At 33.7% G+C, this 72089-nt stretch overlaps 3 protein-coding genes, 2 long non-coding RNA genes and 1 pseudogene across 5 annotated transcripts; 2 read left to right on the top strand and 4 right to left on the bottom strand.

Annotated features, from left to right (window-relative positions):
- Window positions 1-376: 376 nt before the first annotated feature.
- On the bottom strand, window positions 377-2488 carry LOC105774227 (probable polyol transporter 6). Its single transcript, XM_012596629.2, has 2 exons — window positions 2106-2488; window positions 377-1931 (listed from the first exon to the last, which is right to left on the bottom strand). The coding sequence occupies exons 1-2, from the start codon at window positions 2245-2247 to the stop codon at window positions 547-549; spliced, it is 1527 nt and encodes a 508-aa protein (XP_012452083.1). The 5' UTR covers window positions 2248-2488; the 3' UTR covers window positions 377-546.
- Window positions 2489-39004: 36516 nt separating this feature from the next.
- LOC105771493 (polyol transporter 5-like) lies at window positions 39005-40693 on the bottom strand (annotated as a pseudogene).
- A 1677-nt stretch (window positions 40694-42370) lies between these two features.
- On the top strand, window positions 42371-52738 carry LOC128041831 (uncharacterized). Its single transcript, XR_008196720.1, has 2 exons — window positions 42371-43157; window positions 51507-52738. It is a non-coding gene; the product is annotated as an uncharacterized LOC128041831 (long non-coding RNA).
- Window positions 52739-62120: 9382 nt separating this feature from the next.
- LOC128041920 (uncharacterized) lies at window positions 62121-63013 on the bottom strand. The gene is made up of 2 exons (XR_008197032.1): window positions 62409-63013; window positions 62121-62331 (listed from the first exon to the last, which is right to left on the bottom strand). It is a non-coding gene; the product is annotated as an uncharacterized LOC128041920 (long non-coding RNA).
- A 328-nt stretch (window positions 63014-63341) lies between these two features.
- Window positions 63342-67311, top strand: LOC105774848 (receptor-like protein 15). The gene is made up of 4 exons (XM_012597414.2): window positions 63342-63800; window positions 64211-64364; window positions 65604-65711; window positions 66624-67311. Exons 2-4 carry the CDS (start codon window positions 64232-64234, stop codon window positions 66815-66817), a joined length of 435 nt encoding a protein of 144 aa, XP_012452868.1. The 5' UTR covers window positions 63342-63800; window positions 64211-64231; the 3' UTR covers window positions 66818-67311.
- A 2340-nt stretch (window positions 67312-69651) lies between these two features.
- LOC105774849 (uncharacterized) lies at window positions 69652-71255 on the bottom strand. Its single transcript, XM_052631972.1, has 3 exons — window positions 71048-71255; window positions 69802-70938; window positions 69652-69659 (listed from the first exon to the last, which is right to left on the bottom strand). Exons 1-3 carry the CDS (start codon window positions 71253-71255, stop codon window positions 69652-69654), a joined length of 1353 nt encoding a protein of 450 aa, XP_052487932.1.
- Window positions 71256-72089: the final 834 nt, after the last annotated feature.

A 72089-nucleotide genomic window follows, 5' to 3' on the forward strand; every position in this document is an offset into this window, starting at 1 on the left:
AGTTTTAATTGTGGGGGGAGAATATGCGAAGCAAGTTTTATTTTGGTTTCAACTTTCTCCTTTTCTTTTTTTATAAACATAAAAAAATTTTAACAAATAGAAAATATAAAAAACTATGTTAAAAGATATGAAGAAGGGAGCAAAACAGAGAGAGAAGCAGAAGATAATAGAAAATAAAGAAAAAAAAAGTTAAAAGAACATAAAAGAAAAAAATTAAATTGCTTAAAATGAAAAAAGATATGAGAACCAATTGTATAATTTAACCTAAAATTTTTGTTTGAAATGATGATTTAACGTGTCATGTCAATTTCCCGTTACACCGTTAACGGCAATTAACGGGTCAATGACTAAAATGTTACAACATGTTAACGTAAGTAACTAAAACATAATGTTTTAAATATAAATGACTAAATGTAATATAAGATAAACAAAAATGACTATTTTGATAATTTACCCATTATTATTATTTTGCTAAATTTGATTCCACTTCTTCTAATTCTCACCCTAAAATTATATATGATTTAAAATAAAAAGAAAAACATCATACTACATCTCCCTCATTTGCATTCCCCTTTGATCATCATCAGTTGTGTCTTTATCCTCAAAGAGTGCCCATACCTCTTCCAAGCTCTTGTTTTTGGTCTCGGGAAGAAAGAAATAAAAGAAGAGAGTGGCCACCACCATGATTCCAGACAGCACAAAGAACATTCCCCCGAATGTTATTTTCTCGGATATTGTCAGAAACGTCATCGACATCACCCCACTCACCAACCTATTCACCGATATAGCCAGGCCCGTGCCCTGGGCCCGAAGCCTCAATGGGAATATTTCCGATGAATAAACCCATGTGATCGGACCCAGCCCGATTGAGAAGAAGGAAACATCGGCGCAAACAGCAATGATGCACACAATGATTGCCCACAATGGTTTGGTTTCTGAGTGTTGGAGAAACTTGGAACCCATGCCCAAAACAGCCAATGATACGGCCATCCCAATTGACCCTAGCAACAACAAAGGCCGTCTTCCGAATCTGTCCAAATAAACAGCTGAAATCAACACAAAAGTAGCCTTGGCTACTCCCATTATCACATTCACACCGAAGAGCTGTCTCTTATCTTGAATCCCAGCATCTTTGAACACTTCGGGACAATAGTATATAACAGCATCATTGCCTGATGCTTGCATGAAAAAGTTAATCCCAATGGCTGCAATGATAATTCTACAAACGGGTTTTGATGGGTTTAATAGAAGCTCCTTCCATACCCCCTGGCCACGCCAATCGCTGTGGTTTGATGAGGTTGCTTCGCCTAAATCCATGGCAGCGGCTTTCGTTATTTCACTGAGTCTAAATTCAGCTTCTTGAACAGTATCCGAGACTTTGATCAATACCCTTTTTGCTTCATGGGTTCTACCTTTCATCACCAGCCAACGAGGTGATTCTGGCATTGCTGTAACACCAATTCCAATGGCAATTGCGGGTACTGCTGCGAGGCCAAGCATCAGTCTCCAGTTTAGGTTTTGGGGCAAACCTGATAAGGAAAAGTTAACGATGTAGCCTAGCAGGATGCCAGACACAATGAATACCTCAGGGAGGGAAGTAAGGAACCCACGTTTCATAGCGGGAGAGATCTCAGCTGTGTAGAGAGGTGCAATCATAAGGGAATAGCCAACGCCAATGCCAGCAACTATGCGGCCAGCTAGGAGCAACGGAAAAGAAGGTGCAAATCCCATTAAAAGTGCACCCACAAGGAATGTGGCTGCTGCTAGAACAATTGTGTAACGTCTACCTATGTAATCTGATGTTTTGCCAGATGCAAGTGAGCCTACAAGTGAAAGTACATTCAAGCTACCCACCAAGATTTCTACTTGAACTGATGTGATTTTGAGGTTTTCTTTGATAAACAGCACTGCTCCACTCATTACACCAATATCTGCACAAGAAATAAATAAACAGAGCAATTCGCCCTCAAAAAGAAGTCCTCTGATTTGGCCAAAAAAGAAGCCAATACAAGATACAGGCATTAATAAATCGAGGGATTTTGACAATTTTAGGGTTAAAAAAAGCGTAGTAGTTGGAAGAGAGACAAATGGAAAGCGAGACTCACCATAGCCTAAGAGAATCGAGTTTGTGGAGGCCAAAAGAGCACATAAAAGAGTGAACTTGTTTAGACCAGCGGTGCTTGTAAGGGGAAAATCATCTTCACCAGCCGCCTTCTGTTGTTGGGATTCCATCTCATTGGCGTCCATTTGAGCTACCTCTGCGCTTTTTCTAACCTTAAAGCACTTACGAAAGAGAAATAGGCGTGGGAAGTGTGGAGGCTAAAACGAGGAGGTTGGTTTTGGATGGATAAAACGAGGAGTTGGTTGAAAGTAGAGTTAATGGAGTTTGTTTGGATCCCCCAATGGAACTCAAACTGCGTGAGAAATCAGAAAAATTGCAAATGGAGCTGAACTGGCATATGTAGGGCTAGGAATGAAAGGTTCGCAGTAGTGGGCTGGAGATATCATATTAAAATATCATGCTTCGTCACCTGCCATTTCGTCTTTCTTTGTCCTACAAATATTAAACACTTCCTCTCTTACAGTAAACTATAACTTACAATGGGTAATTGCAGGTTTCCATTCAAATATGCATAAATTATAAATTTACTCTTTTCCAAACTTTGAAATTTTATTTTTTACCTAAATTGTATCATTTCAATTCAATTATGTTACACTTACGGATATCTTTTTCTTATGGGCAATTAAAGAGCTACTCATATCCCAAGTCCCTACAGAACAAAATCTTAACAAGGATAGTAAAAGGTGAGCAATATCGCATTATAACTCTGCTTTTATACTAGAAAAGGAAGCCACCACGAGCTAATTAGCTTCTTCAAATAAAACATGAAATTGTGGGACAATATTACCAAAAAATCTATTATCCATATTCCATACAAGACAAGTAATAGTTTACTCAATCAGAAATCACACCTTGGCTTGGCTTGGGCCAACCATTTCTGCTCTCATATTTTTGTAACTTCATAAAAAGCTCCCAAAACTATTGGTAACATTACGTTTTAGTCATTTAACTTCAAAAAGTTACAAAATGATCACTAAACTATTCGAAAGTTTTTATTTAAGTCACTGGGCTGTTAATTTTTTTTTCTTAGAAAAGCCTGGTTAGTGAGCTTCAAGCGGTGATTTGACAATCGATATAGTGGATCAATGCCCATCAACGAGTAAAAGAGCATACCTTAGATCTAAGTTGATTTAACGGTCAGTATCAGAGATTAGAGAAGAAAACTGTTTTGATTTTGGTTTGCAGATTTGTGACGTTCAAATCGTTTCATGAAAAAAACTGAACTTAGAAGAGAAGGAGAAAGAGAGCTTTCGATTGGTATAACCGGTGCTAACAGAGAAGGCCATATAGTAATTATTTTAATGACCCAGTGATTTAAATAAAAACTTTCAAATAATTCAATGATCATTTTATAACTTTTTAAAATTAAATAATCAAAACATAAACTTATTAATAATTTAGTGATCTTAAAAGTAACTTAATCGTAAAAAAAAAGCATAATTTGAAAAGTTAAGTCGATTATGTGGTTATGAAGGTGAAAACCATGAGTCTCTAGTATTAAGCCTTTCTTTCCTTGCCATTAAATGTTTAGAAACAAAAGACACTTCCAGTTCCGTATGCCAAACATTTTCGCTAAGGTTATTTATAAATTAATTAAATTAATACCGTGAGTTGATTTAAATTTATTTAAAAACTTTACAATATCAGGAGATGTCTTTGTATTATTTATTTTATTTTTAAACAAATTGGTGTATCCAAATAGTTATTATAAACCACGGGCACAATGGGTGTATAGTATTGTAAACTTTTTATAGCTCCATGAAATCCAAAGATATTTCAATATCATTCTTCAATTTGTGGGCAAAGCCACATAACTTACAGCACTTCGTAATCGGCTTAACAAAATGAGATTAATTTGATTGCTTGCAAACACTAAAAATATTTCAATGGCGGAAAAGACAAACTTATAACTTGTATTTTTATACAATTCTTTAATTAACTATCATGTTTTTACGTTACAAGCTTTTAAATTTCTCAATATGAATTTTCGCTTTATTTAAAATTTTATAAGAAAATGACTAAATAACTCTTATATATTTCAAGATATGTTTTTATGTCGTATTATGTAGTCAGATCGTAATACAAAAAGACAACTTATATTAGTAGATAAACTTAATCATGTTCTTTGTCTAATCGAAAATGAGCAAACCTATTGAAATACTAATATGTCGTTTATCACGTCCAATTGAGAAGATGTTTTTTCTTGGGTATCGAAGTGGATGACTCCCAAAAGATAGAGACATAGATGTAACTGACTGGACTAACAATACATTGGACAAGACCCAAGTAGAATAGATCCTAAATCCATATATGAATTTATTCATTTGTAACATTCATAGTGTGACATACCTTAATCCTGAGTGGATGATGGATTATATATGCGCGACTCATATACTTTGATGTAAGTAAAAGCTTGAGTTCAAATAGATAAGGAACCAAAAACTGGTGCATTAGGTATACGACTTCTGCAGTATGTAACATCATTCACAATAGTGGAATTCATATATCAAGACATGGATAAATGATATCCTCTTATTGGTATTACATGATAGATGAAAAGCGGTCATGAGTTGTTTGCCTTTGTGATGAATGGCTTAATTACTATTTGATAGTAGTTGACTTTTTATTAAGGAAGATGTAATGGTTACCATGAGATAAAATAGGATCATATTGGGAGAGCGGATTTATTCCAAAGAGATTAAGGATATCTTACACGGGTAACACATTTATGATAAGATCATTGGATGAGCACCGATCAAGTAGCCTTCGTAATGGTATGTCACTAGGAAGAGCTCGGCCACGATACTATAGTAGAATGACTTCGTGACTAAATGAGTTTATAATAAACATGTGAAAAGCTAGAACTTAATTTTAAATTTCTTGAGCCTTAATCACATATGTTCAATCGATCCCTCCGCTAGCTCGTTGAAACTAGAAATGAATTGCATATTGAATCAAATGAACATAAATGGATGGAAATGGTAAAGTTAGAGAAATGAGAAATATTCGAAAATGAATGTGATTTTCTCACTATGGAAATGACTTGAGAATTAATTTATGATTTTTCGAATTATTAATTAATTAATTAATTAATTGAAGTTTGAAAATAGAATTAAATTAATTGGTCATTATGAATTGTTGAATTTAGAAATTAAATATATTTTATCATAGATTCTTTTACAATAAAGTTGCCATGATTTTAACAAAATTAGAATCGGGTTGAGAAAATTATTTAATTGGAAAAACTAATTAATTTAAAATAATTTAATAAATAATGTTTATTTTGAGAAATAGAAAAATATTTACTAGGTTAGATTAAATTATAAAATATTAAATTAAAAGTTTAGGAAGCACATATAATTGGACTCAATACAGGAGAGACGTGAATCCACGTCATGATACATATGAGGAGAAGCACACCTTAATAGCCCTTCTCTCTCCTAGTTCAACTAGGGATTATTTTTCTATTAAATAGGCATTAAATGCTTCTACTAATTCAACTAGGGTTTCACTTCATCTTCCTATAAATTGATGACACCAGTAGGACTAAAAGCACAATAAGTTACACAAAACTTTGAGATATTGTTATTTTGCCAGAAAGTAGTGGAAATTTATTTTCTAGAATAAATTCTATTTTTTAGGAATTACAATTTTATCGATTTCTATTAAAGAGAGATTTTATAAAATAAATTCTTATTTATTTGAATTTGTTTGAACCCACACTCGAAGCAATTTGTGGTACAAGAATAACGAAGAAGGTCGTTCGGTTGAAATTTGAGAATGACAAGGATCCGTCTAGCCGAAAACAAAAGTGCGATTTTGAAAAAAATTTATTGCTATAAATATCACAAACAGGCTCAATTTTCAATATTTTAATTTTTTGCTGTGCAAGAAAACCGTTTTCGAATCGGATTTTTTTCGACATGTAGAATATGATGCATAACTTAGAGTATATATGTTTAGTTCAAGCCAAGACCAAGACGTTGCTTTACTTTTAGAATGGTTGATTTGTCATAATTTGATATGGCGAATTAGACTTTTCCGGTATAATTAAGGAGCTTAATCTTGAGAAAAGTAGTGTATTTTTCATAGTTTTTTATAATTTTCAAAATCTAAGTTAATAAGTGTGATTGTCTCGTTTTTACTGATTTTGTAACCCAATTTGGACAATAGTGTCATTGGGGGGCCTAATGTGTGGTTGAGTGGTGTAGAGACGTGTTGGAGGTTGAAAACGAATGAGAATAATACCAAAGGAAAGGGTATCATGATATCCATAACTTGGAATCGCGATACCTCCAATAGTATGGAAGACTGGAGACCACCCTTCAGTGGTATCGCGATATCCACCCTTTATAGAAGACCTCAAGGTTCGAAACTGCCTGAGGTATCGTAATATCCTCTTCTAGGTATAACGAGACCGACATTGTGAGGGGGACAGAATTGGACAAAAAGGGTAATCCTTGTCCACCTGATCCATCAATCACCCAAGACCCGTGTAGGGGTAATTTTTGCAACAAAAGTCCATCAACATTCAGCCTAAAACAACCAAGTTTGGCTGAAGAGGAGTAAGACACGCATTAGCTTAATTTTAGCCTTAGTTTTCTTTAGGTTTTCTCTTAGTTTTTTTTGCAACTTTTCTAGGGTTTTCATTTTCTTTTCTTCTTTATTAGTTTTAGACTTTATTTTTCTGCATTTACGTCTTATTCTTGATGTTCTTAGTGTTAGTTAAGTTATTTATCACTGTAGCTTAGATTTATTTACACTTTCAGTCCCTATTTCTAGCTTTAGTTTAATGTATTCAGTTTCTTTTACTTTAAATCAACTAAATTTTGTTCCTTTTATGTTTATTATTTTAGATTTTCTTATTGAATGCCTTTAGTTTCATGTTCTTTAAGTTTTTTGGTATAAAATCCAAACTTTTATATTCTTCTTAAGCTTTAATTTAATGGCTTCTTTACTTTTCATTTTCATATTTATTTTCTTTATTTTCAACATAAGTAGCTAAACATAAAAGGGGGTTGATTGATAGAGATGTGAGTAAGCTGGTTTTTGGACAAATGACTAAATCATAATAAATTGGACTAAATCGAATAGATCTAAAAACATAAGAAGTGACACCCCTAAGGGGATATCTAGGCAAGTGAGACTGAGAGGTAATCTTGTTGCACACTCATTCATTAGTCTCAAATTAATCGGTGAGATCGAGAGATAAATCAGATTAATTCGTCTAAGTCAGTAAAATTGAGATCGAAAGATAAAATAGAGTCACTTAGTAATTTAAGCTATTTAAGTCCCTCATTCGAGGATCGACGACCCATATTGAAGTCAACCAACGACCGTTAGTCATTTAGTTGGTTAATTTCTTAGCATTGTATTGTTTGCAATTTAGTCCCTAGACTAGCATATTTAATTTCTTGTTATGATTTGTCAAACTATAAAATCATATCAGTAGCCGCTTAAACTCTATTGTGTATGCTATCTATCACTCAATCGCCATCTCTTTCGGTTCGATCCTTGGAATACTCCAGTGTTCTATTGTAACACAACAAACATTACAATTGAGTTGTACGCTTGCAGTAAAACTGTGACACCCCAAACCTGACTGGGATGAACCGACCTGAATTCGAAGCATTACATTAGCCACCGAAGCGACTCTTTAGCTAACGACCACCCGACGCACACCCCAACCTTATAACACCTCATTTATGACTAATTAACTATCATTTATTAATACAGAAGCAATTTGTGAACCATTTTTAAACTTTTTTCTAAGTATTTAAACCTAAGGGTATTTTGGTCATTTTATCACCTAAGGTTAAACTATCCCAATTTTATTTATAAATAGTTACCGACCTTCTTTTATTCAAATTATGCAAGCCATAAAAAAATTTAGCTTAATTCGAGTTCATTTAGTATGTCTAATTCAAGTTTTATTATTAGGGACTAAATCGTAACTTTTACAAACTTTTAGTACATTTTCCAAATTAAAAATTAAGAGTGTTTCTACCAAATATTAATAGTTACAAGTCTAATCCTAAAATATTACCAAGTTTCCCTATCATTAAAGGCTTTAGTTAACCTAATCAAGTTTTAGGACTAAATTATAAATTAAGCAAATTAGAATACTAGATTACAAAAACAAAAAATCAAACCCCCCCCAAAAAAATCCACACGACCGTGTGTAGACTGCTACACCTATTTTGTCAAAATTTGTTTTAATTACCTGATTTTATATATTTTACTTACCAATTAAACTATAAATAGCTACAATTAATTACCATAAACATCTACACATCTCCAATTTAATTTATTTACAACAAATATGCAACAATTAATCGAAATTTAACACCAAATTATACGCTTAGCAAACACCAATTAATTCACACAAGCTACATACCTTAGTCGCAAGCAATCCACTCCATGTTAAGCTTTAATTAAACATTGTTAGTATAAAATACATGCTTCATACACTGTGTTATCAACCACCATACGAACACTCATCGACATACCATAAATCAAACATCAATTAGACATAAAATCATGTATTAAAGCAATTATAAAATCACCAAAATTAAAGTCCAAAATTTAATGTCCAGTGTCCATTACAAGTAAAATAACACTAGTCCCAAAAGTATCACAATGCCCCTATATAGTCTCTAAAGTAAATTTCTTAAGCCACTACCGAGCCTTATTCTTGGATTGCCCTTGCACTCGCTTCTCAACTTCTTACACTCGAAAATTCTCTGCACGAAATTTGAGGGTGTGAGCTTAAAAAGCTCAGTGAATGATAGTACAAACATCAAGTAATTTACACCTAATCATGCATAAATCAAAGAAATTAAGCATTAAATTTTTAGTCACAACATGCTAAAATTTCACCATAACATCACATGAGATTTCAAGAATTAAGAATCAATTTTTCCATGGCATGTAAAATCATCTTTTAACACAGAAACATTCAATTATATTGGCACAATCAATCAATTATATTGGCATAATACATCCATGACAATAATTAAACGTGTGATCATACATTGGATAAATGGATCTCCGAACTCTCACAAATCAAAAACAGTCCTCCGAATTGAGCGAGATGAAGCCACACGCTCCCTTATAGCGCCTCAAATAACCTGATGAGTGGAGACTCAAGCTCAACACTCCCTTATCTACACTAAACAAATCAGTCCACCAAGAGCCATATGCTCACAATATCACAAATAATGGTGAGTATTAACAAATCCTATGGCATGCCAACTATATTCAATGGATCCACCATGCAATATTGCCAATATAATCATACATACAAGGCATAAAATATGTTGTTTAACCACTTAATTTAGGATGTTAAAATGCAAGTAAAAGCATGTTGCTAAGCAATCTTAACATCAATAAAATTAAGCATAGAAAATATCATTTTCCTAATATTCATATACCAATTAGAACACCTTTATCAAATGTTCAATTAATTAGCAATTCATGCTCCAAATATCAATTTATTCCATACAATTTAATCATGCTAAAAGCATAATACACAACTTACCAAACCAATTGCCATTTTGCTCTTTTATAAAATAAAGGCTATTTTTGCAAATCCAACCATCCAATATGCAATTAAGACATTAATAACACCAATTAAACCTTTAATTTAACACATAATCAGTCCAATTTACCAAATTGCCCTTAATATCATTCACCTACACACTTAGCTCTTTAAGCAAAAATGTATTCAAACAAGCAAGTTTGAGCTTCAATTTTGATTTTCACGTTCTTCTTCTTGATGTGGAGCTTTAACAGAGACAAAGTATGCATTACAAACTAACAATAGCAACAAGAAACATGAAATTTGATAAAGTATATGAATCTAAATCATTACTTTAAACTACCTTCCTGATGTTGCACAACTACGCCGAAATATGGAATTTCTCAACTAAACTCCCTTTTCAACACCTCAAAACACTTCTAATCTTCATTCCTAGTCCAATAACATGTATTCTAAGTGTTAATTTCATCATTTATGTAACACCCATATCCTGTTTCCGTTGCCAAAATAGAATACCGGATGTTACTAGTCAAGTTGGAATAGTTAATACGATTTACATTCAATAATCAATTCAATTCCATAATTATAAGTAATATTCAATATAAAAGAGATCATTCGATTTCGAGTCTTAAATTGTGCTTTCAAAGCTCTAAAAAAAGTTATGAACAATCAAGGACCAAATCAAAACAAGTCAAAACTTTCAGGAAAAAATTGAAAATTTTCAAGTTAGAGGTCACACGGCCATGTATCCAGGCCGTGTGACAAGGTCCAGCTCATATAGATCCAAACATGGCCATGTGGTTAATTTACATGTCCACGTGAGACCTCACATACCCGTGTGCATGGACCGTGTAACTTTCTGGTTTGGATTACACGATCGTGTCGTAGGTCGTGTGCCAACCCGTGTAACATTCGAAATACCCTCATACGGCCGTATTGCAGGCCGTATGTCTGCCCGTGTGAGAACTACACCTATACTGTTTAAAACACACTCTAGGCGAACATCTGTGTGGGTTGTCCGTGTGCTTCACACGGCCGTGTAAGCCCAAAAATTGACCAATTCCAAGCTAAATTTTCACCCATTTGCTTAGGAGCTTAAACACATTCAAATACACACTTTCATAGACTAAAAACCATCTTCAAACACATTCAAAACATGTCAATGAATTCAACCTATATATCTAACCAATGTGCCCTCATTAACACCACAAATCATTTCATAACATTTCATCTTCAAGGTTGCATATACAAGATATAGTTACACATCAAAACATCAATTCATTTCATACCATAATCTCACATTTTTCAGAGCTTTTATCATCATGCTTAACACTTAAACTTAGATGAAATATGCATAATATCATTTGTTACAACACATAACACAAACTTAAGTAAACTTACTCAAACTAGGATTTAACATCATACATGCAAAAAGGTCCTAGTACATGCCATATGTACCAAACTAAAAAAAAGTCTACCAAAGATCTCTTGGATAGTGTGATTTCTTGTGTTGATCTGATCTTCTAAACCTTAAAAACGTAATCTACAAAATAAAACAAATACAGGTAAGCTTGAATAAAACTTAGTTCGTTTGTATATATTGATAAACCTTTCCAATTAAACATAGTAATTAATTAAAATTAAATGTTGAAATTCCATAAAACGCAACCTCTATCATAAATTAACAATCAGTATAGTAGTTTAGTATATTCTATGGATAATGCTCGTTTGAGCTTTACTCAGTATATTAGTAGATTTCACTCGATTGAGCTTTGTTCAGTATTCCGTAGATTTTGCTCGGTTGAGATTCTTTCAGTATATCAGTGGATAATGTTATTTGTGCTTTATTCAATACATCAATAGATTTTTGCTTGATAGAGCATTCTTTTTAGTAGATTCAGTAGGTATGGCTCGAAAGCACATATGTTTCAGTAGATTCAATAAGTATCGCTCATTTGAGCACCAATCAGTATATTAGTTGGTAACACTCGCTGAACTCATTCCGTATATAATATAACATTCAATAACAGTATACTAACAAGGAGTATAAGGATTATTAAAATCATAAATAAATGCATGAATTCACGGGATTGATTTGCAGTAACGACTCATAGTATCTCAATTAGGGATCAACGTCATTTCAAATCCTTATTTCCATTTCCAATTACACACATCAATATAATCCAATATTATGCAATTAAGTTCCTATAATACATTTAAAGATGTACTAAAATTAAACCGTACGAACTTACCAGACTAAACTGCATCAACGGCAAAGTATAGGGGCTATTTGGTAATTTCTTCTTTTCTTCGATTTTCCGCTTGTATAGGATCAAATCAAAACTCAAAGCAAATCGTAGCTTCTCTTACGGATTCTAGGGCTTTTCGGTTTAGAAATGAAAAAGATGAAGACTTTTTTCATGTTTTCTTACTTGATGTTAGTTAAAAACCATTATTTATTTAATTCCAATTTTATCCTTTATTAATTCATTTAAAATTCATCAATTAAAAACCCAAACCCGTCCATTAATCTACTCAAATGGTATAATTTTCAAATTAATGAGGGTTTAATTGCACAATTGGTCTTTCAATTATTTTAAATTTTAACTAAACAAGCTTATTTTCAATTTAATCATAAACTAATTAGGACTAAAAGAGAAAATAGCCAAAAAGTTGGTGGATTTTAATCATGCCACCACTGCTTGGATTTTTTGACCATGGTTTAATTATCATTTTGGTCCTTTTACTATTTTAAATTTATAGCAATTAACTTTTACCTCTTTTACAATTTAATTCTTTTACGAATTAAGCAATAAATCATCAAAATTACTGGACCCAACTTCAATTCACATATATACGACTCTGTAAATATTTAATAAAAATATTTACGGCTTTATATAAAGGAAACAAGATCCTAATACCTCGGTTTCAATAACCACTTGACTTTTGAACCAAATCACTTACACTAACTTTTAATTCAATTGTTTAAAATCATCAAATCAAAATTCAATATAAAATTACTATTAAATCGTATAATTTAAATGCCAATTATACAAACTTAATCATCGGATTTGTGGTCTCGAAATCATTATTTTTGACACCACCAAAAAATGGGCTATTACAATTTAATCCGTTTCATAATTTTCCAGAAAAATCATCCATGTTCTTAATCGAATTTGAATTTTTTAAAATTGATCCATAAAATGTGTTTGATCTTTTGGTTTAAGATTAAAAACCTCTTAGACCTATTTTGATCTTAGACATTCATTGATATTTGGATTCCAACTCAAATTTAAAGATTCACCATTTTTGATCCTCAAGTTCAAGAAAGAAGAAGTTGAAAATGTAACACCCATAACCATTATTCGTCGCCGGAACAGGGTTATAAAGCATTACCGAACTTTACAAAATAAATACAAATATTTTATAACATTTAATAAAACATATCAGAAACCAATCATAAAATACTCATATTGTCCCTTGTATAAGCCCTTAAGGCCCAATATGCACCTTAGAAGTGAATCGGGACTAAACCGAATACTTAGGGAATTTTTCATAAAATCTCAAAAATTTTCTTAGGAGCAGGGGACACACGCTTGTGTGGCCAGCCGACACGCCCCTATCGTAGGCCGTGTGGGCATTCGATCTGAGGCACACGGCCATGTCCTAGCCTATGTCTGTACCCGTGTAACTCTCTGACTTGGATCACACGGCCAACCACATGCTCGTGTGCTAGGCTATGTGCAAAAACCTGGGCATTCTATTTCAAAAGTTTAAGATGCAGGGGATACACGGCCAGACCACAAGCCCATCTGTCAGGTCGTGTGTCACACACGACTGTGACACACGCCCATGTATCTGCCCGTGTGGACAAAAATAGGTCATTTTATGAGTTTTTTTCTCACCCATTCTTGACTTCAACCTACACACTTCAAATTTCATACATATAGGCCATAGCAAGGACACCAAAAAAACCAAATTCCTAACTTTAATATGGTCATATTATCACATATATTTTAACATTCTAATTAGAACATAAAACAATTCACACATTCAACAACATATATCAACATGTTTTAACAATTTATTCACCACTAAGCCTAGGAACTATCTATCCATTAACCACACTAATACTATACCAAACATGATAAACCATTCATATATAAGTTAACTTGAAACATAAACAAAATGTAATTATTGACATTTTTTAACATCCCAAAAATTCAAGTCTTTAATTTTTGTATGATTTGTCACAAATTGCTTGTTTGCTTTAGTGGCTAAGTGATTTGGGTGTGTATGGGAGTGTTTGAGAAGCCTGGGTTCAAGTCTTGGCTTTTGTAGAATTTTATTTTTGCTCTTAGATGAATCTGGACACTAGTTTATAGGCTTTATAAATATTAGTGTTGGTTTTATGTCATAAAAAAAGCTTGTGGTCTAGTGGCAATGTGGTGTGTTGTGTACTGTGAAGTCTGAGATTCAAGTCTTGGGTTATGCAATGGGGTATCTATTTTTCTGCTTGAGCCGTGTAAGTGACAGAGTTGGAGTGAAATGCTGCCGAAGGAAATTTGAACTGGTCATAGAGGGAGTTGAGTAGAAATTCGTGGAGTGATAAGGGAAGAGATTTGAGGAGAAAATCGAGGAGTTGTTGAGAGGAAGAGTTATGCCGAAGTTGGGCTCTAGCACTCTAGGAAATTCGGCTAGGGGGATTGCTAGTGCTGACTTGGTCATTCTGAGGCTTTCGGTATTGAAGTGCATTTCCTCTTTCTCAGTTGGAAATTTTGGCCAATTTTGGTTCACCTTTTTACGGTTGGTGCATACATTGCCAAGTTTTGGGTTCGTTTCTATTTCTCTTCTCTCTTCACTTTTTACTTTTGGCCGAATCTCTCTTCCCTTTTTCTTCTTGTTGGTTGAACTTTTTCTCCTCTCTTCTCTTCTCTGTCAAAAGCTCCATTTCTCTTCCCCTCTTCACTTTGTCATTTTCTTCCTCATTCTTCTTTTCCAAACCCCAATCGTTATTCTTTTTCCTTAAGCTGAATTCCACATCTCTCCTTCCCACCTCTTCTTTTCTTTTCCTCCTCATCTTTTCAGTTTCTCCCCTTTTTTTTGCTCTGATTGCCGAATCCTCCCATCCCTTGGGGGCCGATCGTTGGGCTTGCGTTTGGTAGTCATTCTCTCGCGCATTATTGGTAAGTGTAATAGAATGGTGTTTTCCTTTACCGGTTAACTTAAGTGCTTACCTTTTTCAGTTGGTGCCTAGGAACCTTTCAAAGGGTCGAAGGTTAGTGAATACTCTGGTTAAGCAAACCATTTCTTTTTGCTCGATCAAGTTGAGGTAAGTTAGCAGTCGTCACAACTTATGATCAATTGATGGTATAACTGCGTAGACGTTTAACTAAGATTCTTGGTCAAATGTAGGTTTTGGGTGCTCGTGGATCGTGGTGCATTTTCACAAATCAAGTGTGTAATCACCTATTACAATTGTAGATCGGCGAAAAGCTGAAAAGTCGATAACACTGCGTTTGAGTCCATATGAGCGTGCGAACGCTCGAGTGGTAAGCCCAACCTGTGAATTGTAGGCTAATGACTAAAATACCCCCAATGGTAAAATAACCAAAATACCCTCATGGGTAAAATGGCCGAAATACCCTCAATAGGTAAAATAACCGAAATACCCTCAAAGGGTAAGATAACCGAAATATCCTTGATGTGTAAAGTGACCGAAATACCCTCGATGGATAAAATGATCGAAATACCCTCAAAGGGTAAAATGACCAAAATACCCTTGAAGGGTAAAATAACCGAAATACCCCAAAGGGTAAAATGACTGTTATACCCTTAGGAATTGAAATATGTGTATGGACGACTTGTTCTATGATATATATATATAACTGCTACTGAGTATGACATACTGCATACACATATGGTTTATGACATGACATACTGCATGTGGTTGGGATTATGATATAGGGGAAGTATACTATACTGGTGGCTATGCCACATATACTGTTACTCGCAGCTTTGATGCATTACTGTTACTGGCAGCTTTGCAACGTTATTATTACCGGCAGCTTTGTTACAATATTGGTGTGTTGGCTGGGTGGGTCAATTTTATCCCCACATGGTGTGTTGTGGGTACGGAGTGGTGTGTTGGTTGGATTGGGATGGGTTACATCACTGCATTGTACTGATTACTGTATTGGGCTAAGGCTCACACTGATTTTGTATGTTGCATAGTGATTGTTTAAAAGGGGAGTACACACTGAGTTTCGTAAACTCACCCTCTCCTTTAACTGTACAGGTAATCCTCAGCCATAGACGATTCGGTGCTGCGAGGGACTCAGATATGGCCACACCATCACTGCTTTTCTTATTGCTATTATTTTAATTTAATAATAAGTTGGGCTCTGATTTTCTTTTTGTAACAAGGCCTCTAATTTGGTTTAAATTTTTAATTAGGCTTTTGTTTTATATTTTAAACTGCTAGTTAGGAGAAAACGAGTGTTCAAAATAATTATTGCTTTCAAAGACGTAAACTTTAAACGTAGAGTGTTCAAATGCTTCCGCGTTTTAAATCAACTTAACATAACATTAGCAGTTAATAAGGCAAACATTTGGATAATGGCCAGTTAAACTATAATAAAGAGGTTTTCAAACTTAAGAAACAGGGTTTAATTTTGAGAAACGCTTCAAGGTGACACACCAGATTCAGCCATAACGTCTAGGCCGGGTTTAGGGTGTTACATTTAGTGGTATCAGAGCCAGGTTGCAAAACTTGACTGTGGAATGGGTTTTGAAAATTTTTGGAAATCTTGGAAAACTGCTTTTGAAGTGTTTTTGAGGGATTACAAGTGTGGCATATCGAGTCTCCAGTACCAAATCTATATGTTTCTCTTTATACTATAGACTACTTGAAATGCAAAGCACTGAAAAACTACTATAGATAGTCGGACTGTACTGAAACTCTTTACTTAGAGTCAAAGTGAGACTGTAGGAACTGGAAACTGTAGGGAGACCTTGATCCGCAAAAACAAAACTATGATTACTGCTTTTCATAAGACATTAATAATTACTGGAACTACAAACTGATGCATAAAACTTCTTAAACAGATAATACATTATTCGATATGAACACTAGGGGAGCTCAAGAAAGGGGTACACGAGGCCGCCGTAGAGGCCGAGGTTGTGCTAGGGCTGGGTCTTCGGCATCAGGTCACATGCCTAATGTTGAGGCTAGGGAAGTACCAGCTTCTCCAGTGACTGAGACGGGATCTTACGATCGAGCAGCTAGGGATGACGCACTATGTCAAGCTATGCTCCACATACTAGAAAGGGTCGTAGGGACTAGTACAAGTGTTGTGGGCCATGGGTCGATTTCAGAACGACTCTGGTCGAATGGAGCAGAAATTTTTAGGGGTATTTCTGGAGTATCCCCTAATGTGGCTGAATATTGGTTGGAAGCCACGGAGAGAATAATGGATGACCTCGATTGCACTTCTGAGCAAAAGCTAAAATGAGCAGTGTCTTTACTACGAGACGAGGCCTACTAGTGGTGGCTTACTGTGAGAGAAGGCACTTAGGCCAACCGGTTAACATGGGATTTCTTTAAGTCGACATTTTAAGGAAAGTATGTGGGCACAAGTTATGTGGACGCCCGAAGAAAGGAATTTTTGAGTTTGATTCAGGGGAATAAAACTGTGACAGTGTATGAGGTAGAGTTTTTGAGACTGAACCGCTACGCTCGTGGGGTAGTGGTAACTGAATATGAAGGTTGTGTGGGATTTGAGGACGGCCTTCGGGATGAGTTGCGAGTCTTGATAGCTCCGTAGAGGGAGCGAGATTTTGCTGCCCTAGTTGAAAATGAAAAAATCACAGAAGATGTGAAGCTCTCTGAGTGCCAGAACTGTGAGAAAGATATGGATAGGTTTAAGAGGGATTCAGAGCTTTGAAGTCTTTCTGAAAGGCTTAAAAAGAATGCCAAGTTTGATGGGTCAGTTCGGGCTGGGGTTTCTGTGGCAAGACCATAGTCTTGTGCTGATTGTGGGAGACATCATCTGGGTGAGTGTTGGAAGAAGATTGGGGCATGTTTCATATGTAGGTCTAAGGAGCATCAAGTTAAGGATTGTACTCAGAGGCCTACTCAGACGCAAGCTACAGGTCAAGGTTTTGTTCAGCCAGTGAGAGGTGGTCAGCAGCCACCGGGAGATCGTGGGCAGGTTAGAGGTGGAAATGGTATAGGACGAGGTCATGGACCGTATAGCAGAGGGGTTAGTAATAGTGAGGTGAGGCACCCAGCACTAGTCTATGCTGCTCGTCGCCGAGAGGTTGGTGATGCTCCAGATGTTATAACTGGTACGTTCCTAATTCATAATGTACCTTTCACTACTTTAATTGATATAGGGTCTACACATTCATACATTGCATGCACTGTGTCTGGCATCTTGGGTATCATGTGTGAGAGTTCCGCTAATGAGATGACTGTTTTAAGTCCACTGGGACAATCAGTAGGAGTGGACAAGTTGTTCAGAGATGTACCCCTAGAGGTTCAAGGAGTTATATTTCTAGCGGATTTAGTGGAGCTACCGTTTGGTGAATTCGACCTAATCTTGGGGATAGATTGGTTGGTTAAACATCGTGCAAGTTTGGATTGTGCTGCTAAGCGTATGGTGTTAAGGACTATTGAGGATGAGGAGGTGACTGTGATTGGGGAGTGAAGGTACTTTCTATCTAATGTGATATTTGTATTAAGGGCCGAAAAACTGGTTCGCAAAGGTTGTGAGGCATTTAGCCTATGTTGGTGTATCTGATTTTGAGGGTATTTCTGTTGGAGATATCAGAACTGTTAAGGATTTTTCTGATGTTTTTCTAGATGAGTTCCTTGGGTTGCCACCGAGTCGCGAAGTTGAATTTGGGATTGAGCTCTTGCTAGGAACAGCTCCAGTGTCTATCGCCCATTATAGGATGGCACTGAAGGAGCTGGTAGAGCTAAAAGCTCAAATCCAAGAACTATTGGATCGAGGATTTATTCGACCTAATGTGTCTCCGTGGGGAGCACCAATGTTGTTCGTAAAAAAAGGATGGGACCATGCGCATGTGTATAGAATATCGGCAACTGAATAGCTAACCATCAAGAACAAGTATCCTTTGCCGAGGATAGATGATTTATTTGATCAGTTACAAGGAGCTTCGATTTTCTCTAAGATAGATCTTCATTCTGGGTACCATCAGTTAAGAGTTAAAGAGGCTAATGTGTATAAGACTGCGTTTAGGACTCGTTATGGTCATTACGAGCTCTTAATGATGCCGTTTGGGCTAACGAATGCACCAGCTGCCTTCATAGACTTAATGAACTGAGTATTCCAGCCCTACTTGGATCGGTTCGTGGTGGTATTCATAGACGATATCTTGGTGTATTCGAGAACCGAGGATGAACATGATACACATCTCCAAGTTATTCTGCAGATTCTAAGGGAAAAATAATTATATGCTAAGTTTAGTAAGTGTGAATTCTGGTTGCGCGAGGTGACATTTCTGGGTCACGTGGTATCTGCCGAGGGGATTAAGGTTGATCCTCGAAAAATTGAAGCTTTATTGGATTGGAAACCACCTAAGACTGTATCTGAGGTTCGAAGTTTTTTGGGTATAGCAGGGTATTATAGGCATTTTTTGAGGGGTTTTCCTTAATTGCTGCACCTCTGACAAGGTTTCTACGAAAAGAGGTGTTGTTTAATTGGACAGATAAGCAGCAAGAAAGTTTTGAGAAACTAAAGAAAGTTCTGACCGAGGCCCTTGTCTTGATACAACCAGATTTAGGAAGGAATTCACCGTCTACAGTGATGCATCACACGTTGGTTTGGGCTGTGTGCTGATACAGGAGGGTAAGGTGATTGCCTATGCATCTCGTCAACTTAAGCCTCACGAAACGAATTACCCTACTCACGACTTGGAGTTAGCCGCGGTAGTATTTGCACTGAAAATTTTGAGGCACTATTTATAAGGTGAGAAGTGTATTATCTACACAGATCACAAGAGTCTTAAGTATGTCCTCACTCAGAAAGAGTTGAATCTTAGGCAGCGAAGATGGATAGAGCTGCTTAAGGATTATGATTGCTCGATTGAATACTATCCTGGTAAGGCTAATGTGGTAGCTGACGCACTAAGCCGTAGGGCTGTATGTGATTTGAGAGCGGTGTTTGCTCATCTCAGCTTGTTTGATTATGGTAGCTTGTTGGTTGAGCTACAAGTTAGACCGACGTGGACTGAACTGATTAAGGGTAAATAGTTGTTGGATGAGTCACTAGTTCTTCATTTTCGACAGGTTGAGAATGGGGAAACTTCGGATTTTAGGTTGAATAGTGAAGGAATATTGTGCTTTCGTGGGAGAGTCTGTGTACCAAGGGATAATGGTTTGCGGCAGTCTATACTGGGAGAGGCGCATATTAGTCCATATGCTATGCATCCGGGCAGGAATAAAATGTATCGAGATCTTCGTGAGTTATATTGGTGGCCAGGACTGAAACATGAAGTAACTAATTTTGTGGGTAAATGTTTAATTTGTCAGGAAGAGAAGGCTGAACATCAGTTACCTGCAGGGTTACTTCAGCCAGTTAAAATTTCACTTTGGTAGTGGGAGAGAGTAACCATGGATTTTGTGAGTGGGTTGCCCTTAACGCCTACCAAGAAAGATTCGGTATGGGTTATTGTAGATCGATTGACTAAATCTGTCCATTTTAAACTAGTCAGTACTGATTACTCTTTGTAGAAGTTGGCTAAGCCGTGTGTGGCTGAGATCGTAAGACTTCATGGGGTACTGGTTTCTATAATATCAGATAGAGATCGTCGGTTTTGGAAGAAACTACATGAGGTTTTGGGTTCTAGACTGGACTTTAGTACTGCGTTTCTTCCCCAGACAGATGGTCAGTCTCAGAGGGTGATTCAAATTTTGGAGGCAGTTGGGAAGACTATTTGCCGTTAGCAGAGTTTGCGTATAATAATAGCTACCATTCCAGTATTCAAATGGCACCATACGACCTGTTGGACTGAGTTGGTTGAGCGGCGGGTTCTGGGGCCAGAGTTAGTATCTGATACCGAAGAGAAGGTGAAACTGATTCGAGATCGGATGAAGGAAGCATCTGATAGGCAGAAGTCTTACGCGGATCTTAAATGTCGTGAGGTTGAGTATTCTGTGGGGATTTCGTATTTCTCAAGGTCTCTCCATGGAAAAAGATACTGAGGTTTGGACGGAAGGGTAAGCTTAGCCCTAGGTTCATTGGGCCTTACCGTATACTGAAGCGTGTGGGACCGGTCGCTTATCAACTTGAGTTGCCTCCAGAATTAGACCATATTCACGATGTGTTCTACGTCTCCATGCTAAGGTGTTATCGCTCTGATCCTACGCACATAGTACCAGTTAAAGAAATCAAGGTTAGACCAGATTTGACCTTCAAGGAAGAGCCAATGCAGATTTTAGACCGTGAGGTTAAAGTACTGAGGAGGAAATCGATCCCACTAGTCAAAGTGCTTTGGCGTAATCACAATTCAAAAGAAGCCACGTGGGAACCCGAAGAGGCGATGAGACAACAATACCCTCACCTATTCTAACCAGGTAAATTTTGAGGCCGAAATTTCGTTAAAGAGGTAGAGTTGTAACGCCCCAAAAATTCAAGTCTTTAATTTTTGCATGATTTGTGACAAATCATGCAAAAATTAAAGACTTGAATTTTTGGGGCGTTACAACTTAGGATCAATTGATAGTATAACTGCGTAGACGTTTAACTAAGATTCTTGGTCAAATGTAGGTTTTGGGTGCTCGTGGATCGTTGTTCGTTTTCACAAATCAAGTGTGTAATCACCTACTGCAACCGTAAATCGGTGAAAAGCTGATAACACGGCGTTTGAGTCCATACGAGCGTGCGAACACTCGAGTGGTAAGCCCAACATGTGAATTGTGGGTTAATGACCGAAATACCCCTAAGGGTAAAATGATCGAAATACCCTCAATAGGTAAAATGGCCGAAATACCTTTGAAGGGTAAAATTACCAAAATACCCTGGAAGGGTAAAATAACCGAAATACCCTCGAAGGGTAAAATGACCGAAATACCCTCGATGGGTAAAATGACCGAAATACCCTTGAAGGGTAAAATGACTGAAATACCCCCAAAGGTAAAATGACCGAAATACCCCTATAGGGTAAAATGACTGTTGTACCCCCAGGAATTGAAATGTGTGTATGACCGACTTGTTCTATGATATATATATATAACTGCTACTGAGTATGACATACTGCATACACGTATGATTTATGACATGACATGCTACATGGGGTTGAGATTCTGATATAGGGGAAGTCTACTATACTGGTGGTTATGCCACATATACTGTTACTCGCAGCTTTGATGCGTTACTGTTACTAGCAGCTTTGCTGTGATATTGGTGTGTTGGCTGGGTGGGTCAATTTTATCCCCACATGGTGTGTTGGTGGTACGGAGTGGTGGGTTGGCTGGATTGGGATAGGTTGCATCACTGCATTGTACTGATTACTATATTGGGCTAAGGCCCACACTGTTACTGTAATGGGCTAAGGCCCACACTATACTGATACTGTATAGGGCTCAGGCCCAGACTGATTCTGCATGTTGCATAGTGATTGTTTAGAAGGGGAGTACACACTGAGTTTCGCAAACTCAACCCTCTCCTTTAACTGTGCAGGTAATCTTCAGCCATAGACGATTCGGTGCTGCGAGAGACTCGGAGATGGCCACACCATCACTGCTTTTCTTATTGCTATTATTTTAATTTAATAATAAGTTGGGTTCTGATTTTCTTTTTGTAATAAGGCCTCTAATTTGGTTTAAATTTTTAAGTGGGCTTTTGTTTTATATTTTAAACTACTAGTTAGGAGAAAACGAGTTTTCAAAACAATTATTATTTTCAAAGACGTGAACTTTAAACGTAGAGTTTTCAAATGCTTCCGCATTTTAAATCAACTTAACATAACATTAGCAGTTAACAAGGCAAACATTTGGATAATGGTCAGTTAAACTATAATAAAGAGGTTTTCAAACTTAAGAAACGGGGTTTAATTTTGAGAAACATTTCAAGGTGACGCACCAGATTTGGCCATAACAACTAGGCCGGGTTTGGGGTGTTACACATTTATATAACGCCTTCAATTCCTATACATGTTATATAAACCATAATATGTATTACAAAATCTACCGAAACAAGTTGGATAGTGTGGCTCGATGTGTTGATCCGATCTCTCGACTTCTCGAAAATCTACAAAAAACATTAAACAACACAAGTAAGCTTATTGAAGCTTAGTAAGTTCGCTGGCTTTAAACATAAATCTTACCGAACAGACTATAACAACTCATTTAAATAAAGCATTCAAAATACATTTCCTTCCAATTACAACTTTAATTGATGAATTCACTTATTTCAGATCAATATCAATAATAACATATCAATATCAATAATAGCTTTAAGTCTTCAAACATTAAATTTCATATGTCACTTACCAACTTGTCAAATCGGAGAACGTCTTATGGATATGAGTACATCCTATACAGAAGCCCGAAAGCTATACAGAAGCACATAAGTGCTAAAAGAAAACTTGTAAGGGTTGAACGGAACCTCATAAGAGCTGAACGGAAACCCAATAAGGGTTAAACTGAAGCTCAAAAGAGCTGAACGGAAACCCATTAGGGTTAAATGGAAACTCATATGAGTTAACTGAAGTTCATTAGAGCTAAATGGAAAGTAAACACGAAAGTTTGCAACAAATGCTGAACGTCGATTTACTTGGGCAATTTTCTGTCAATTCCTCCTTTGCACTGAACAACTGTTCTTAATCCTGCATTCCGTTCGTTTTAAACATTCAATTCAATTTTATAACTTTAACAATAATTTTATTTCCAACGCATGATATGAATAAATACATAATGCCATTCATCAATTTAAAATATATCATTAAATTTTAATCATACGAACTTACTTGGGTTAAACTGTGGAATTTGTAGTACTTCAGGAACTATTTTGCTAATTTCTCTTTTTCACGATTATCTACGGGCTCTTGATCGAAAATATAAAATTATTTATTTATTAGCATATATTTGAATTTCAATTCACTTCACAATTAATACCCCTTAACTTTCAAAATTACACAATTACCCTAATTTTTACTACTTTTACAATTTAGTCCCTCTCTAATTAGTCCATCAAATGAACTAATTTCTCTATTGATAGTTTATCTAAATATTATAAGTTATTATACAGGTTTTGATACTTAGTATTTAATACAAAACCCTAATATTTAATCTTTTCATAATTTAGTCCTAAAATCAATATCTATCAAATTTACTTTATAAAATCTTTATATAACAAAATTAAAGCTTCAATTCCATGTTATTTCATCAAAACATCCAGCACCCATCAATGTAACTTTCAAAATTACCCATAAAATCAAATACTAATGAAATAGATAGTTGGACCTAATTGTAAAAGTCTTAAAAGCACAAAAATTTTAAAAAAGAGCAAGAATTGAACTCACATGATGTAAAAATATGAAAAAATAGCTTTTAGAGACTCTTCTATGGTGTTTTTGGCTAGGAATTGTGAAGAAATTGCTAGAAACTCTTTAGATTTTTCTATTTGATATTTTAATTTTCCTTATTTCCAATTTTGCCTTTTTAATCACATCATTTTGTCATTTTTTTGTGCTTATGCCGTTTCAGCTTCTTCACTTAAGCCCAATTACTCATTAAGTCCTCCCTATTTACTATTTAAGCCACTTAATCACTATTTCTCTTAATTAACAAATTTTACACCTTTTTCAATTTAGTCCTTTTTAATTAATTAACTATCATAACTTTAAAATTTTCTAACGAAACTTTAATACTAACTTAATGACACTCCGTAAATATTTATAAAAATATTTATGGCTTGATTTATGAAATTGAGATCTCGATACCTTGTTTTCGAAACCATTTTACCTAATAACTCATTCTAAAACAGGAATCACCAATTCAAAAATATTTCTAAAATCACATTTGACTCGTGAATAATAATTAATAAAATTTTCAACCTCACTCGTCAGATTTAGTGGTCTCGAACCACTATTTTCGACACCGTCGAAAATTGGGATGTTACAGAAAATTCATTATAATCATTTTAATTAACAAATAATTATTGAAATCAACTTAAAAACAAGTTTAGAGATGAGGATTACCTTCAATTGTGTTTGATTTGTAAAATAAATCTAAAATAAAACTTAATAAACTAGGATCTATCATGTCAAATCATCAAGAATAAATCAAGAATAAAACTAAAAGCGAAAGTGTACCTGAACCCATGAATTCCTTTTGGAGTTTTTCCTAATCTTGGGGATTTGATCTTCCAAATTAGCACACAAGAAATTCAAAGAATATTTACCCTATTTCATAAGGATGACATATTAGAAAAGATATCTTGTGTATAATTTGGGGACTATAACCCTAATATTTATAACCTTGGCATATTAGTCCTAATTCTTAATTAGCCCATCATTAATTAAAATTTGATTAGAACTCAATTACTAGAGTACCTACACATATTTGACCCATATTTTATTTAATAATTAAAGCCCAATAAAATTCTAAGCAAATTAGATCACTTTTAATTTGGGCTAACATATCATGATAGTAAATAATAACATGTAATTACCTTTATTATATATATGATGTCCATATTTTCCAACAATCTCCCACTTAGACCACACATATATATACTAATTCCTTTATAATTACATGTCAGTATACAACCTTATGAGCTCATACAACCTTATGAGCTCAAAATTTTACTATCATATCCAAAAGATATTCTGAACAATCTCGTCCATTAATTATGCTAACATAGAACCAAGACGACTTTTGTTACATATATCGTAACTAAATCCATCCCTAATCACGTATATTAACACAAATAAATGACATAGATCAAGTATGGATATGTAGCATGGAAATTACATGCAATATGATCTAAACATGTCTATTTCCAACTGGTCCTCTTTAAACTTGAGTGAGGTCAGTATCAAAATAATAAACAGAGTGAATAAACTGAATACTTCATTTCTGATCAGAAAATAACCAAATACATAAATGTTTGAAAACAAACATAGAACAAATAAAATATAAACTGCCACTAAATCATGATATCCTTAAACAATGTAACACCCATGTGAGCAGTGTGCTCATGAAAGACCTTGGGTGGTAAACCTTTTGTGAGCGGATCTGCTATCATGGAGTTTGTCCCAATGTGCTCTATGGATATTTGACCATTTTTAACTCTTTCTTTTACAACTAGGAACTTTATGTCAACATGCTTTGACTTAGATAAACTCCTGTTGCTATTGGAATACAACACTGTTGACTTATTGTCACAAAATAATTTGAGTGGTCTTTCTACATTCTCCAAAATGCACAGCCCTGTGACAAAGTTTAGCAACTATATTCCATGGTTTGATGCCTCATAGCATGCTACAAACTCTGCCGCCATAGTGGACGAAGCTACAAGTGTCTGTTTGACACTTTTCCAAGATATAGCTCATCCAGCTAACAAGTAAATATAGCCCGATGTAGATTTCCTACTATCTTGGCACTCAGCGAAATCAGAATTAGAATACCCTACGACCTCCAAAAGATCTGATCTCTTATAAGTAAGCATGTAATCTTTTATTCTCTGAAGATATCCCATAACCCTTTTGGCTGCTATCCAATGGTCTATACCAGGGTTGCTTAAATATTTGCCCAACATCCCAACAATGTACGCAATGTCCGGACGCGTACATACTTGAGCATACATTAAACTCCCAACAGCTAATGCATAGGAAATCTTTTGCATTTCCTGAATTTTAAGGTTACTTTTAGGGCATTGAGTAAGACTAAATTTGTCTTCTTTAGTGACAGGGGTGTCACCTGGCCTACAACTCTGCATACCAAACCTTTTGAGTACTTTATCAATATAGCTCTTTTGTGATAAACCAAGAATAACTCGAGATCAATCTTGATGTATTTGAATTCCTAAAATAAAATATACATCCCCAAGATCTTTTATCTCAAAATACTTAGATAAAAACCTCTTGGTTTCGTGCAATAAGCCTATATCATTAGTGACAAGCAAAATGTCATCAACATATAGAACCAAAAATATGTACTTAATCCTATTGAATTTGTGATACACACAATCATCAACAATATTCATCTCCAAACCGAATGAAACAATTATTTGATGAAACTTGTGGTACCATTGACGGGAAGTTTGTTTGAGTCAATAGATGGATTTTATCAATTTGCAAACCATATTCTTTGAGTCTTTCGACTCAAAATTTTCTTGTTGCACCATATAAATTGTTTCTTCAATGTTGTTATTAAGAAACGCAGTTTTAACATCCATCTGATATAACTCAAGATCAAAATGAGCAACAAGCGTCATGATTATCCTGAAGGAGTCTTTCGATGAAACTGGAGAGAAAGTCTCTATAAAATCAATACCTTCTTTCTGAGTATATCTTTTAGCTACAAGGCGCGCCTTATACCTCTCCGTATTACCATTTGCATCCTTTTTGGTTTTAAATATCCATTTACAACCAATTGGTTTTGCACCTTCAAGTAATGGGACAAGTTCCCAAAATTTATTGTATTGCATAGACTTATACTCACCTTTCATAGCATCAATCCACTTTTGAGAATTAGAACTTTTCATGGCCTGATGAAAGTTGATTGGATCATCTTCCACCATTCCATTATCATCCTTATGTTCTTCGAGAAATACAACATAATCATCTAGAATAGCATTTCTCCTTTCTCTTGTGGACCTCCTTAATGGCACTTGTTCTTGAGGTTGTTGAGTTTGTTCTTCTGGAACAATTACCTCATTTTGAATGGGGAGTTGTTCAACATTGTCTTGTAGAGGTTCTGGATTCACTTCTTGATCAATGATAGGTATAAGAACCTGAACATCGTCAAAAGTGATAGTAGGAACTGAGTTATAATCAAATTCCTTCTCAAAAGCAATGTTTTTAACCTTATTTCTCCCTCCAAACTCAACATCTTCAAAAAATGTTGCAGTTCCTGTCTCAAAAATATTTTTTATTATGAGATCATAAAATTTATAGCCCCTAGATCGCTCAGAATAACCAATAAAGTAGCTGCTTACTGTTTTGGAGTCCAATTTCTTTTCATTTAGCCTATAAGGCCTTGCCTTAGCTGGACATCCCCAAATGTGAAAGTGTTTTAGACTAGGCTTTTGACCTGTCCAAAGCTCATAAGGTGTTTTTGCAACTGCTTTATTGGGTACTCTATTTAGAATGTAAGCTGTTGTCTTTAATGCTTTTCCCCAGAGGGACTCAGGTAAGGTAGAATGAGCAATCATGCTCCTTACCATATCCTTAAGAGTTTTGTTTCGTCTTTCAGCTACACCATTCATACTATGTGATCCTGGCATGGTGTACTGTGGGACAATATCGCATTCCTCTAGGAATTTTGCAAATGGTCTTGGACATTGTTCACCTGAGCCATCATATCTACCGTAGTACTCACCACCACGATCAGATCTGATGTTTTTAATCCTTTTGTTGAGTTGATTCTCAACTTCAGCTTTATAAGCTTTGAAGACGTCCAAAGATTGAGATTTCTCATGAATGAGATATAGGTACCGATAACGTGAGTAATCGTCTATGAATGTTATGAAATATTGTTGACCATTCCAAGATGCCACAGGGAATGACCCACAAATATCTGTATAAATTAATTCTAAGATGTCTAAAGATCTATTGGCACCCAATCTCTTGGTTTTAGTCTGTTTTCCCTTAATACAATTGACATAGACATCAAAGTCTGTGAAGTCAAGGGACTCTAAAATACCATCAGACACAAGGCGTTAAACTCTACCTTTTGAGATATGACCTAAGCGCTTATGCCATAATTATGCTAAATTTTCCTTATTTAATTTGCATTTAATACCACGTGATTCCACATACAAGGTTTCATTATAGGATGCAACTATTTCTAACAAATAAAGGTTGTCATAAGTATTTAAATAACCAGTTCCAATAACATTTGAATTTAAAGGCAAACTAAATTCTGTCTAAATGACGGTACAATAAAAGTGTCTTTTAAATCCAAATAAAAACCAATTCCTAATAACAACCTAAAATGCTCAATTGCTTCTACTTCTACCGATTTTCCATCGCCCACAAAGATGTGTCTTTCACCATCACTTAGCTTTCGGTAACTCAGACAACCCTGCATAGAAACACTTATGTGAGTAGTAGCACCAGAATCTATCCACCAAGTGTTTCTAGGTTTCCAGACTTGTTATATCTTTCTTTGCATGTCAAGCATGATATAACTTTCTTTACACGTCAAGCATTATATCTTTCTTTGCACGTCAAGCATGATATTTGGTACAATCTTTTTTTATGTGTCTAGACTTGTTACAAAAGAAACAACTCTCTGTAGCTTATTGTTGTTTCTTTTGAGCTGGTCTCTTAGCAGCTTCATTCTGATATTTTCTTTTCTTGCCCTTGTCTTTAGGGACATTAGCCAAATGAGCACTTTCAGACTTATCACACTTTAACCTTTCTTCCTCTTGCACACAATGAGAAATGAGCTCATTTAGAGTCTATTTCTCCTTTTGACAGTTGTAACTAATTTTAAATTGATTAAACTGTGCAGGAAGCGATACCAAAACCATAAGAACAAGCAATTCCTCAGAAAGCTCGATCTTAAGTGCCTTAAGTCTTGAAGCAGTATAAAACATCTCCATAATGTACTCCCCTACGTTTCCTTGAACCTTATACTTCATAGACATCAAAGAAGTTAGAAGTGATGGCATCTCAACCTTATTGTTTTTAGCAAAATGTTTCTCAATTTCATCAAGGAAACCCTTGGCCTGAGTAATCTTTTCAGATTTTATGCCCCTAAAGGCTTCTAGAATGTTGTGTTTCATGATCATTAAACTCATGCGATTTGAACGATCCCACCTTTCAAAATCCCTTTTAACATCAGGGGTGCTTTTCGCAGTGAGAGGTGCAGGTTGTTCATCCCTTAGTGTAAGGTCTATGTCCATATAGCCAAGCATTATATGTAAGTGCCCTTTCCATTCCTTAAAATTAGTCCCATTAAGCGTGGGCATAGAATTTATATTAGCAGATATTGTGGCAGCAGAAGATGAATTCGCTGAATATAGAAAATATAAAAACATGTTAAATCAATATTCATAAGTAAACAATAAATTTAAGATAATGGCTAATCCCATCTCAAGATACCAAACACCACATTAATATCAAGTCTTTGGACAGTAATACTAACAGTAAGCCATACTCTTGTTGTAGCAATCAAACATTGACAATAAAGTATGTCAAACAATTAATTAACCTTTGGACTAACTTATTGCTCACATAAAATACCTTCTAATTGTCACACACTTACCTTTGGGTTAATCAATAAACGCATGAATCACAAAAATATATAATCATCTTAATATTTCAAATAAACTAATCTACACAAAAGAGGTCACTTTGGCAGCATTTTGTTTCAACTAATTTATTTAAAATATTAGACATCCTTAATTAAAACCAAAATCTGAATTTATTTGTTTCAAAATATTTACCTTAATTTCGTCTTTCAATCAAATTAAAAGATAATTATATATTTATATAATTTTCCAAAACAACATGCATTAAACCAATCAAAGCATGCATATATTATATATTTATATATATAAATAAAACATACGAAACATCAATTTCTACTGTGAACTTCTTTTCCAATTTTTTATTAACTAAATTAAATATCTTATATGATTAAAAAATTGAATTACATATGCGCAAACAGTAGGAATCCAAATTGAAACATAGCATGTAAAGTATACATTCTTTATTTAAAAGTAAGATTGAATAGAAATTCAATGGCAAGGTTTGCAATTACACAAATATTTTAAACTCCGTAATTTAATCCATCAGTTTGAAAATCACCCCAAATTAAAAAATAAAAACCCTAAAATTTTAATATAAACTTTCAAAATATAAAACCCATGCAATTTCATGAATCAATCATTCATAGGAAGAACTTTAATTAAATCTCAATGATTCGATATGACGAGGATCAGATGCCACTTGTTAGATTTGTAAAATAAATCTAAAATAAAACTTAATAAATCATGATCTATCACGTCAAATAATCAAGAATAAAACTAAAAGCAGAAGCATACCTGAATCCATGAATTCCTTTTGGAGTTTTTCCCAATCTTGGGGATTTGATCTTCCAAAGTAGCACATAAAAAATTCAAAGAATATTTACTCTCTTTCCTAAGGATGGGATATTAGAAAAGATATCTTGTGTATAATTTGGGGACCATAACTCTAATATTTATAATCTTGGCATATTAGCTCTAATTCTTAATTAGCCCATCATTAATTAGAATTTGATTAGAACTCAATTACTAGAGTATCTACACATATTCTAACCCATACTTTATTTAATAATTAGAGCCCAATAAAATTCTAACCAAATTAGATCACTTTTAATTTGGGCTAACCTATCATGATAGTAAATAATAACATGTAATTATCTTTATTATATATATGATGTCCATATTTTCTAACAAATTGAACTCAAATCATTGATTTGAAAGTTCGAATCAAAATGCTTTAAGAAATTTGGATGACTTTTTGTCCAACTTTGAAAATTATTTCGAGAGATTTTAGAGAGAATTTTGGGAGAAAAAAGGTTTAGATCTATTCTCTAATATTTGGTTTATGAAAACAATCAAAAAAGAGAGAGAGAAAGAGAGAGAGAGAGAGAAAAAGCTCTCAATTCGGGTGAAAAATGAGTGAAAAGTGATGTAGTTGCAGAGTTTTTAAAATTGAAAACCCCACCTGATTTTCAAAATTTGGGGAATTTGCCATCAGGCTACTCCCCCTTTTCCCTTATTTTACAATTTGCTCCTTTCCCTCCAAAATTTCAAAAATATGATTTATTTTTTTCTATAAAACCTCTTACACAATTCTCTTGTTTTTCAAATTAGTCTCATTTAATTAATATTTTAAATCACCCAATTAAACTCCCATTTTAAATTATTTTTAAATTCTAATTTAGTCCAAAATATTTATTTTACCCAAAAATTATTTAAAACCATAAAATTAATTTTTCTAAAAATATTTTTATTTTCGGAATATTATTTACTAATTTTAGATGAAATTAAGCTAACTAATTAATAATATAAATCGCTAATTAACTCGATTAATTACCAATTTTCACTCGAAACTTGATAAACTTACTCAAAATTACTAGACCTATTTTTGAGGCGTTAAAAAAAATCACACTTTAAAATTGTTTTATAAAATCATGTGTTTTATGTGCACATGCGAATGCGGTCAATGGTAGATAAAACATGATTGAATAGGTAAAAGGTATGTTTTGAAATGGTATGGTTGATATGAAATTTCATGTGCTAAAAGTTTGAATATTTAGATTATTGATATTGAATGGGGGATTAAGTTGAGCTCATGTTCGAATTGGAATGGTTAGGTGTTTTGGTTGACATTGAAATGTTATAGATATGAGTTATTTTAATGGTATAACCATGTATAAATCATTTAGGTGGTGTTGCTAATTGTTGAATGGGAATAAAAATGGTGGTTTTGCCAGAAACAAGGTCCTTGTCATGAACACCAACTCTCAACACCGCAACGTGATGCCGACAGTGAGTGACGTCACGACGTTAGTATGTATGAAGTCGTGCTGTGACTTACTGAGTTGGCGACATTACGATGTGGAGAGTGTGAGGTCGCATCGTCGGCCCAAAATTTTTTAAATTTTACAAGAGTGATCGTGTAAGATATTATGTATGTGAATGCTAGTTATTCACATGTTTGAACGACCAGGTGATGTATAATTGTCTGTAATCGCTCCGACAGTGGTTGTAGCATCTCATAGCTCAGACCTAACAACCGAGTCAGGTATATGGTGTTACACTTCGTCTGAAGCTTTCTCTCAACCCAATAGGCGTATTGACTATTCAAAATTTTTTGCAAACACCCTGATCTTTGGGATGACTCAAGGGAATCAAAACCCTTACTCCTTTGCTTTTATGTTCTATTTTCCACCTCTACTCTTCTTGGTGCTATTTCCTTGATTTTGCTGGTTTGTGTTGGGTTTTGGTTAAGTGTTTGTTTCAATAGGTGAGGATTTGAGGATGGCGGTCTTGATTTAGTGAAAAGAAAAAGGTTTTTTTTTTGTAATTATATATATTTGGAGTTTAGTAATGGTATTTTCGTGGTAAGACTACATGGTTTAATAACAATCTAATTAAAAAACAAGGCATTGGAATTTAATTACAAGTTTTAGTTTTATATTATATATGTTGAATCGACTCTTTTATTAATTTAACATAACTTTGAAATGATATGCATGTTAAATCGTGAACAAATGAATAAATTGGGATGAGAAATAAATTATCAAAGTAATTACATTCTCAATTTTAAAAAGATGATCTAAGAATTAATTTAATTACTTTAAATTTGTTATACTTTTACCCTTTGTGGTATCACAAGAATCAACTTGAGAAACACCTTTAGATGATCTTTTGACTTGCACCACTTGACTGATCACTCGTATGCCACTATCCCACTTGGAGTGGGGTTCTAGTGTTATATTACTTATATAACTATAAAATAAAATTAAACTATTCTTCTATCTATAAATATAAAAGGCATCCTCACAAATTATATATAGTCATTCACCATAGAGAAACTTTATAAAAAATCATGAAAAATTATTTTGTGCTATTTTTCTTGAGCATAAAATAAATAGAATTTTGATTTACTGTTTTTATTTTGATTTGGGAATAATAATAATAATAATAATTTGTTATCATTATTACTAATTTTTAAAGAGAGTATCGATTTTCACCTTTTGAGTTTCAGTTAATTTTGTGTTTGTGAATTGATTTAGAGCTTACATTCTAAGTATTCGTGACTTAAAAATAAAAAAAATAATTTGATAAAACCTAAAATCAATTAAAGTTTCAATTGGATTGATAAAAAAACTTAGGGACCTCCATAGTAAGGTCCTTACGATTTGACTACCTTCCTATGATATTGGACAAAATCGTACACAAATACTAAGATTGACATGCTTTATTGTAATAGATATTACAAGAAGTTCCTTGTAATAAAAATTTAAGAGAATTCCACCGCAAATACTATTATTATTTTTGAAAGTAAAATCGATGCGATCAATTTTTGTGCCATTAGAATTTATATTTTATCACATTGAATAGGATAATATAAGATTTTAACTCAAATCATAGGTCAAATTAAGTCTAAAATCAAGTTATCCAATTTAATGTGGTTGAAGTTAGTTACTTTAATAATAAATTGCATTTTACCCATTCATTTGTTATTTTATGGATTTATCAAAAGTTTTTTTTTTGGATATAATATTTAGAACTATCATAATCTCTCCCCAATTATTAAATAAGAGGATAAACGTGTTTCAATACGCAGAGACAAATTAAGGGAGGGGGACAGGAGGGGACCAAAAATAAAATTTTTTAATTTAGTCTTCTTATAAAATAGATAAACTATAAATTAATATATAGTAGAATTGCACTTTGACCCTTCAAAATGCAAATTTTCAATTCAGTCCTTTTATAAATAAAAACTATAAATTAATATAGTAATATTGCACTATAGCCCCCCCAAATGAAAAAATTATGTTTAGTCTCCTAAAAAATTATGAAATTATAAATTATTACATAATAAACTTATATTTTGATCTATGGAAAAATTATAATTAAATTTCGGCCCCTGACAAAAAAATTATTGGATTCATCCCTCTAAGCACACTTGAACCTACATCCTTCTGCATTGACAACAATATCGATATCAACTAAGCTAAAACTCAATTAGCATTAAAAATTAATCATATATAAATTGATCCACCCTTTACTTATTAGAATTAAAATGGAAATCAATTCGTTTACTTGCACATTGAAGTGGTAAAAATTAACTTATTTGATGTTTTCTTTGACTATTTCAATAACCAATTCATGCAACATTAAATTTTAGTTTATGCTTTCAAGATATTTGAATTACTGCAATTTAAACTCTCTTTTTTATGTGTGTGAAAATAAACAGGAATAACTTATTAATTACATCCGAAAGGTTTGAGAAAAAAACCCCTAGACTGGTCCAAATCTAAGAAATTCCGAACCATAATAGGAGGAGATTCAAAAAATTGCAAATCAACTCTAGAGGATAAAGCTTCTTTTGCCATGCAATCAGCAAATTCATTTTGTTCCCTGGGAATTCAATGCAATAACCATAATTTCTCTTAAGATGGAATGCTCTGAATTCACCGAATCAAAGCAGAGTTCAATGTGGATGAAATACTTCCTTGAATGGCTTGAACAAGGTCCAGACTATCCGAAAGAATTATTACAGTATCATGACCTCTTCGTTGAACAAGCTTAATCCCTTCAAAAATGCTCCAAAGTTCAGCATCGAAAATCAAGCACTTTCCAAGGTATCGATTAAAACCAAAGAGCCACTCTCCATTCATATCTCTCGCAACCCCCCAGCAGATGCATTTCTGAAATCCAATCGCATTGCTCCATCTGTATTAAGGAAGATCTTAGAACCAAAAGCTTGCTCTTCCAAGGAAAAACCAAAACCACCACTTGGAGCAACTCTAGAGGGCGAAAAACATTGGGTAGCCCAATAGTATGAGCTGTTGACAATCTCTCTTGAACTCCAAGAATGACATTGAAAATTAAAAAAAGATTACGGTTCTTCTAGAGACGCCAAATAAGAATTCCAAAGAGACAAGCCTAGCTAGTTCCTCCCTCTGGGACCATAGAAGCATCCTGCACATTAAAAAGAATCCAGTCTTGTAAATTAAAAAAGAAAAAATCCGTTAACGGATTACCTGTTATGACCTGGCTCTAAACATCCTTAGCTGCATTACAATCTCTAAGAATATGAAGAATGCCTTCTGAATGAAAACTACATATAAGACATGAAGTATCAACAGTTAAACCTCTTTCAACCCTTTCAACATTACTGAGGAGACGCTGCTTACGAACCAACCAAATAAAAAAAAAAGAACTTTTGTGGTCTTGGGGTCTTCCAAACGCTCTTTTATTTTTCATCCTTCAAATTCCAAGCATCTCCCTTATAAATCTTATAAGCACTTTTAACCAAAAAATTTCCAGAAGAAGTATGGCACCAAGTGATTTTATATGACCTCTCAGAGGAGAGAGGAGGGGAAATACCCATAATCAACTCGATCACCTCCTCCGGAAGCCAAAGTCTGAACAAATCTAGGTTCCATGATCCATCCTCTGTGACCATATCATTAAGACAACATCCAGAGTCAATATTGACATTAATAGGAATAAACCTAATCAGTTGCCCTACACTAAGAACCCAAACATCTTCCCAACATCGAATTTGACACCCATTCTCAATAGACCAACATAAGTTTTCTCGAAGCAACGACGAAATTTTAGTGAGAGAACTCTGAAGAAAAAAGCTTCTGGCGTGTTTGATAGAATCAAGAAGAGTATCATTCATACGGTATTTGGCCCCGATAACCTGAACCCAAAGGGCCTCTTTGTTAGTCACAATATTATACCCCAGCTTTAGTAAAAACGAGATATTCTGGTCACATAATTTCCGTAAACCAAGTCCACTATAACATTTAGGTTGACAAATAGAATCCCACCCAACCAGAGACATCTTATTTTTAAGCTCAGAAGAACCTCAAATGAAATGCTTCACTAGGCTTTCAATTTCATCGCAAACTTTATTAGGGATCATCATAGACTGCATAAAGTAACTAGGAATAGACATGAGAACTGACTGGGCGAGAGTAATACGGCCGAAAATAGATAACCTTTTGGCATCCCAACTTTAGAGCTTTCCTTTAACTTTTTCAACAACGAAATGCATAGTACTATTAGTCACCCTCTGATGAAAAAGTGGAATTCCAAGATAATGGCTGAGATTCTAGACTTTTTGGAACCCAAACAAAGAACTAATCGAGTCCACCGTCTCATCCACTCCTTTAGAAAAAAATATGTTCGTTTTCCTAGCATTGATTTTATGCCCAGAAAATTTGTAAAAACTGCCCAAAATATCCTTAATGATCATACTATGCTTCAAATCTGCTTTGCTAAAAATAACCAAATCATCTGCAAAGAATAAATGAGAGATAGGAGGGCCAGACCGAGAAAGGCGAATGGGGTTCCATTTACCATCCGAGATAGCCGAGTGAATCGAATGGCCAAGCCAATCCATGCATAAAATGAAAAGATAAGGAGAGAGCGGGCACCCTTGCTGAATTTCTCTAGCTGGCCTGAACTTAGATAAAAGAACTCCATTCCACAAAACCTGCATCGTAGAGTTAGAGATAGAGCACATAATAGCATTTATGAGATAAGTAAGGATACTAGCTGCTTGAAGGGAAGTGTTGATAAAGTCCCATCGCATTCTCTCGTAGGCTTTCTCCAAATCTATCTTAATCGTCATCCACTTTCTTTTAGAATGACTTCGCATTGAGTGAATTACCTCTTGAGCAATAATGACATTATTATTGTTATTCCTACCTGCAATAAACCCAGCCTGCTCTGGTCCAATAATCTTAGGAAAAATAAGCTTAAAACTATTCGTGATTATCTTCATACCAACTTGTATAAAACACAGCAGAGACTAATCGAACAATATTGGGCAAAATCCTCGGGAATAGCAACCTTGGGAATAAGTACAATTAAGGTGTTATTCAACTCAGCATCGATAGTGACCTTATTGAAAATCTTTCTAACCCAATTGCAAACCGCTTCCCCAACAGTATTCCACTGCTTCTAGAAAAAAGCTCATGAAAGCTATCACTACTAGGAGCTTTGAGAGGAGCCATATTAAAGAGAGCCACCTTAATTTCCTCATTAGTGACCTGCTTCCCCAAAAAAGTAATATCACCATGATCAAGGTGGGGAAATCTACTAGGAGGTAAACTTGCCATAGGGCTAGAAAGTTCCCCATACAGATTCTAGAAGAATTTATTAGCCTCGGCTTTAATAGATTCTGAATCATAAATCCAATCCCCACAATCATTACGGATCGTGATAATGTGGCTATTCTTCCTTTGATGCAGCGTACGAGCATGAAAGAACTTAGTATTGCGATCTCCAAGATGAAGCCAATCACAACAGGCCTTCTGTTTCCAAAGAAGTTCTTCATGACGAAGAACATTCTCCAGCTTCTGCCAAACCTTTAACTCCACCTGAGCTAAGTGATTAGAACCTGAGAAATCCATAATCCTCTAAATTTTAGTAAGCTCCTTAACCAGAAATTTTTTACAAGAAGTGATATGTCCATAGACTGACTTATTCCAATCCTTAAGATCGCTAGAGAACGTACTTAAGGTATCAGACATATCACCAGAGAAACCCTAATTATCTTCCACAAATTTTCCAAAATCAGATGTTCAACCCATCCGGCCAAAAAACGAAAAGGCCTGCCTATAGGAAGAATAGTGTTTGGGGTTAAGGAGAGGAGAAGAGGCCTATGATCAGACTTAATTTTAGGGAGATGAGTGGCCAAACTGTTAGGGAAATGTTGAACCCAAGCTTCATTTCCCAAAGCCCGATCAAGCCTCTTAAAAAGCATACCCCTATGCCAAGTGAAGGGGGGGACCTCTGTAGTCTAAATAATGAAGCTCTACCTTATCCATGAAATCTCCAAAAAAAAATGGGCATCTCCTACCTTTAGAAATACCACCAGATTTCTCAGAGGAAGAAAGGATAGCGTTGAAATCACCAATTGCAACCCACGGGTAATTTCCCATTGGAATCGAAGATTTCAAAATTTCCCACAGATCCTTGCGTTTCTGCCTATTCAGGCTCCCTAAACAAACGAGATAAAGACTGGAATTGGGGAAGACATAGACCCAACCCGAGCGAGAATGAACTGAGAATGATTATTAATGACCTCAAGACGGACAGAATCCTTCCAACCAATCCAAATGCCCCCCGAGTATCCAATCGCTTCAATGCGATGAGAATAAGGGAAACCCAGTTTTGCAATAATATTATCAGCTTTGGAACCACTAACTCTTGTCTCAAGCAAACTTGAGTAACCATTTTTGACATAAAAATTAATAGTTCACCGTGCTAGTTTAGCTGCACTCTTAGCACTTGGCTCAATTATCTAATCTATGAAGATAGATGTTTGTTCTTTATTATTGATTTTCTTGAGCAATGTGAAATTAGTTTCAATGAATTTTTCGTAGGAATGTGAAATTAGTTTCAATGTATACTAACATTAACATTGTTTTATTGTCATCAGGAATCAAAAATAGTTTCAATCTCCTCCAAGCTCTTGCCTTTGGTTTCAGGCAAAAAGAAGTAAACGAAAACAGCAGCCGCTGCCATGATTCCTGAAAGTGCAAAAAACATTCCTCCGAATGTAATCTTGTTGGAAATGCTTAGAAATGTCATAGACACGATCCCACTATCCTATTCACTGATATGGCCAGGCTTGAACCTTGGCCTCGTAATCTCATTGGAAATATCTCTGAAGAATACACCCATGTGATTGGTCCATGCCCGATTGAGAAGAAGGAAAAATCAGCACACACTGCCACTATACACAAGGCAATAGCCCATACTGGCTTCTCATAGGATTGCTCAAGGTAATTGGAGCCCACACCTAACCCTGCTAATGAAATAGCCATCCCTATTGTGCCCAACATCAAGAGTGGCCGCCTCCCGAAATGGTCCAAGTAAAGAGCCGATATGAAAACGAAGCATGTTTTGACAATTCCCATCACGATTGTAACGCCGAATTGCTGTCTCCTATCGTGGATTCCAGTGTCTTTGAACACTTCTGGGCTGTAATATACGATTGCATCGTTCCCAGAAGCTTGCATGAAGAAGTTAATGCCAATGGAAGCAATGAGGATTCGTCGAATAGGTCTCGTTGGCCTTAATAATTACTTCCAAACCCCTTGCCCATGCCAGCTAACTGAAGATGGTTCTGGTTGTAAAGTTTCAGCAGCCTTCGCCATTTCAACGAGTCTCATATCAGCTTCCGTTTCAGAATCTGATGTCTTAAGCAAAACACGCTTCGCTTCCACAAATCGGCCTTTCATGACGAGCCATCGAGGGGACTCCGGCATCGCTATAACCCCTAATGCAACAGCACCGACGGGTAACGCCGCTAGTCCAAGCATTAGTCTCCAGTTTAATGGCTGAGGAAGGCCAGAGAGTGCAAAGTTGGAGATATAGCCTAGTAGAATTCCAATATTAATGAATATTTCAGGGAGCGAAGAGAGGAAGCCTCGGGTCATAGCCGGAGAGATCTCGGCAATGTAGACTGGACCTATCATAAAAGAGTAGAAAACACCGATCCCAGCCACCAGTCTCCCCGCCATGAGGAAAGGGAAAGAGGGTGCCAGCCCCATTAAAAATGCTCCTACAAAAAACGTGACGGCGGCCAATACGATTGTATAACGGCAGCCTATAGTGTCGGATGTTTTACCGGAGGCAAGCGAACCGATTAGAGAAAATACATTCAAGCTACCCACCAAGATCTGCTGTTGGGTTGATGAGATCTGGAGATCATCCTTGATATATAACACTGCTCCACTCATTACCCCAATATCTGCAAGCAACAAAAAAAACTTGGGTATGATCAGTGTTTCTCCAGATTTCATCTTGAAACTGGTTGAAGCAGGGCTCACCATAGCCAAGTAGAACTGAGTTGGTGGAGGCAAGAATGGTGGCAGCGAGAGCATATTTGTTGAAATGAAACATACCCTATTGTTGAAACTTGTGCTTTGGGGCTTCAGATATAATGAACCCTTTGCCTTTGCCATAGTTTCTTCGAGTTCCACCGTTTTTTAGATCAGAATGGGGAAGCAGATGGTAGTAATGCTGCTTGTCCAATTTCTCTGGAGAACTGAAGTGAATGACTGCAAAAAGTAAAACTGCCAAAATGCGTTCAAGTTGAACGATATTTTATTTGACCACATGTTTATATTTGACTACAACTCTCAAAGGTAACAACACAGTTTGGATTTCATCAGAATTCTCACTGTGCTGCATAAGCCACACGACGACATTTCCAGCTGTTCATTTATTATTTATTTTAAAAAAAATTATAAATATAAATATATGTATATTTTCAAATGACTATAATAAAGATAAAATATATTTGAATATGACCAAACTTAAGTTTAGAATAAGTTTAAAAGATATCCCACCATAATATTTACACAGAGAACTTAATCATCAAGATTTTCACAATTTCATCACCCAAAAATTCATTCATAAATGTTGCTGTGCTATTTATTAACCCAATTCACACTTTATGATTTTATTTATGTCTAATTCATTTTTAAAATTCAAACTTCCGTCTCTTTATATAAGATAAATCACCATATCTATCATGGAAACGCTGTCAGGTGCGGCTGGAGTATAATAATTATTTGATGCCCTGGGGGGTCAGCTTTTGCTGTCTTAAATGACCTTCCATTCACACTATCCTCCTAATTACCATATGAGATATTATACTTTATATAAAATACTATCAATTATGTTTCTTTCAATAAGATATGTTTTGATTTATTTGACGTCGTTGTTTGTGGAAGTCGTCTTCTCGAATTACTCGTTTTAAACGTGGTATGATTAAAAACTCTCGTTTCATAAGGGTAAATATATTTTTCGAGAAAAAAAATGATCAATTTTTAGTTTTTGAATCATGTTTTCTAATAAAACCAATCCACCAAAAAAAAAATTTCCATGCATAGGGTTGAAAAGATAAAGAATTCATACCATGAAACAATTAGATGGACAGCATAACAATGCAATCCTCTTCACGGGGTTTTGCAAGAAGCTGACCTGAGAATCATCATCGACTCCCACACAAGATGATGGTTAATTGGAAAATTCCTTGTTGCATGGCAATTAATATTATAAGTTGTATAAAAGAAGCAAAAACTTTTGGGATTTGACGGTTCCTCAATACAACTCATGGTGGTCTGATGTTAAAAAAAGAAAAAATGAACGTTGGTTTTGGTAGAATTTGCTTTTATTGTAAAAAAATAAAAAAAATTGGCACACATTTTTTTTCTTGGTAATATGAAAAAATTAATTAAATACCAAAATAGTAACTCATGACATTATTTATCAAAATGGGGTGAAATGAAAAGTACCGAGAGGTGGTGCTTGGAGGGGTGACAACATCACCATTTTTTCCCCACCAACAGCCGCCTGTTATTAGGTCATAATTAGATTAAAAAAACATATTTTAATGGTGGAGGGTAGGCATACGGTGGCACTAGTATACAGGCTGAAAAAAAAATCCAGGCACACCTAAGGAGAGGAGGGCTTTTGTCAGGCGAGACCTAAGGGGAGGAGGGCTCTTGTCAGGTGGCACTATTGTCTGGCAGTCTGACCACCTACGGCGAGTGTGACCGGACGGTCACAGGATGTTTCCGCTTCTCATCCCAAAACAGCTGCCCATTTCCCCATTTTTATTTTCCCTTAAAGCATATATATAAGCCCCCATTAGATGGCCCCTTGTGTTGAAAAAATAAAGAGTTTGATAGTTTAGGGTTTTAGAGATTTTGTGATGGGAAGAAAGGAAGTAATAGGTATGTTGTGTTTTTTTTTTTTTCTGAAAATATAAATGCCTGATGCATTAAATGCTGGAAAAGATTAAGGAAATTACAATACCTAAACCCTACACCCCTTAACAACTCACAATTGCCACCACTGATTTGGGCAGTGCCTTATGGGAGATTAAAAGCCTAAACCCACCTAAATGTGCTTCAAAATTAACAAGTAAAAGAAAAAGAAATGTTCAAACAGACAAAATTCCTAAACTATCCACCTAAACCTTTAAACTTTCCCAGTGATAACTCTTCCCCTTCCCTGCATCGAGGCCAACTTCGATGACTGGTTGCCTTCAAGATTTTCTCTTCCTTTCGTTTTTGTCTTATACCAGCCTCTCAAAACTCTAAGCTTCCTCGGAGGTCCACTCCCCTACCAGTTCCTCCGGTCTCAGCAACACAATTACTCCTTAACTTCTATGGCATTTATTTTTGTCTACTGTTGTAAGGCACTCAATTTCTGGAGGGACTTCTTCCACCCAATAAATCAGAGAGTCAGATCATCGTCTCCACACTACCAATCCATGCTCCGCTTCATTTGCCGTTCGAGGAACATGCCTAAAAGTTAAGGTTTCGAATCTGGATAACATGTCCTTAATTTCATTGATTATGTTACCTATGTACGATCTATCATTTCCTTCCATTCTCAGCTTTTTTATCACTGTTAATGCATCTCCCTCAACGCAGGCTCTTTTGAATCCCAGATCTTCTGCAAATATTACCGATTGTAAACATGCTTTAGCTTCTGCAGTGGTCTGGTCGCGAATCCTCTCCCACAGGTAAACACATGACCCCATTACTAACCCTTCGTTATTCCTGATTATTACACCTGATACTCTATGTTGCAACTGGAAAGAAGTATCAATGTTTATCTTGACCTGTTCATCTTCAGGGGGTTCCCAAACGGTTTCTCCTCTATTAGTCCTAATTTCTGACAGTGTTTCGCGTACGCCTTGATAAAACCTAATACATCCTACACTTTCTCCCTAATCCCTTCGTGATATAGTTTATTCCTGACATACCATGTAGACACCTATTTTTGTACGAGCCCAATAAGAGGCCCATTTGTTCCTTTTAAATTTTTGTTTTCTTTTGGGCCTGTTTAAAGCCCACCCGATTTTGATCAATTAGAGGTATTTTTTTTCTTTTCTTTTTCTTTCTCTTTTGGGCCTATTAAGGGCCCAAATTATTATTATTACTACTATTATTATTAAATATTTTTTTTATCTTCTTTTACAAATAAACAAGATTGAAGCACAATATATATATGAAATGAAAGAAAACAAAGGGAGAAGGCTTTTCATATTCTTTTTTTTAAAAGGTAAAAGAAAAAACAACAACAAAAAGCATTCTATTTCTTTTTCTTTTCTTTTTGCCATAGACATGTCATGATGGATCAGGTTTTAGGCTCTGATGAATGGGACATCACCGGACCGTTGATCCTCAGCCCCTAGGAGCCCCAAAAATCCTTTTTTTTTCCTTCCCTTTTCTAAAATAAAGGTTTTTTTAAAGGCTTGATCTTAGGAAAAATTTTGATTTTTTTTTAAAAAGTGAAAGTTTAGATTTTTTTTTAAATAAAAATATGATTTTAGTCATATTAAAGGAAAATTTTAAATTTTTAAAACAAAGTTTTGATCTTTTCAACTATTTTGAAATAAAGTTTTGATTTTTAAGAAAACAGTGATTTTTTAAAAAAAAGAGAAATGTTAGATTTTAAAATAAAAATATGTTTTTAGTCATTTTAAAGGAAAAGTTTAAAATTTTTAAAACAAAGTTTTGATATTTTTGAACTATTTCGAAATAAAGCTTTGATTTTTAAGAAAAGTAGTGATTTTTTTAAAGAAAACATTGATTTTATAAAAAAAAAATTAAAATTTCGATCACCATATACGGCGGCTCCACCACCGGAGGCCGGAGAGCCATCGGACTATCCGATGGTAGATACACGACCAACATAAAAAGAGAAAGAGGAAGAGGAAGAATTGTTTTTTAAATAATGTTAAAAATAAAAGAATAAATAGATTTCTCCTATTTATAGGTGCCAGAACAGATAATTTATTCCCACCCCCTTACTTTTTAAATTTATAAAAAGTATCCCGTTTTTTGCAGCACACTCTCTGTGTAACATTCCAAACCCGGCCTAAACATTAGGGCCGAATCTGGTGATGTCACATTGTAACACCCCTTACCCGTATTCTATGCTGGAATAGGGTACGAGCCATTACCAGAATAAATACACTTATAAACATATTAAACCGAGTTATAAAATTTCATCCAAATTAAAAACTTTCAAATTATAATCTTCGAGTCGCTAATTAGGGTTTACGAGGCCCAATACATACCCATTCATATGCTCAATATATCCGTTAAATCAATCTGATATTGAAGAATCCACTTTAAGTCAGAATCAATATTAATCACAATCTCATAAATCTTTTCATGTTATTTTCATATATCACTAACCGAACTTTGAATGTCAATTTACGAATATGTAATTCACTAACACATTCTGGTATACACAATGTTTAATTGATGAAATCATTTAATTGAGCTAAATTTCATATTGACTCCAAATTTTCTTCTATATCCATAAATGCTTTCACTTACTATTTACCTAACCAATTTCTCGAACCAAGCTATCACACAACAATAATAAATCACATGTGCTTCATGAATTCAATATTCGAATCTTATCACCATCAAATCCATGTCATTCGAATACTTAAAGTTTATTCAAGCATATATTATTACGTTTCATATACCAAGCATATGTCAAAATTACGAATACGCAATCAATTCATTTGTCATTTATTTGACTAGCAAATTAATCTCAAAATTCATAACATTCAATTACTTAAGATATGCCATAAAACACTCCTTTAACATAAATTAGCACCATGGTCTAATTTTCAGTATGTTATTTATTCCTCTTTTTCCGAATCACATAGCAAAATATTACAAATATGTATATATTTGAATACTATAATTATGCATCAACTTACCAACATGAGTTAATTCATGAGCCACTCATGACATCATTTCATGCCAAATATACCACACGCATATGCTATGAAACTTTATTTTCTCTCATGAGCTTACCATGACCAGTAATGCACCAATATAAGCATCACTCCTATTTCAACATTTATCGATTATTATCAGACATTTAACCAATTATACCCAATTCATTCATATACTTTATTGTCCTCCTCCTCCTCTCCATCCCGCATCCTTTATGTATATAACATGCTTAAATAGCATTATACATAATTTCACTATTCACTTATATTTAAATTCAAAGTTGTCTAGTCGAGTTACAGTGACTAAATTATTTTTATCCGGAGCTACAGAGCTCCAAATTAAGTTCTATTAATTTTCCTGAAACTAGACTCGCATATTCTTACCACAAAATTTTCTGAAATTTTGGCTTAGCCAATTAGTACAGTTTATTCTTTAAAGTCACCCCTGTTTCACTGCTCAACATCTCTGACCTCTCTTCACTAAAAATGAATTATCTCATTGTACAGAATTTAGATGATATTTTCGTTTATTTCCTTTAAAAAGAAACTCATTAAGGATTTTAAGAATATAAATTATAACTCATAATTATTTTTGTACAATTTTTAATTATTTTCCAAAGTCAGAACAGGGGATTCCGAAATCAATCGGACCTGCCTCACTAAAATTCAAATATCTCAAAATATATAACTCTTTTGCTTTCTCTGTTTCTTTTATGTAACAATAGACTCATTAAGCTTTAATTTCATATCTTATTAACTCTCTAATTCAACTTCCACCATTTTTGGTGACTTTTCAAATTCACACTATTGTTACAGTCCAAAACTGTTTTGTTGCTAATTTTACTTTTTCATAATTTCACTTTTTCACTTTCAATCATTATTCAATTCAATTCCACACATATATTCTTCATTCAATCACATTTAATCGTTACATGATCTCATGTATTTTCACTTAGTCAATTTCTCGATGAACACTTCAGGATAATAACAGATATACGGTGGATTCAGCACACAGCAACCACCCTTTGTAATCAATGATATCTGGTGGGATCAGCACATAGCAACCACCTTATAATTAATGATACCGGTTCACATAGTATCCTACACATAGTACTACACATGTGACCATCACTATCTGATACACGTAGTAGCCTGCACATAGTACTACACACGTGATCGAAGTTATCCGGTACGCATAGTAGCCTGCACATAATACTACACATGCGACCTATCATTTTGGTACACGTAGTAGCCTGCACATAGTACTACACACGTGACCATCACTTTCACTTTCACATAGTGGCCTACTCACAGTTTGTGCCACACATGTGATCATTTCTGTCACTTTATTTGTATCATTGTTTATTCCGAAGGTTCAACTCGGAATTTCTCTCTTTTTCTCACTTTTCTTTTTCACTAATCAAAATCAATTCTTTGTCTTTCTTGACTTATAATGACACGTTTAACTTATTTAACACTCACATTTATCAAAACAGTCCTTGACTCAAACTTTAGCAAAATTATAATTTTGTCCGTAAACTTTTGCATATTTACACTTTTGCCCCAAAGTTCGGAAATTAAACTTCATCCCTTATTCTTATGTTTTATAACATACTGAACATTTTTCCATTCTTTGGCAACATCAAATTCCCACTCTAACACTTATGAACATTAGGTATTTTTACCGATTATGTCGTTTTACTTGTTTTCACTTAAAATCGCTTAGTAAAAGTTGTTTAACATAATTTCTAGCTTCTTATTCTACCATAAAACATCAAAATAAATACATTTCACCTATGGGTAGTTTTTCAAATATAAACCATATGTTAAATTATTGTTAGAATAAGTTAAATCAAGTTAATATGGAGCTTGGAAGCTTGAAAACCCTAAATATGATTTCCCCCTTTCTGATTCCGAAGATGGACCAATTTTTGGCTATTTTAGCCTTATTAATTCTTTTAATTACTAAATTACCAAAATGCCTCCAACTTAAAAATTTTCTTTTTTACTTATCTCTTGTCCATTTTTGTCCAACAAGTTAATAAATAGTCTAATTACCATTTAAGGACCTCCAATTTAAAATTTCATAACAATTGGACACTTCTAACATGTAAAATTCAACATTTACACTTTTACAATTTAGTCCTTTTGACTAAATTAAGTGCCCAAACGTCAAAATTTTCGAACGAAATTTTCACGAAATCATTTTGTGAAATCTTAGACCATAAAAATATAATGAAGATAATTTTTTTCTCGTCGAACTTGTGGTCCCGAAACTACTATTCTGACTAGCCCAAAATTTGGGTTGTTACAACTCTCCCCCATTTAGGAATTTTCGTTCTCGAAAATCTTACCAGATAATAGATTAATGATTTGCTTCCACACATTACATTTCAAATTTACACATGATTTTGGACTTTCATATCTTTTATAGATAATCACATAAATTCATAAGAAAATCAGGATAGCGATATTTCAGCATCTGAAGCTATATAAAGTATCGAAAAATTACAATCCATATAGAATGATATCCATTCCTATGATAAAAGAAAATGTCTAGAAAGATCAATGTCACTCATAATTAATGGAATCCAAAGTAACAGAAGCAATATGATCTTCACGTATATTCAATAGAACAATAACCAGTAAAAACAAAATATTAGCCTCACTCAGACTTTACCGTCGATTTTCATATTCACACAAGGGAATAAATACCAAAAAAAAATGGCAATGTCGAATATAACCCAAACAAACCAATAATTCTTTCATCTATTAATATGTTTAACTAATGTTCTCATACGATAAGAATTCTTTTTGAAACAAAACAATCACATATACTTCTGAGGATAATTTGTACACAGAGAATGTCTAAAAAGAATCATATTAATTACCCCATTATAGCTACTGTTCTCAGTTATTAATACAATACAAACATTACTCAATTGTCTAATTCTGTCATCAGAATTTTCACATTATCTCTTTACTAACAGAAATCGATCCAGAAAAACTTTCGATTAATTCTTTCTTTAAATAAAATACCTGAATAAATCATTTAATCGGATTTAACTTCTTTTGTGACTGTAACTTTGCATAATTTGAGTAGTTTTCAGAACTATCCAATATCTCTCTTTTTATATTGTCTTCATTTGCTAATTCATTCACTTTTCCGACCACATTATTAATCTTCCGTAAACAAACTTTTGTAACACTACACTCGTAAGCTTATTCAACCAACATCTTACAAATTTCATTGTAACATTTTACTGATATGGGGGGTGAGTGTAGTAAAGCCTCAAATTTATCTTACACATAAATGCGCATAACACATACTATCACAAATAGCCAATTCATTACTAATTTCACATTCTCAAACCATTTAATAAACATTTTCTTTTAATCACTTTTGTTCTCAACACATAATTCATATGCCAACTTAAATCACTAATTCACAATCGAAATTTCTATATAGCATCATAATCCAAATATCACAACTCATGTACTCATATAATTATAACATTTATCAATAACAAAATGTTATACTCTTTGGTCCATGCCTTTATGAGTTTTAACTCAAAATCAATACATTTTCACTCAAACATTTAAGTGTTTACTTCTATACTGTCAGAATTAATTCAGTTGAAAAACATATTTGTCTCATCAAGATAATTTTCGTCATAAAACAATACTGATGAGGGGGTGATGGTGAGGACATAAAGCTTTTAACTTACTCTCATAGATACACATATATATATGACTTTGCATTCATCATCAATGTAATAGCATCATAACCACGTAGTTCATTCCAAACAAATTAACACATCTATTTATTATGAATATTTTCTGTCACCCACAATTTCACACAATGAATTTACTTACTCGAGCTCAATACTAATATCTATTTTAATTTTGATACTTAGCTTCTATTTTACTTACCGACATTTATTCAATTAGAGAACGTCTTACAGAATTGAGTACTTTATTTTCTTTATGCCATAGTCCAACTATGGTCTTACACATATTTACATATTGATGCCATATCCCAGCTATGGTCTTACACAGTAGCACATATCACACCGATGTCATATCCCAGATATGGTCTTATACGGAAATCACATATCACATGTTGCCATGGTCCAACCATGGTCCTTTTCGTTAATTCATCACATATCACTGAACGAAAGTACTCATTCTTGCGTTCTACTCAATTTAAGCTTCCAATTCAATTTTCATACTATTATAATATTCATGGTTTAATAGTAAAGACATAAAACAAAATATCTTATTATCTTTAACTTAACAATTAAAAATAAAATTCTACCATATGCACGTACTGATTTCACTTATTCTAACAGATATACATAAACACACATTCCATCTATTTAAGTAAATTCGCACCATATTCACTTAATCAAATATGTTGAGTATATAGCATCATATAATCACCAACATATTTGGATGAGCTTATCACAATATAAGCTTTTTTTAACTTATGATCATCTCTTTTCATACTTTCTGAAATATAGAATTTTTTTTTCATTTCGACTATCTATCTTCATACTCATAAGTGCACTGAATTTATTCTCTTAGCTAAGGACATGCTTAGTTACATATAACTCAAATCGCATCTCGATAATTCAATTCACTTTAATAAAACAACTGTATTGATTTCAACTATCAAACACTCACATATCAAGATACTATTTTCTTCATGCTGAGGATACAACTCAAACATACAATCTTTCAACATTCTTTTACCATGCAAACCAAATATCCTTCAACCGTATTAGTGGAAACAGATATTTTGATTGAACTCATTAACTTTAATCAAATTTACTTGAGGAAAAAGTCAATCATATAATTTTAAGTTCATGCTTTCATTATTTATCCCTTTCTAAATTTCGTTTCTTCATAAACACATTTCAATTACCTCAATATAAATTTTCAGCATTATTGAAAGCAACATGGTTAGAAGTTATCTCTGTCTTAACAGAACAATTTCCTTAGAGCCAGAAGGCATTACACTATCACGAGTAATAATATGACATATATAGCTAAACTCACATATGCTATGTTAGTTCGAGAACCGACTCAACCATAGCTCTGATACCACTAAATGTAACACCCTAAACCCGGCCTAAATATTAGGGCCGAATCTGGTGATGTCACATTGTAGCACCCCTTACCCGTATTCTATGCTCGAATAGGGTATGAGCCATTACCAGAATAAATACACTTATAAACATATTAAACCAAGTTATAAAATTTCATCCAAATTAAAAACTTTCAAATTATAATTTTCGAGTCGCTAATTAGGGTTTACGAGGCCCAATACATACCCATTCATATACTCAATATATCCGTTAAATCAATCCAATATTGAAGACTCCACTTTAAGTCAGAATCAATATTAATCACAATCATAAATCTTTTCATGCTATTTTCATATATCACTAACCGAACTTTGAATGTCAATTTACGAATATGTAATTCACTAACACATTCTGGTATACACAATGTTTAATTGATGAAATCATTTAATGGAGCTAAATTTCATATTGACTCCAAATTTTCTTCTATATCCATAAATGCTTTCACTTACCATTTACCTAACCAATTTCTCGAACCAAGCTATCACACAACAATAATACATCACATGTGCTTCATGAATTCAATATTCAAATCTTATCACCATCAAATCCATGTCATTCGAATACTTAAAGTTTATTCAAGCATATATTATTACGTTTCATATACCAAGCATATGTCAAAATTACGAATACGCAATCAATTCATTTGTCATTTATTTGACTATCAAATTAATTTCAAAATTCATAACATTCCATTACTTAAGATATGCCATAAAACACTCATTTAACATAAACTAGCACCATGGCCGAATTTTCAGTATGCTATTTATTCTTTTTCTGAATCACATAGCAAAATATTACAAATATGTATATATTTGAATACTATGATTATGCATCAACTTACCAACATGAGTTAATTCATGAGCCACTCATGACATCATTTCATGCCAAATATACCACACGCATATGCTATGAAACTTTATTTTCTCTCATAAGCTTACCACGATATTTGTAATACCAGCAATACTCGGATTCTACTTCAGAAAATGATAAACGGATAATTAGGAGACTGACTATGAGTTTCTTCTTGGACGGTGATTTTTTGTACAAAAGAGGGCGTGACAAAACTCTGTTGAGATGTGTCCACACAAAAGAGACGAATCAGATAATGAAGGAAATCCATGATGAAGAATGTGGAGCACATAGTAACGGACATAAGATGGCAAGGCAAATCATGATGGTTGGATACTTTTGGTTTTGTTAGAACGAAATTGTTTAAATTATGCTAAAAAAATGTCATAAATGCCAGATTTATGCAGATAATATTAATGCTCCTCCTACTAATCTTCATGTCTTGGTGCCTCCTCGGTCGTTCTCAATGTGGGGCATTGATGTTATTGGTCCTATCACACCGAAAACATCAAACGGGTATCGTATCATCTTTGTAGTGATTGATTATCTCACCAAATGGGTCAAAGTCTCTTCATATGCCAATGTAACTCGATCAGTGATCTACAAATTTCTGAAAAAAGAGGTTATTTATCGATACGTTTTACAGAAAGAATTATGTCAGACAATGCCAAGAACTTGAACAACGCCTTAATAGAAGAGGTCTACACACAATTTAAGATCAAGCATCACAATTCTGAGCCATAGCGTCCAAAAATGAATGGGGCAGTCGAGGCCGCAAACAAGAATATCAAGATCATTTCCAAGACAACAGAAACGTATAGGGATTGGCATGAGAAACTCTCTTTTGCTTTCCATGCATACCGTACATCAGTGTGGACTTCGTCTAGAGCTATTTCATTTTCATTAGTGTATGGCATGGAGGTCATTTTACCTATCGAGGTGCAAATCCCATCTCTACGAGTGTTGAAGGAGGTGCGACTAGAGGAGGCTGAATGGGTGCAAGAGAGATATGAACAGTTGAATTTAATTGAGGAAAATAGATTAGAAGCTTTATGTCATGACTAATTGTATCGGCAAAGAATGATGAGGGCCCATAACAAGAAAGTGCGACCAAGGCAGTTCAGAGAAGGGGTTCTAGTATTGAAGAAGATTATGCCATATGTTCATGATCATTGAGGAAAATGGACACCAAAATGGAAGGAACCGTATGTGGTAAAGAAAGCATTCTCTGGTGGATCGTTAATTCTCGTTGAAATGGATAGAGACAAGATGTTGAACCTTGTAAATTTTGATGCAATGAAAAAATAGTTTGCTTAAAAACTAAGGTTGATTGTTCTTAAAGAGTTATTCACATTAAGTAATATCGTCTTTTTCTATTTTTTTTAGAATCTTATTCTCCTTAAGGTTAATTACTAATAAGTTGGTCATATTCAAAGTGACAAATGGCATTTTTGAAATATCCTTCACTTGAAAAAAATGTCATCCTCTGTTAACCTCTTTGGGCCATCTTGTTTGTTCAAAATTGACCCTTACTGAGGGATTACCCTCCACGTTGGAAGACAAATTGTGAGGTTTTGAGTATGGATCGATGATTTTACAACATTGTGAAGCAAACATAAAATTGTGCGCAATTCAAATTGAAAAGATGGGCGCATTCCCAAGGACTTTTGTGATGAGATTAAACATATTTTGAAATGATAAATGGCATCCTTTTGTTCTTCCCGTCACTTGGAGAAAATCATATCCCTTGCTACACCATTTTGAGCCTTATGTATTTTCTTTATGAACCCTAATTAAAGTCATCCATTGAACATTATAGATTAACAAGAAAGATCATGAAGAATGAAAGCAAAATTCTAAATTCTTAATCTCATTTCCAAAAAACAAAAAAATAAGAAATAGGGAAGGTGAATAAGAAAAAAAAAGAAATAGGAGTAAGAATGAAAAAAAGTGATTGGGAGATGGAAGGAGCAATCAAAAATTTAAAATAACTCATCATGGTCTTTATACTATTTCACATAATATATATATTTTAGCCTGGAAAACCTTTCTCTGATTCACCCTTAACCCTTAGGCCATGTTACAACCCTTAAAAGACCATTTTGACCGAATATATTTGTTCAAATCAAGAAGTTAATCCTTGGGAAATTGTGACGTCTTCAAGAGCATAAAAAGAAGATGAAATCTAGGATGAAAACTCAGAAATGAGCAGTCTAGAGAGATTTCTATAAAAAAAGATATGAGATGCCCTGGAGGATAATGAAGATTTTTAGATGAAATTGATCCTTCGATACGAGCCCTGAAGTCATCTATTTGAGCCTATTTTAGCCATTTCTTTGGCACCCAAAATTGAGCTGACACTATAATCTTGGAACAAGTCCATCTTTGATTGCTCATGGCCAGTTTAAATAAGGGAATTAAATTTCTTGGAAAATGTAAGAGTCTATAGAAAGAATATTTTGCCTAAATAAAAAAATAAAAAAAACCAAAAAAAAAGAGAGAAAAAAATAGAAAGAGAAAGAGAAAGGAGCTACAATGAAGAATATCTACTTTAAAAATGCAATTTTGCAAAAGAGCATGGTATACGGTTCACAGTCGAAATAGTCCAAAGTCAGGAAAAGAAAATTTGGCTTCACAAGAATTAACGAGTTGACTCTCAATGCAAGAAATTTATGTTACAATGGTGGATTTATGAAATCCATAATACCAAGTTTGTTAAGTGAATTATCATCTAAGAATTTAAATTACGGGTCATAAAATTATTTTGAAATTTGTTAAGGTGATATCCCATGAAATTTAATTTTCATGATCTATTGTGTGTGGATAAGGATTTGATCTTTTCAACCTAAAAAAATGATTCTCAGAAACATGACATTTTATAAAAAAAAATTCAAGAAATGAAGAAAGAAAAGCATTCATTGCATTTAGAGGCCCAAGTGTGAAGGTCTATTTACTTTTCATTGCATTTAGAGGCCCAGGTGTGAAGGTCCATCTACTTTTCATTGCATTGTATATGAAGGCATAGGTGTGAAATCTATTTACATTTCTTTTGCATTCCCATTTCAAAGATTTGGTTGTGAGGTCTGAATTTATCTTGTTCAACTCTTCATGCTTTGATGGTTTGATATCTATTTTTCTAGTTATGGATAACATAACATGTGTTGATTTGTTTCAATTTTGGTAATTGTAAAATCTGTTATTCCTTACACTGCAATGTTGAATGGGATTTGATAGTGGTTAGGTGTCTATGTCTTTGTACATTCCTTGCTATGCAAGCCACGAACAAAGGGGTAGCTATAGACACCTATTTTTGTCCGAGCCTAATTGGAGGCCCATTTGTTTCCTTTAAATTTTTGTTCTTTCTTCGGCCCGTTTGAGGCCCATCTAATTTTGGTCAATTGGAGGTATTTGTTTTTCTTTTCTTTTTCTTTCCCTTTTGAGCCTGTCAAGAGCTCATATTATTATTATTATTATTACTACTACTATTATTATTAAATATCATTAGCATATTTTTTTACGAGTAAACAAGATTGAAAAACAATATATATATACATGAAAATATATATATACATGAAATGAAAGAAAAAAAAGCAGGCGGCTTTTCATATTCTGTTTTCAATCATGCTATTTCATTTTCATTTTCTTTTCTTTTCTTTTTGCCATAGACATGTCATGATGGATTAGGTTTTGGGCTCCAATGAAGGGGTTGTCACTGGACCGTCAATCCTCCGCCCATAACAACTCCAAAAATCCCGTCTTTTTCCCTTTTCCTTTTTAAAAAATAAAGGTTTTTTAAATAAAAAAAGCTTGATCATAGGAAAAGTTTTGACTTTTTAAAAAAAATAGTTTAGATTTTTAAAATAAAAATATGATAAAGGAAAAGCTTAAATTTTTAAAACAAAGTTTTGATTTTTTTTTCAACTATTTCGAAATAAAGCTTTGGTTTTTAAGAAAAATGGTGATTTTAAAATTAAAAAGAAAAAGAGAAAGTTTAAATTTTTAAAATAAAAATTTATTTTTTAGTCATTTTAAAGGAAAAGTTTAAAATTTTTAAAACAAAGTTTTGATCTTTTTAACTATTTCAAAATAAAACTTTGATTTTTAAGAAAAGTAGTGATTTTTTTAAAGAAAACTTTGATTTTGTAATAAAAAAAACGGCCACCGTATATGGTGGCTCCACCACCGGAGGTCAGAGAGTCGTTGGGCTCTCCAGTGGTGGAGCCATGGCCAACATAGAAAGATAAAGAGAAGGAGGAAGAGTTTTTTTTTAAATGAGGTTAAAAATGAAAGAATGAGTAGATTTCTCCTATTTATAGGTGCCAAAAAGGATAATTTATTCTCAACCCCTTACTTTTTAAATTTACAAAAAAATACCCTATTTTTTGCAGTGCATACTCTGGCCTATTTACACCCATGACCTTTTTGTTTATTCAAACCTTTGATTTAATCTAGAATTTTAAAATTAAAAGCAAATTAATTGCTACATCAGTCCTCTGTCTTCCACATTTTTTTATTATTTCCCTTTTTTAAAGAGTTTTAACTTTTCATTAATTTTAGCAAATTTAATTAATTTTCCTATTTCATTAATTTTAAATTTATTATTCCTTCTCCGTCTTAAAATACTCTCTCAATTCACCCAAAATTATTCTCAAATGTAGCCAAAAATATTCGAAATTTCTCAAGATTCTTGAATCAAGATTTTCAATCAAATGATTTAGAATGAATCAAAGGTAATTATTATTTCTAAACTTATTTTTATGATGATTAGAAGCATATTTACATGATTTGAGTGATAATTACTTTATTTTTTTATTAATGTCATCTTCTTGAAAAGCTTAAGGTGCTTTAATGGAGGATCTTGAATTTTGAGAGGAAATTCACAAATCAATGGATGTTTCAACTCAAAATGGATCTATTAAAAGGTTTTTGGTCTTATTTATCAAGATTAAACATGATTTGTGAGGTAATTTGAAGAAATTTGAATTTCATCATCTTCATGAACTGATTTTTCAGATTTTTGTAAAATTGATTTAAATGTGAAATTGATGCTTAGTATATGTTTATTTGGTCTAGTATTAATGTTTGGAAGTGATTAAAAGGGTTGGAGTGATCGATTTTGTGAGGAATTGAGTTTTCGACTTGATGATACAAATCCGGTAAGATAACTTTGAGTGAGAATTCCGTGTAGCCTAGTTGATGAAATTTTATGTTTATTATATCTTTTGAAAGGTAGTAATATCTATTTTATCTCTGTTGAAGCTCTAAATCTTAAAGAAGATCAAGCAATCGAAATTGAAACATGGATTTGCTTGGTTGATCACTTGGTTGTGGTTGAGTTATTTGTGTGGTGAGTGTTATTAAAGGGTGATTTGGTAAATTGACCCTCACTTATGCTTAATTGGATGATTAATTACTGGTTGCAAATATTTAATTAAGTTTTGGGTGGTTAATTTTGCAAGATTATTGATATATGTTTAAGTAATGAAATTTTTGTTAAGTGTTGGTAAGTGAGCATCTAGTGATTTTATGTGCTTGATTTGATTGATTATAATGGTGAACTAAGCAAGTATGCTGGAGTTTTTGGTTCACGGTATATTGATATTTCAGTTGATAAATAAAAATTGATATTAGGTAATTGGTATGGTATATTTAATTTGATGTTCAAATGGCTATGTTACATGATTCACATATGCATTTTGGCACTTTAAATTGAGCAAATTATTGATTGAAATTATGTTATGATTGATTGATTATATTGGCATTATAGCATGGTGGATCCATTGAATATAGTTGGCATGCCATAGGATTTGTGAAATACTCACCATATTGATATGTTATTTGTGAGAAATAGGGCTCTAGGTGGATTGATTGGGAGTAGATAAAGGAGTGTTGAGCTTGTGTCTCCACTCAACGGGACTGATTTGAGGCGATATAAGAGAGCGTATGGCCACGGCCTGCTCAATTCGGGACTAATTCTGATTTTGATTGGGAGTAAAGAGATTCTTTTATCCGATGTATGATCACCCGATTAAGCCATGATTGTATATACCAACATAAATGTATGAAATGTTATATGCTAAATTGATGATTATACGCCATGATTAATTATGATTTTGATACATGGTTGAGCATATGATATTGAACTATTATGGATTGATATTGTGACTGAAAATTTGTATTTGATTGGTTTCGATATAAACATGATTTGGGTGCTAATTTACTCGTCATTTTATTAACGTTCACTAAGCTTTTTAAGCTCACACCCTCACAATTCGTGCAGATAATTGTCGGGCTTGAGGAGCTGAGGAGCCGAGCAAAAAAGTTCCAAGAGATATAGGCTTGGTAGAGACTTTAATACACATTTTAAAGACTGCAATTGGGCATTATGGAACTCCTAAGAATTAGTTTGATTTTCGTTGTAATTCGACTTTGGACATTTATTTTGGATGGTTTTATAATAATTTTGAGGCACGTTTGAGTTTAATTATTGAATGATTTACGGTGTATTGTTGCTTGATAACACAGTGTGTGAAGCATGAAATTTTTACTAACGATTGTTTAAATGAAACTTCCATGGAATGGTTTACTAGCCACTAAGGTACGCCAATTGTTTGATTTATTCAGTGTTTGATGTGCACGAAATTAATTGCCTAATTCTATTTTATTTGATGCTTAATTGATGTGAACAAATTCAATTGAAGGTGTATGTAAATATATGTTAATTAATCGTAGTTAAATCGGGTTTAATTGGTCATTAAAATATGTAAAATCGAGTTTTAAAATGAGTTTTTCGTAAAAATAGGTGCAGTGATTTTCACACGTATGTGTGCCTGTCCACACGGATGTGTGCCTGTCCACACGCGGGCATGTGGGTAAGTGACACTGGCGTGTGGAAACTAGAACTATCACACATGGACATATGGGATTTCTACACGGGCGTGTGCGATCTACCTAAAAGTTTTTCATGACACAAACACGATCATTTAATGACACATGGCCTGGGGGACACAGCCGTGTGAGTTTTGGGGGGTTTAAATTTTTATTTTTTTAAATTGGTATTCTAATTTGTTTAAGTTACAATTTAGTCCTGAAATGGATTAGTCTAATTAGAGCCCTAGATGATAAGGAAACTTGGTAAAATTTTAGGATTAGTCTCATAATGGGTAAAATTAGATAGAAACACACTTAATTTGTAATTCAAAATAGGTATTGATAGTTTGTATTTGTTACAATTTAGTCCCTAATGGTAAAACTTGAATTAGACATAGCAAACAAACTTAATTTAAGTTGAAAATTTTAGGCTTGCATAATTTTGACTAAAAGGAGGTCGGTAAACATTTAGATCTAAAATCGAGTTAGTTTTACCATAGGTGGTAAAATGACAAAAATGCCCTTAGTTTAAATTACCTAGAAAAGTTTAAAATTGGCTCATAATTTGCTTCCGCATTAATAATTAATTAATATCTAGATAAGATTAAGGTGTTCTAAGGTCAAGGTGTGTCTTGAGTGGTCGTTAGCTAGAGAGTCGTTTAGGTGGCTAATGTAACGCTTCGGATTCGGGTCAATCCATCCCTGTCAGGTTTGGGGTGTCACACTATAACCTTTCCCACACGTAATCGTACTCTCGAACCTGAAATTTAGTGATGAGATCGAGTCTAGACTCTTAGGATTTTTCCTTAATATTAATTCTAGACTTTTAGACGATACGTGACTAACCAACCTAGTCCTAATTGGTTAGTGGCAACTCTACATTAAGTTGGGCCATTTGTGTCTAGCTTTGTTTACTAAGCCCCCGAACTTTATGTAGGCAATGTTATGACATACAATATAGCCCAGAATGAAATAACTAAGTTTGTGCATAATTGTATATTATTAATTCTATCTATATTAACCATTGTTTCCACTCCTGACTTGTGTTTATGTTTAAGGGCATCACTCCAATCTCATTCAGCACCTGTTTTGTGAACGCACAGTCTCAGAAGAGGTGGGAGATTATTGTGTCATCCTCCTTGCAAAGTGGACAGAGAGCATCCTCTCGAAGTTTTTTGCATTTTATTTTCATTAGCGTAGGCAAATAATTGTTTGTAATTTTCCAAAAATTAATTCGAATCTGGCTGGGGATTTTAAGATTCCATATCGTTGTATAAAATTATTTTGCATCGTCATTCTGGTCTATATTGTTGTATCCCAGCGGGTTTTGTTCATGTGTAACAATCCACTTCCATCCTCCTTTTACAATATATTCTCCCAAATTATCTCCCCTCCAGGCTTCTTCATCAGTTTGCGTAGCATTCTGTAGTGGAATGGCTATTACCCTCTCAGCTTGCTCCTCACTAAATAGCCTTTCTCTAACAACCTCTTTCCAGGTAAAAGTTTCACTATCAATTAAATCTGCTACTGATGAATAGTTTATATCAATATTCTAAAATTCAACTTTTCCATCTCCAGGTCTTGGCAGCCATGCGTCATTCCATATATTCACCAATTTACCATTGTCGATTCTCCATCCTGTGACCTTTTTTTAAAAGACTACGGGCACCCCAAATACTATGCCAGGTAAAAGAAGGGTAAGACCCTAAACCTGCATTCATAAATTCTCCTCGAGGATAGTATTTTGCTTTCATAACACGCACAAATAAACTGCTAGGATTGGCAATTAGATTTCATCCTTGTTTTACCAACAGAGCTAAATTAAACTATGATAAATCCCTAAATCCCATTCCCCATTGCACTTTTGGGATGCACATAGAGCTCCAATTTCACCAATGTATGCCTTTGTTCATCTTTAAATTGCGCCACCAGAACTTGCACATCAAACTCTCTAACTCTCAACATAATGACACGAGTAACTTAAAACATTGCATTGAATAAATTGGAATGGCTTGTAAAATGAATTTAATAAAAGCTTCCTTCCCACCTACCGATAGGTTGTGCACACTCCAACTTTTCATTCTTTTTATAATTTTTTCTTTGATGTCCACAAAAGCACTCTTACTTCTCCTTCCAACCATTGCCAGTAACCCGAGATATTTCTCAGGGTTGTTTAACGTTCGAACTCCCAATACTTTTCCAACTTGATGCCTGACCTGATAGATTAATGATTTGTCAAAATTCACTAATTGACCTGATAGATTTTCATACTCCTTTACTACTGATTTCATTGCCAATGCTCCATGTTGTGTTTTTTTAATATAATTTATTTGTTTGTTATTTACTTAACTAGTATAAAGAAAATTATTATATACTAAAATGGTATGGCAAAAAATATGTGATGTTTTCTAATTTTTATTTGTAATTATTATATATTTGTTTGTTTTTTACTTAGTTAATATTAAAAAAAATTTCCTAATTTTTAGGGCTTTTTATGTAGGCTAAATAAGGCATATATCCCAATTTTTTTATTTAGCCTTTTAGGCATTTTTTTTAAATTTAAGGAAATATGTCGTTTTTGGAGAGAGTGTGTGAAAGCGAGCCCAGCTGGACATGCTTTCAACCAACGGTCATTTTTTTTAACATTTGCAACGATAAAATTTTTGAAGGGCCCAATGGTAATTTTCTTCCTATAAATACTAGGTCATTTTTCATTCTTCTCATTTAAATCAAATTCTCTCAATTCTTTCTAAATTCTCAACTCTCTTAATTCTTTCAATTTTCTAAAGTTCTGTTCTAAATTTTCTGATACGCTTATTTAAAAATATTATATTTTTATTTAATTATTTCGTATATTATTCATTTCGATTAAATTTTCACAAATGACAACCTCTTTGATTGGTTTCGACGACAAACACATTTCGACATAAATAGGCGGATGATCGTGTTTTGGAGGGATTCATACATAACCTATTAAAGAGCTCAAATACTGAAATTCATCGTTACATGCAAGACGCGAGATTCTTGCATCCGTCTTGTATGCTTAGGAGCTGTAAACTCGATCCTACACTCATCAACGTGTTGGTCAAAAGATAGAGGCCCAAGACATACACTTTCTATCTTTCATGCTTAAAAGTTATGCTTAGAAAGATAGGTTTTTTGGATCAGTGGATTTGCAAAGTTGTGCGATGTGTAGCTTCGATCTCTTACTCAGTGGTCTTGAATGGGGAGGTGGGTAATTCATTCTTTCCGTCGAGGGGTCTGCGTCAATGGGGCCCACTAAGTCCCAATCTTTTTCTTATTTGCGATAAAGGTTTATCTGCTCTCATTCAAATGACAGATATAAGGGGGTGATCTCAAAGGTTTTCTAATAAATAGGCATGCCCCTCTTGTCACTCACTTATTTTTCGCAAATGATAGTCTAATATTTGCTGATGCAACAGTTGATGTGGCTAGGGTTCTTAAAGAAAAGCTGGAGATTTAGGCTCAAAGTTCGGGCCAAGTGGTAAACTTTGATAAATCTGGGGTATTTTTCAGCTTAAATGTTCATCAGAATAATAGAGAGGAGGTGTGTCGACTTTTGGGAGTGAATTCGAGTATTAATCCGGAAAAATATCTTGATCTCCCTCCAATGGTGGGGCGAAATAAGAAAAGAGTATTTAAGGAGATTAAAGAGAAGCTAATTAAAAGGGTTCTAGTTGGAGTTCAAGATTACTTTTAATGGGCGGGAGAGAAGTTTTAATATCGCACTTTATCATTAGAAATGCAGAATGTCTCATAATGGGTTCGGGCAGAGGCGAAGTTAGGGGGCAGGGGCCCGACCCCATAAAATGAAAAATTATTATTCAGGCCATTTAAAATTTTTTATAATTTTAAATTAATAAATATAAAATTGTACTTTAAACTCTTAAAATCATTCGGCTCCCTAAAAAATTGTTTCGGCTTCACCCTTGGGATCGGGGATCAAAGTACATAACCTGGTCAGATCAATGGTGATAGTCGAAGTGACAGCAGTTCTTCATGGGCTCCAATTTGCATTAGATATGGGCTTCATAAATGCCATTCTGGAAAGTGATTCGAAGCTGGTTATCCAGAATATTCAACAAATGAGTGAAGATTACTCGGAATCTAGACCACTCACCTGGGATGCGAAGGTTCTTGCAAGGAACTTTATTTCTTGTTGATTTCAATTTGTTGCATGAGAAGGGAACGCTGCAACGCATGCAGTGGCTGTCGAAGGTTTGCGAACGCTAGTGGACTCATTCTGGGTTGAAGATGCTTCAACAAAAGTTTTGGAAGTGGTAGACTCAGATCGACGATTCAGTCATCCACCCTAGCCTCCTCTACTATGATGTTGATTTTTGAGTTGAGAAATGTCAAAATCTTCCTGTAAATCTCAACTCGCCTCCTTGTCTGGCCGATCTTTCACCATAATTTTGGGGGTTATGGCCGTTTGGTGTTTCAGGTACGCGAAGGGACTGGAAGAAGGTTCTGGAGAGGGTTGTGTTTCTTTTTTTTTTGTTTTCGTTACTGTGCTGTTAGAACTTTACTTTTGTTTGCTTGTTGGATTACTTTTGGACTTCTTTATTTTTTGGTCTTCCAGGCCCATATATTTCAAACGGACTTTGACTAAAAAAATTAACTTTGAAAATAAATATATGAATGAATTATTTTAAATATATAAATACAGATTAATTAGTAAATATATTCTTCAAAACAACATCAAATTTCAACTTTGGAGTTTGACTTATTGGTCAAAGGATAAGCCATACCCATGTCATGAGATCAAGTTGCAGAAATTGCGTGTAAGGGTATACTCTTACTAGTGATATGTGAATAGAAAATTGTTCTAGATGAATATAAACATTTAATTCAACTTAAATGAAAATGAAAGAATGAAATAAAATCTGTTAAATTTTCCACAAAGAAAATCTTCTGGGGGGTGGGACCTATGTAATGGAGAAAGTGCTACATCACTGTTGGCCTTTGTTAAATTTTCTAGGGAGTGGGACCTATTTAATGAACTTAATGGAGAAAGGGTTGCCTCCTTTACCTTTACTAGTAGTATATAAAACCCAAGGGTGCAGCGCTGTGAAATCATATCAAGTGATCTGAGTGTTGGGATTAAATTGAGATCCATGGAGAGGAAAGTGTTGAGGGGGGTTATGGCAATTTTCCTCTTAGGGGGGTGGTGTCATTGTGATGGCTGCTTGGACCACGAAAAAACTGCTCTCTTGCAACTTAAACATTCCTTCAATTATCACAACCATGGTTTAGATGAATGGGTGGAGGGAGATTGTTGTAAATGGAAAAGGGTTGAGTGTAATATTTTCACTGGTCGAATCATTCGACTTTTCCTTAACCTTACAGCCATTGAACACCAACATGGCTTCTTTAATACTCATCATGTGGGGAACGGTGTAGAGTAGTATTGGGGAAAGAGGGAGCAATGGCATCTCAATGTTTCTTTGTTTCTTCCTTTTTCAAGAATTAAAGAGTGGGAATTCAATAGCTGGGTGTGTTAACAGTCAAGGTATTTTCACTTTTGTCTTCTTCTCTAATTACAACCATCAATTTATTTTAATTATTAACTTATTTAATGTCACAACCAGTGAAGCATAATTGATGCGGCGAGAGTATAAATCAAATTTGTTTCCTTTGAGCTCCCACAGGTCCTTTTTGGACCGTTTTGCAAAATGCACTCATTTAATCTTTGGAAATGTATTTCAAAACTTTGATGGACTTATGGGTATCTAAAGATATTTTCATAACATGTCCCATGTCCAACAAGTTAGGTGTTTTTTTTTTTCTCTTATATATTTTCACTAACTGTTGTATTTTTAATCTTTGTAGGTTTTGAGAAACTGTCAACAAAATTAGATAAATTAGAAATGTTTGATTTAAGTTACAATTATTTTAACATAATCATCTTATTCTTTATAGAAACAAGGAGAATTGCGGGCTATGAAGCTTGAGGTGCTTGATTTAAGTGTAAATTTCTTCAACAACACCATACTCTCATTCCTTGCTTTACTCTCAAATTTGAAGTTTTTGAATATCAAATCTAATAGATTGGAAGGAGCTATACACATTAAAGGTATTTCTACTTCCTTTTATGCTAATTCTTTTAAGCCTTTGTTTTTCCTCTATTAAAAGTTAAAAATGCTCAAAACATTCCATGTGATTCATATGATTTATTACTAATAAATTGTATTTGCCACTCTTCCTTGTTGGTTCTTGAGACATAAATGCTTTAAGCTATACATGGGTTTAACAAAATGAATGATTTTGTTCCATCCCAAGGTATTTATCTATTATTTATTTTCTTTTGTATTGTCGGTCCAATATAGTTTTTAAACCAAAGATAAATGATGATTACAGATGATGAAATAGAAATAAGGTTGATGAAATTAAAAGTGTTTCATTCGAGTCACAATCTCTTTAACAATAGTATATTGAGATCTTTTGGTAGGCTCTCAAATCATAAGTCTTTATATTTTGGAGACACGAAATTCTATGAACCAATGAATTTGAAAGGTAAAATTAGCCATTCCACATTACTTTCTCTTAACAATTTAAATAATTATATTCTTCATCCTCACTGTATATTGGGATTATTCATTTTTCTTCACCTACAGGTATTGCTAAAACAAAATTAATTTTATTATTATCATTCAAGAAAATTAACATTTAGTCTTTTTCTTCTTCTTTTTTCATTAAGGATAATTTAGTATAAAATGCTATTAGGTTATTTTATAAATTTATAAATTTTGAAGCGACTTAAAAAAATCATTTTAAAGTATCAGGGCTTTCGCATCCTCCTTTTTCCTTTCTGCCACCCCTAATATTATTCCTCTTTTTATTCTTTTTTTTTTATTCCTATTGAAAATTTTATACCAAGTGACTGAGTTCATAAACTAAGATGGAAAAAACCTGTTATGCACCTTTTTGGGTAGATTTAAAATTGGTAGTGTTGGCAAAAAATGAGATATTGAAACTTTGATGTTTCAAGTCATCAAGCACATACCTCTTTTTTAATCTATTCTTATTTGATTTCGGCTACTAATTTGATTGTATTTTATAATGTTTGATTCTAATTATTAACTTTAAATATATAAATTTAGATTTCTTCTTAATTTGATTATATATTACCAAAAAAAAAAAAAAAGCAAACATAAATGTGTTTGTTTTCTATACGGATTTCACTATAATCGATAGATTTATTCCCATGGTTAAAGACTCTTGTCTTCACAAGATTTAGCTTTCAAGGAACCTTTATCCTAATTCCTATAATTAATGTTTAGCAATTTTGTGTGTCCTGCCTTCACTTACATAGATTCAGAAATTTGGAAGAGTTATTCTTGCAAGGTTCTTGGACATTTGACTTCTCTCAAGCGTTTGGTTTTATATAAATGTGAGATCAATGGAAGCCTAACCCTTCAAGGTATATAATTTGGATCTATCAATTTCTTTTATAACAAGTTGCAACCAAAATTATAAGTCTCCCCAGAATTGAATATTAATTAAATGTTTTAATTTTATTCACGAACTTGTTGTTTACGATTTTTAACGTTAAAAATGACTTTTTTAAGTGTTCTCAAAAGAGGGGCAAGGAGAAATAAGTTAAAGAATGTTTATCAATTTATTTATTTATTTGTAAATATAAAAGGCTTAAATCAAAACTTGTAAAACCTAACTATAGGATTTCACAACTGCCTATTCAATTTAATTTATTTAAATGTAATTAGAGAATATAAAATATTAATATATAAGTAATACTTTCAAATATATATATATAATTAATTTATTAATAGTTTAATATATTCTAAACCATTTGAATTAGACTAAGATGTTGTTCGGAATACTAAAAATTAAGTATTGAATTTATATTAAAATTTGTTTGATATATCAATAAAATTAAATATTAAATATAATTATAAAATTAATATTTTAAATTATTGAATTTGATCTTATTAATACTAACATAGCATTTTATTTTGTACAATTTGGATATCTCATTTTTTAATATATATAAAAAGAGATGATTTATTTTTAAAATAAAACCAACTTAAGGTTGAAATTTAACACTCTTATTTCACACTCTTTTTGTTGAACATTTTGTATTAACTTAAAAAATAATAAAATTATCAAATGGACAAAAAAATGAAAATTTTCAATGATTTTTTTAACACGCCAACAAAATTCAAGTCCAAATGTATGAAAGCTATAAACACCTAAAGTATATTTTAATAAAATAAATAAAATGTAAATAAGATGTTATATGCTTGTTTTTACTATTTTATTGATTTGATTACTTTCTTTAAGCACCTCTTTACGTAATTATTTAATATAACAGGCTTTTGCGGAATGACAAATCTTCAAGAATTGGATTTCACCAACAGTAATTTAAAGGGTGGCTTGCCCAATTGCTTCTCCAACCTCACATCTTTACGTAAATTAGATCTAATTTCTTACAATATATTAGCCCTTCACAGTTTAAAATCCCTTGAAACATTAGCTCTTTCTTTCAATACATCTGTATTCCAATAACTTCTCTAGAAATATATCTGCCCTTGAGAGTATAACATCTCTTGAAAGATTCTCTCTCTCTTCCAACCAATTTTTTGGAAATATTTTAGCTCTTAAGAATCTACCATCCCTCCAAGATTTGAGCCTTTCGAATCCCGATCTCATTGGGGCCTTTGTTCAACCTTTCAAAACTCAAATGCCTATATGCTGACAACAATATTGTACATGCTGGAACCCATATGCATTCTTTGGCCCCTTGTTCCAACTAAAAGATCTTAGTTTATCATGTTGTGGAGATCAGAGATTTAAATTGCGGTCGCGTCGCGTTTGTCGCGGTCGCGGACATAACGGACGCTATTGCGGTCACTGCGGGTATCGCGGTCGTGAATTTTTTTCAAATTCGCACAACTTACTGTAAAACATAGTAATTATAATTATAATTATAAAAAGTCACTTTGAATGATTTTTAGAGTGTTTTCTAACACTTATGAACCTTTATTAATATGACATGAGAACACAACTTTTATAATCATTAATTATTCTTATATTTATTTACGAATTTTCTAAGAATGTTATATTAACTAATAACAAAGTAAAAAAAAAGGAAATATTAAACATTTATCATATTTAATAAGTTTGAAAGTTTTTATACATAAAAGAATTGAGAATTCATACATGAGAGATGTCTTCAATATTTCTTGACGACTTTGAAGATAGTGAAGATATAAATATGTGCAAAAGGAAAAAGGAATAGATAAATTAATGAATAGATTCTCATTAATTATTCCTATTTCCTACCACTTATTCTCATCTCATTCTACTTTCATATATAATTTAACATGCTTCGATTCTTCATTATCTTTTCATAAAATATACTTCATTCATTTATCTAAAGATATATATTATTTTAAATGTTTTAATATCATCAAAATTAAGAACAATAACAAAAGATTTCTTTAAAAAAAACATACCTTACAAATAATGATAGTGGCACGATTTAGTTTTCACCAATTAGTGAAATGACGAGGAAGATCAAATCCTTCACCTTCACTTTGAGAGCGTTCTTGACTTGATTCTCTTGGCCTTTGTCCAAAAATATATCCAAAAAAAGAAACATTTTCACCTTGGTTTTCATTCAATTGATATGGAGGATATATTTGAGGAGGAGGATACATGAAAGGTGGAGGTGGGTGATACATTGGTGGAGGAGGATACATTTGAGGCTGGTATGGCACACCATAATTAGGAAATGGTGGATAATAACCATATGGTTGTGGATAACCATGTGAAGGTTGTTCTGGTGGATAAAAACCTTGAGTGCTAGTAGATGAATCACTATACCCAAGGTTACTAGAACTCGATCTCCTACCACTACCAGATGAAGAGCCTATAGAAGTATGCTTCTTGCCTTTTCCCTGTGATGGAGCTCTAGGTTCACTTCTATCTCTCCTAGGTTTAGGAAACATATTTCCATCAAACTCTGATCTGTCACGAAAATGTCCACCAGTGGTACCACCCCCATATTCTCCTCCATCTCGACTAGAAGACCTAATTTCACCTCTATCACCACTATATCCGTCATCCTCATCAATTGGACTTAAACCACCACCATCGGGTCCATCGCCACTCTGACTTGGAGTTGAACTAGAACTTGAATGAGACAAAATTTGTTGTTGCGATTGATCAACATCCATTTCATCATCGAGGTATCCACAGACAACACACAAGCATTTTCACCATCTAACAATGGATTCTCTTTCTCATGAAGCCATTCTGATAGTGGATCAACATCTTCAAAGATATAATCAAGGCTGATAGGATTAAAACTAGCATTTATATCATCAGTGCTCATTCTTTGTTGATGCCTCATCTTAAGCCTCATATTATAATAGGTAAACACTAGTTTTTCAAGTTTTTTATACTTTAACCTATTTCTTGCCTTGGTGTGAATATAACTAAATTTGCTCCAATTTCGTTCGCAATTTGATGCTGAAGTTGTTTGACTAAGCACTTTAATTGCTAATTTTTGTAATTCGGGAACACATGTGTCGTATATCATCCACCACTCAGCTGCATAATATTATTTAAATTTCAAAATAACTTTAAAATGTACAATATAATTAAATAATATAAATTAAATTAAATAATTTAATTAACTATTTACCCGGATTCATTTGCTTCCAAGCTCTTTGTGCTTGTGGAGTACCGAATGTCTCATGTTTATCTCTAAATAGTAACAACTGCATAAATAAAAGATAGAGTAAAAATAAAAATAAAAATTCTATTTCAAATTATTTAACTAAGTTACAAATAATAGTAGTTGAATCTAACCTGATTAACCATTCTGACTTGAGTATCCATAGAAGGTTCTAATCTTTCAATTACTGATCGTGTACCTTCTAATGTTTCTATTAGTACATTCTCAGAATGCTCCACCCCAAATTGAAATTGAGGGTTGAGAAAATAACCTAAGTATAATTTATAAGAATATCATCAAATAATAATAATCTAAAGCTTAAAATAATAAAATATAAAAATAGTTCTTAATTATATGAAACATTTTATCTTACCAGCTGAATGCAAGTCGGAATGCATAAAATTCCATCTATTGTCAATAATCTTTTCATACTCTGTGAAATATCGACAATTTTGTTGAATTGCTCGTTTAGCCTATCAATGACCTCATAAATAAAGCCCATCGTTGGTTTTTCATCGCTATCCACAAGTCTCAATACTCTTACTAAGGGCTCATAAACTTTTATGAGGTCATTGGCTTTTTTTCAAAAATCTTTTCCCAAAACAATTTTTTTGGCTTCATAAGCAGGCCCTGACTTTTGCTTTCCCCATTTGATTCTTTAAATTCCTATATATTCATAAGAAAAATTTTAAAATAATATAATTTAAATTATTTGGAACTAATAAAATCACTAAAGGTTACTATATTTAAGTAATTATAGTAACTAATTATAAAATACTGACCTTTGAATTAAACATTTCTCTCAAACCTTGCTTTTGTCTTGTTATCTCTTCAAGTTGAATGAAATGAGTTGCAAATCGAGTAAGAGCGGGTCGAAGTATTTGTTTCCCTTGTGTATACTTCTTCATCAAATCAACAGTCCAAATGTGATTGTATATAAAGCAAGTCACTTTTTTTGCCTCATCTAACACTTTTGCTACACTAGGCTTTTTCCCAATATCTTCAAGGCATAAATCTAAACAGTGAGTTGCACATGAGGTCCAATATAGATGTTGTCTTTTCAACATTAATTTTTTTCCAGCAGCTTTCATTGCTGCCTCATTATCAGTCACTATTTGGACAATGTAATTTTCTCCAATTTCTTCTACAACTGAATCTAACAAACGGTAGTAGAATTCAACATCTCTACTACGGACACTTGAGACATCTACCGATTTCCAAAAAATGGTTCCTTTACTGCAATAAACAAGAAAATTAATGATGTGCATTTGATTCAAACTGTTGGTCCAACCATCACACATTAGAATTGCACCCAATTCTTTCCAATGAGTCTTTAGTACATTTACCCAATCATGAACTCGTTGATACTCTGACTCCAAATACACATCTGAAACCTCATAAGGTGTTGGGAGCTTTATACCTTGTCCAACTTCTGTTGCCACTTGAATTAAGTTATACAACCATGGAGAGCTTGCTAATTGAAAAGGAAGTCTTTCATATATTATAAATTTAGATACCGCTTCACCTATCTTCCTTCGAAAACTCTTTAAAAAAGAGTCATTGACCTTTGGTTGCTTTGAACTTTTGCTTTTAACCAATTTAGGTATAACTCCCCTTAAGGTAAACTCAGACTCACCTGGAATAGATTTACTTGTTCTTTCTCTATTATGTTCTCTAACTGATCCATGAGAAGATCGCCCTTCTTCATAAATGTTATCCCAACCACCAGTACTTCGTCTGAATTCTTCCCTTCTATGCCACTCGTGTTGTGATTGGATACTTTCTCGAGTTGCTTGCCTTATAGCAGAAACCTCATCAATGAATCCCTCGTGCTCATCCTCCTCTTCTGTTAATTGAGATAAGAATTTATCTTTTCTCCTCTTTTTGTCTATTTTCTTTGTGTTGCTTTCTTTTAGTACATTCATCATACTTTCTCTAATGACACCTGTTAATAAAATAAAAATAATTCACACTTTATATTATTATCAATTATATATAATCTTTATTGATAAATTTACAATAACATTTAATAATAATAATAAAGTATCACATACCAGTAACATTAGGGCATGGTGCAACATTGCTGGTTTTATGAGCAATGTGCTCTTTAAATCGTGTTATTCCTCCTTTCACAACTTTACCACAAAGTTTACAGACGATACTTCCTCTCGCATTTGGCACTGGAGTTCCAAAGTGCCAACCTATATCATTACTTGGTGCACCCTCCAATCCTTTAGTCGGGAACTCTTCACGTGGTGGCATGCTTTATTTTTATTTATATAAGAAACATAAAATTATATTTAGAAATATAAGCAACTCATTACTTATATTATCAACAATATAATACCAAAAAAGTAAACAAAATTTAAAGCTAAAGTAAAGACCTAATATTATAGAAATAAATAAATAAATATTGTGTAAAACAATTTAATAATAATAATAATAATAATAATAATAATAACAATAATAAAAATCTTAAAATTAAAAATTATATGAAAGGATATACTATATAGATAAATAAAATGATATAATAAAATAAATGTATTTAAAATATTTAGGTAAATAAATATGAAAAGAAATATAATTGAAATAATAATGCAAAACTAATTAAATTTTAATAATATGGTAATAATAACAAGTAATTAAATAATAAAATAAAATAAGGAAAATAATAATAGTAATAGTAATATTAAATTAATTAATTTAATAATAAAATAGCAAAAATAACAAAAACGGAACTAAATCGAACTTAAAACATAAATTTACGGCAAATCCAAATAAATAAAAGAAAAGGACCAAATTGAATGCACAAATAACAAAATGGATCAAATGGGAAATAATCCCCATCCTTCAAAACGCATACGACTTCAAGGTGGACCAAATTGAAATACTGAAATAAATTATAGGACAAAATTAAAAAGAAATAAGCTTGATTGTAAATAATAAAAAATAGGAAGGGCTAAAAGCGTAATTAACCCTTCCGTTAAAAACACGCGGATCCTAGGAAACCTGGTCGGGTAAGGCATGGGTTAGGTAAAGCAGCGTCGTTTTGGTGCCGAGTGGCTCGCCAAAAGCAGGCTCGCTTTGAAGGCCTAT

This window comes from Gossypium raimondii, chromosome 6 (assembly GCF_025698545.1).
Source record: "Gossypium raimondii isolate GPD5lz chromosome 6, ASM2569854v1, whole genome shotgun sequence".
NCBI classification, from domain to species: domain Eukaryota; kingdom Viridiplantae; phylum Streptophyta; class Magnoliopsida; order Malvales; family Malvaceae; genus Gossypium; species Gossypium raimondii.

Bases quoted from the DNA above. Each gene is read 5' to 3' on its own strand.
- LOC105774849 (XM_052631972.1), bottom strand. From the start codon at position 71,255: ATGCCACCACGTGAAGAGTTCCCGACTAAAGGATTGGAGGGTGCACCA. The intron at 70,939-71,047 runs GTATGTGATACT...TTTTATTAACAG, and splicing joins ACCATGCCCTAATGTTACTG to GTGTCATTAGAGAAAGTATG.
- LOC105774227 (XM_012596629.2), bottom strand. From the start codon at position 2,247: ATGGACGCCAATGAGATGGAATCCCAACAACAGAAGGCGGCTGGTGAA. The intron at 1,932-2,105 runs GTGAGTCTCGCT...TTTCTTGTGCAG, and splicing joins CTCGATTCTCTTAGGCTATG to ATATTGGTGTAATGAGTGGA.
- LOC105774848 (XM_012597414.2), top strand. From the start codon at position 64,232: ATGAAGCTTGAGGTGCTTGATTTAAGTGTAAATTTCTTCAACAACACC. The intron at 64,365-65,603 runs GTATTTCTACTT...TCACTTACATAG, and splicing joins AGGAGCTATACACATTAAAG to ATTCAGAAATTTGGAAGAGT. The intron at 65,712-66,623 runs GTATATAATTTG...TTAATATAACAG, and splicing joins TGGAAGCCTAACCCTTCAAG to GCTTTTGCGGAATGACAAAT.